Raw genomic sequence first — 58,225 nt, forward strand, 5'->3', positions numbered from 1 at the left:
TGAGTTATTCAATATTTTATGAAGTTTCAAAGTCACTACATTGCTAGTCCGTATCAATTACAGCTGCTTGAAAGATATAATTTTGTGGAGGCAATTCGACATGTACAAATCTATGCAATATGAAAACAAAAGACTCATGGGCCACATCATTCTCCAGAGGAACTGGTCATCCTGTTCTTAACCAGATTTCCCCGTTATAATACCTATTGTGACCCTGCCCTATCCCAGGGGTCATTTTTTGGAGAATTTAAAATCTACACTACCCAAGGATTTTTCCAAATAATTTTCAGCTTTTCTAGTACAATGGTTCTTTAGAAGAAGATTTTCAATTTTTTCCCTATACATTTCAAAGTAAAACTTGGATCCCCTATTGTGACCCCACCCTATCCCTGGTGTCATAATTTGAACAATGTAGAATCTACACAACCCCAGGATGCTTCCACATAAGTTTCAGCTTCTCTGGCCCAGTGGTTTTTGAGAATATTTTTCAATGACCCCATCCTAGTTTTCTCTTTGCTCGATTATTTCTCATTTTAACAAGACATCGCCCTTTATTTTAACAGTTTAAACTCCCCTCCACCCAAGGCTGCTTTGTACCAAGTTTGGTTAAAGTTTACCCTGTGGTTCTTGAAGAAATTGAAAATGTGAAAATTTACATATGGAGATGGACAACAGATGAACAGAAATTTAAGTTCACTTGAGCTTTCAGCTCAGGTGAGCAAAAAAGCTAATGAAGTGCCAGTACAAATGTTTCATTAAAGAAGTATAAGTAATCCTTTCCACTCTTCAAAGTGTTTGCCATTGAGATGATTTAAGCAAGAGTAATTCCCCATGGCCTCCATATTGTAGGTCAACATTTCCAGATCCATTCATTATTCAACCAATTTATTATATTGGTTACGGAGGTAAAGATAACACTACTTTTCTTTTGAATAATATACATTTGTTAAAGCCTCTATTAATTCACAATTTTAAGATTGTAGATATCCCTCCCCCCCATATATTCCTTCCATGCATGTTTAAAATTGGTTGCTCAAGGAGGAAAATTCACTACTTTACCCTACAGGATGGCGGCAAAGGGGAATAAATCCAAGGCAAAATACGTCATAGGAAAACGGTCGATTAAAAACAAAAATAAAATTTTTTTCTACATGATGATTTCAGTTGTAATTAATTTGATATTAATGAATTGACTAGAGCATACATTACATTTGAATGATACATGTACAAGTAGCTTATGGTCTGTAGGTGATAAGAACTTTCTTTTCTCTAAAATATATGGAGTTATTGACAACAAGAGGTCCATGGGCCACATCGCTCACCTGACCTGTGTGGCTAGGAAAAAGTAGAAATTGGTTTTATTATTGAAAAGTTTAAATCCAAAAGTAAACCTTTAACCAGTTATGGTTTTGCTATTCTTGAGAAGATGATTTTTAAAGAATTTTCCTATATATTTCTATTTAAAACTTTGGTCGTCCATTGTGGCCCCGCCCTACCCCCAGGGGTCATGATTTGAACAAACTGGAATCAACACTACCTGAGGATGCTTCCATATAAATATGATCGATCTTGGCTTTGTTATACTTGAGAAGAAGATTTTTGAAGAATTTCCCTAAATATTTCTATTTTAAACTTTGGACGGCCATTGTGGCCCCACCCTTCCCCCGGGGGTAATGATTTGAACAAAATTGAATCTTCACTACCTGAGGATGCTTCCATATAAATATGATCAATCATGGCTTTGTTATTCCTGAGAAGAAGATTTTTCAACAATTTTCCTATATATTTCTATGTAAAACTTTGGTCGGCCATTGTGGCCCCGCCCTTCCCCCGGGGGTCATGATTTGAACAAACTTGAATTGACACTACCTAAGGATGCTACCATATAAATATAATCAAACATGGCTTTGTTATTCTTGAGAGGAAGATTGTTTAAGAATATTCCTTTATATTTCTATGTAAAACTTTTGTCAGCCATTGTGGCCCCACCCTTCCCCCGGGGGTCATGATTTGAACAAACTTGAATCAACACTACCTGAGGATGCTTCCATATAAATATGATCAATTATGGCTTTGTTATACTTGAGAAGAAGATTTTTGAAGAATTTCCTTAAATATTTCTATTTAAACTTTGGACGGCCATTGTGGCCCAAACCTTCCCCCGGGGGTCATGATTTGAACAAACTTGAATCTACACTACCTGAGAATGTTTCCCCATAAGTTTCATTTTTCATGGCACAGTGGTTCTTGAGAAGAAGATTTTTAAAACATACTACCAAATTTTCATTAATTCCCAATTATCTCCCCTTAAATGAGGGCATGGCCCTTCATTTGAACAAACTTGAATCCCCTTCACCCAAGGATGCTTTGTGGCAAGTTTGGTTGAAATTGGCCCAGGGGTTCTTGAGAAGAAGTCGAAAATGTGAAAAGTTTACAGACAGACGGACAGACAGACAGCTAGACAGACGGACGCCAGACAAAATGTGATCAGAAAGCTCACTTGAGCCTTCGGCTCAGGTGAGCTAAAAAGGAAATGACTTCTGTAACAGAATCACTGCATTATACATGTATCTCTTAAAAACTATTATTAGAAAAAATATGACTCAATATTTTTTACACAGAATGTAAATGAAATTTTAATCGTTTCGATTTTAAAAGCAACAACTACTGCAAATTTCTATGATTTATTCATGTACAAAGACTGATCAGTTACAAAATAATGTACATTACACTAAATAGTGAACAGCGTAATTATGATGAGGTAGAATATATCTAATATTTTCTAACTACTAAAAAAGGATATAACACTTTGAAATAAGCATATCTCATCTTTGTCAATGTGACATTTTAATTGATAATGTTCTCCTACATCTTCCCATACATGTACAGTGAGTTCATCTCCCTCTAAACACTCTCCTAAATAATGGGATTGAATTTTGCTGATTCCCTTCCCTAGATTCTCTTCAAAGCTTGGCAGGGCACCAGTTCTTGCAGCATGATGGGCAGCGTCTTTGGCATATCGGACATAAGCACTCCAGGTAGTATGGTTATTCATATCAGTGTCACTCCATGCCACTTTGACATGGTAGATACTTGTTTTATCCGCCCTTGGAAATTTCTCTAGTTTGTAAGACTGAAAGTTCTTAGCTGTCTCTGCATATTTCATTTTCCACCAAGAGGGCAGTGTCTTAGGTCGCCTGGTTTCAAAATCAATACTGACAACTTGGTTGATATTGCTGATGAGGAGTTCATTGGTTTCTGATTTCAAAAATGAGTGTGAATTAAAGGATGTATTTCCAATGTAGCCTCCTTTCACAGTTGTCAACAGTGTACTTTTAGGTACATCTGGGTCATACAAAGCCTTGGTGAAACAGACCTCAGAAGTTACAAGGAATGTTAAACGGTCACTTGTCAGTTTTTCAAAGTCCCTGAATGTTCTGCCACTTTCATCTAATGGCTGATGATGAACAAACATCCTGCCAGAAACCACTAAGTTCATCATGTTCCAAATTTTTGGCTGACCTACAATGTGATCAACAAATGACTTCATGTTTCAAAAAATATAATAAACTGATTGTCTTACAGAGGTTAGCGATGCAATTTCTGTGTCCTTGTCATCTATGTGCAGAAATGGTTTAAAGGATACACATGCTTATGGACAGCATTTTATTGATGATTTATATTATGCATTTAATTAAATGATCAGTTACAGTTTAAAAATATATCAAATTGAATTAAACAATGAAGTATTTTTTGAAAATCAAATTACAAGATAATATTTTACTGAATTATGAATATAACAGATAAATTTTTTCAAAACTTTTTTTTTGTTCTGAAATACTAGTATGTTACAAAGCACTTATTATCATTCTAACATTCAAAGAAAGACAACTCTGAGATAGTCACAATGTCTTCTGCAGTACCCCTTATTACTTAATTTAAAGTTCAAACATGCACAAAAACAATCAATACATGTAAGTTGTAAGTCATGTAGATTTCAACATATTCAACATTGTATCAAGATGAATAGGGCACTAATAACTCTTACATTATAAACAATAAGTGATTGACAGAAATAAAATTATGCTTATTTTTAACCTTTTCTCAACAGATTTATTTTTCTATGGCAGAGAATTCATGAATATGTTAGTTTACTACATATGCAGTAAACGAGTGATGTATCAATTGTAGTGTAAATATAATTATGGTAAGAATAATTACCATAAACATCATAATCTGATACTGTGGGTCCTGGGTGACTGACCACGGCCTCTACTGCCGTCTCATCAACAGAGAGAAGCTTAAATCCACAGTTCTTCAAAAAATGTCGAGATATCCTCCTAATAAAGAGAAAAGAAGATTATAAATAATTTTATATATAAATCTGAAAATTATCAAATATCATCTAGATGCTGATGGTATGTGTTTAAGTGTTAGAAAGAGTTAAATTTTTGTTATGCACAATAACACATGTACTTAGTACTCTGCATGTATGCATATATACTATACATGTATATGCAAGATTTACTTGTACTTACATTCATGCAATTATGACATATCTTTAAATATGTTACAGGAATTCATGGTTCTTCAGACTAAGTTAAAAATGATCATGACATTGAAGAATCTTGTTAAATCAATGTTTATGTCTTTCAACATGTTCAAATTCATAGTTTTGTGTATGGAACTTCCCTTAAAAAAGAATTCAAGACAAATAAAGACATGAACATCAATCATTTATCTTTCTATAAACTAAAGCTCTAAAATATTTTGAATATTAAAGTGCAAAGTTAAAAGGGATATCCGATATACAAGTATTTTGATTAGCATGGAAATCCATACTTGAAACCAGGGCAGACCTGACAGTTACATTGTAACCATAGGCCGATTAGGCGCTCCCCAGGTTATTCTGTAAATGATGAAAGATAAATAATATATATTGGTCTACCACTCTATACTATAAAATCAATGTTGAAAGCTAGGCCTAATACATCATGACTACATTGCATGCAGCTCTGTACATGTATCTTAGTTTTATTTAGCTATGTCAGTATATTGTTTAAGCTATTCTAAATTCAGAATATCTTGATATCAGATATATTGATAAAAACACACTTTTTTGCATATTGATCTTGTTGATAATGTAAATTTTATCCTGTTCTGAAAAAAATACACATAACGTTAAAGTAAAGTAAACAAGTGTAAAAATCACAGGTACTTGCATCGATGATCGGTCGGAAAGGCTGTCGATTTTAGACAATCGATTGGAGATTTTAACAATTGATTAATCGATATATTTCAGCACATATCTTTTTACAGTTTTCTCACTTTTATTTCAAAAACAGGCTCTTGTTATCAAATTATATATCTTTCAAGAGTTGTACTTTACTATTTTAAACTACATGTACTTAAAATCTGTTTAAAATAAATCATAAGATAATGATATTTGTATTTCTAAACTGAAGAAACTAAACTACTTGTATAGATGAAATATATTAGTTTTCAGTATTTGGGGAAATTCACCTGTCATTTCATATGGAACACAAGGATTTGCAATATTAAATGTCTTATAACAGTTTAAAAAATTAATTCCATATACATAATGTACATTTTAGATGATCATGTAAAACCTGATCTATCAAAGCTTACTTTTCCCAGGCCAAGTAATTCCTAATCATGCAAAAATCTGTATTACTGAAATTGTTAATCAAACTGCATATATACTGTTTTTAGCATTTCAATTTTTACAATGCACCTTTACTTTATACATTATTTAAAAATAAAATTCTTTTTATGAAATCTAATGCCTATTTAATGCAAAGGGTTACCGATTCGATTACTGGCCGATGATCAGTTGGTTAGGGTCAACCGATGCTACCGATTAATCGATTCTGATTTTCAACCGATTTGACAACACTACCGAGTACCATGAGTACTTGTGGTAGGAACTAAAAATGGATTTCCATGCTAGGGCCCTACTGAAGTAAATTAGTTAATTTAAAAAAACAAGCAATGTTAAATACTTGTATCCTGGATTTCGAGCAACTGATGCCATCATCCAAGCATCTGCATTTGTAGGACGATGATTATTATTGTGTAGTTCTACTTTCTGACACAAACGTAGTCGACAGTCGTCCGTTATTACACCCTGTATCACGAGCCCGAATTATTTACCTCACCAAACCCGATATTCATTTTTAAAGACTTCGAACATCACATTGTTAAAAAAAGGCAAGTGAAAAGCCCTTAGAGTCATCTTACATGTAATAATTGAAAATGAAATACACAAATATCTTGTTGAATTCAAGCAGTAAATTAAAAAAAAAACAGCACTGTATTCTTTAAATAATCAATATATGATTATTGTAAAACTTTACATGCAGTTAAATCAATATATGTACATCTTTATAATAAATTAGTAATATAATATTAAAATTATAATTGTAAAAGACAACCGACAAATGAATGACTGTTTAGACTGTTAGAAACAATTATTGTGAAAAAGACAACCGACAAAACAATAATTAATATTTCGATTATATATGGTTGAGTTGCGTACATACATCGAGCACCGCTTTCCATGTCCACACTTAAGCACATGTGGTTAAAAGAAACTTAAAGGTTGTCATGCATCGAAATATCTTAAACCGTGTATTGATCAACATCGTATTTACATACTCGACTGATAACTTTTATTCTGAAAAAAGGAGCAAAAATCTAAGACTGAAATATTGGTAAATATAGACACACGCTAATTTCTGCGAAAAAAGGGAAGATGTTGGGACTGCAATCATATAATAAAATAAAAAAGAAAAACACGAAAAACTTCAGTAAAACTTCAGTAAAGCTTTAGGCTTTTTCATTCTATCTTCAGCCTCCTACATATACTCAAAAAAAAAAAAAAAAAAGAAAAAGAAAAAAAAAACCACCAACAACAAAACAGAAACAAACGCATATTCGGATAATCCGAATTATCGGATTAAACATAATAATTTAAGTTTTCAGTTTAAGCCTTAATTTTTAAAAGTGATTTTGTGTTGTGATAAAAATCAATGTCCTATGTTCCAAATTGACAAGAATTTTTAGAGGCATACGTCCTTTGCGACCTCTCAGCGCTAGTGGATTTTCAATGTACGCACGTCGTGCACAAATTCCAGCTCCTCTTAGTCTCTTGCGTATAACTTGTGTACTTTATGCCGATTTAAGCAGTTTGTACAGCAGTTCTAAGTCCATTGCACAGGTGCTAAAGGAGGATCTGACGGTCGTGTCTGGGTGGGTCAACCCGCGGACGGCCAGTTCTTGGTCTGTCATCCGTGTTCCATACTGGTGGAGACGTGCGTTTAAGTGCTGCAAAGCCCATTTATGTACACCAAATGCAATTGCAACTTCCAGTTCCGTAAATCCAGTTAGTATCATTGTTAGAGCCTTTTTGCATTTATCTTTGTTTTGGCGTGGCGTTGCAGCATCAACATAGCAATCAAAGCAAAAATATGGGTTTAATAGGTGTGTTTATTGTTTCTCTAAATCCAAAAATTCATTGAAAATACACCTTAAAAAATGTGTTTAGATGATAGACAATTTCCTAAGCACATCATTGTCAAACTTTTTTATGCATTGAAATTCTAAATACATTAATTTTTCTTACGTGTAGCGGAAAGTGTTAAGAGCCTAAACACTTGCATGTTCAGATTTTAAACACTTTACAAAACATATTAAGATACAAGTTTACAAACTAAACACTTGGATGTTTTCATTGTCTTCCTGCAGAAAACTGAAAATATAACAATTGTTTACATTTTAAGTTTTATTCAATGAACATTCAAACATGGGTCTATTATAAAGAATTTTAAATTAAATACCGGTATATACATAATATATACATAATATGTTTGATAGCTCTATTATTGTGCTACTTTTATTGAAATTCATTTCACCTATATTTAGTACGGGATACCGATTATAGATATTATCAATGATATTCTATATAATGTAATCTTTTCTAGCTTCCAAGAATGCAAACCTAAGGAAATCTTGATCTACAACTACATGTGTAATCTCAAGTCTATTTATGTAAAATAAAAATAATAGTAAACATACCTTTTATCGTAGGGCCAAAATAAAATTATAGTTTGTTTGGAATTGCCTCCCGCCTCATTGAAATGCCCCCTCCTGAAAAAAAATTTATTGGCCAAAGGTAGGAAGATTTTTTTTTATTTAATCAACTTTTTTTTGCCCATTACATGTATCATATGCACCATACAAAACACTGAAATATTAGTGTCAGATCTATGTAAAATGAGGGTTTTTGTTGATAGTAGATACTTTTTATAAAAGTCAGAAAATGCATTTACTGTTTACAGAGATTTTTATCAAAATTTTATCTTCAATTTCAAAAAAAAATAAAAATTTCCCGCCCTCCCTCCTGTGTCTTAAACCCTTCAGGCGGCAATTCCAAACAAACAATTTTTTAAGGATGGCCTAGTAATGTAACTAATGTTGCATTTTAAATGCATTTCAAAATCTCTTCATAATTATCACTTTGACTATTATTCACTTCCTTTAATCCATCTTCTTTAGCTTGCATTAAAAATTCTTTGTTTCGATAACCGCTCTATTTTTCGTTCGAATTTCTACGCTTCATTTCCGGGAAGATAACTCTGTACTTCACAGAAAAGTGTTCAATTTCTTAACACTTATATCTAAACATGTGTTAAATTTAAAGGTTTTGAGAATTACACACGTTTAGGCATAAATGTTTAGCTGTTAAACATAATTTTAAACATGTTTAGGTCTAAACATGTAATGGAAGTGTTTATTTTCTAAACGCAGTTTTTACAGAGTAGACGCCCGATTAACAAGTAATCATGCAAAACACTATTTTCATAAACATGATTAATCATGGGAAGTAATTCAGCAATTGGGGTTTAAAAGCCCATGATGTACTTTAAATAGGTCACAGGTATCCAATGATAAAAAAGATAGTTGTTCCATATACCTTTTCAAAATTTCTTTGATGAGTTAAACAATATGCGTTTCTTTTTTGTTGAGTATACATGTGTAAACAACTGTCAGTTCAAAGACAGTTCAAACTCTACAGTTTCGGTCAATATTCAACAGGATAAAAGTTTAAACGTGTTATATAAATCGTGTCATATGAGATTGGGAAGAAATATCAGGCCATGGAATAATTAATGGTCAAGGGCATATAAATGGCCCCATACCATAAGCTGAGAACAGACTGAAGTCAAATTAAATTTCAATTCTTTTGAAATGGTCAAGAAAAATAAAAGCAAATTTTCACCGAGTGCTTGTATTTGACTATTTTGTCAAACTTGAAACCTTTCAAATATATCTGTCAAAAATTGAATTAAATTCAAGATACACTGTATATTCAAAATTTGACTTTCTCAGTCTGTTCTCAGCCCATGGTTTTGGGGCCAGGACTTTTGGTCTCCCAATTTCAACGTTGAAAAAATGAAACCGACTCTTTTGAATAAAATTTTTAACAACCAGTGTATATATAAGAGATGTTCATTCGAGCTTGCCGTAAAGGTTTGCCCTACACGTAATGTTAATTTTTTTTCCATGGTTAATCTAAGATATCAAATATTTGCTCCCCCAGTCATAACCTTTTTACTACGGAAATGTTCGTTCAAGTTGACATCCTCACACTTTTTGTGAATGTAATTAATGTAGTAAATTAGTGTAAAAAAATAGTTCTGAAAGATGTTGGAGTTGGAACTTATCCCCCCTCCCGAATCAAACAATTGTCTTCTTTTTTTGCTTTTGCTTGTCAAATACTTTTCAAGTTCGTTTACCCACCCCCTCCCCTTTTTCAAATTCTATTCTAGGTGACTGCTCTGTTAGCGATTTTCGTAAATAAGAGACTTATTATGACAAAATCAACTTGTATTTAATAGTGGGGGATTGGATATGTACAAGATATATCGTTTTTGATAAAATTTGTGTATTTTAAGTGATTTAATCCAAAATAATATTTTCCGTTCCGTTTTCCGTTCCGCGTTTTAGCAACACCCCATATATTACGTGTATATATATACCTAGTATATCCTCACTGACAGTGTCAGAGCTCCAAAGAAAAGTCCACTTGTAGCTGCATATGGACCATGGACAGTAGGATCGACGGCCTTGCAGGGCACATATTCTGCATGAATTGTATACAATACCCCAATAGTATAATACTGTATATTATTTTTTTTTATTTGTTCAAATACTTGATACAATATTCTCTTTCGAGAAGTGGACAGCTAGCCTTTCGCCTACAGTGGACAATGATGGATGTACATGCGAAAGCCTATAACTGTTCACTTCTCTAAAGTTAAGAGAATAATGTACAATAGAACGAGCGTATGTCCAGATTTAATAATATTTAGATTATCCCCTATAGCTGCTGTAACTTGTGTGTATGCATGCATCATTGACGTACCTTTTTTCATGATTGAGCAAATTGATAATGAGGATAATTCACTCGATCATCGTCTGACCATATAACCAGTTGGTTCTAATGAAACACTTTATACAGTGATCACAGACTTGACCTTGGTAACTAAAAATACCGGCGATCTTCACTCTTTATCTCTTTGTGCCCCAATTTCGACTACCGTCATTGTGCATAGAGCTGTTAAATAATGTATCATGGCCGCTGAAAAAATACCTGTTGTTCCTATACCAGGAACTCGTGGAATTCCAATGATAGGACTTGGAACGTTCAATGACTTTCAGAGAAGGGTAAGATCACAAAGAATGGAAGATATTAAAATTTAATATAATGAAACAAGGCATACCTAAAACCTGGCTCACTCTTAATTCCAGCAGTGGCCAGATCTAAAACCTAGCAGGCTCTGTATCATGACGTGAATTGAAATACATGTATTCTATAATGAAATTAAAAAAAATTTCAACCTCATTATTAAAGGTCGCAGATTTAGACCTGTACTTGGTACGCAGGGGCATTGAGAAGTAAGAGATCTATTTCGTGCCAGCACCGATACTGAAAAACGGGGCCTTGGTTTATACGGTCTCATCCGAAGGACCGTTGCATCCAAGTGCCGAAGTGAGATTCGAACCCACAAAGTAATGATCAAATCCTAACCCAGCGACTCTAGAGCCAACGCTGTAACCACTTTGCCTCGAACAAATGTGTACATTGCGACACTGATTATCGTTAATTAAATTAACCACAAGGCTTATGGTATATGAGAGGAAACTGTATACCTGTAGCTCTCCGGTTCGTATGTCAATATTTTTTCCCAGAGCCACCTGCAGTTTTGCTGCTATACAGTTGGGTTTCCTTTTAAAGAAACAATCGCAACAACATTAAATATTATTATTATGTTGTACTCTCGATCAAATTTTGGAATTTCTAAAACAGACAGCGACTGGCATTGGCTCATTTTAGGGAAGCAACGATGACGTAAAAGAGGCTGTAAAAATCGCCATTGACTGTGGTTATAGGAGTTTTGACACTGCATACGCATACCAAACCGAATTAATTGTTGGCGAAGTCATCAATGAAAAAATCAAGGAGGGCGTGGTGAAAAGAGAAGATGTCTTTATCACAACCAAGGTATTTTTCAAATATATTTATCATAAATATTTATTTAAACATTCAAGTAGTCTAAACTAAAAGTAGTTAATTTACATTGATTGAACATGTATATTTTCAAATTGGTTAAATTTAACGGTCACAAATATCAAGATAGAGTGATTTTATTATACTTGGTATTTTTTAAAATTAAATTAAATGCATTGTAAAATAACAGTTCATTATTATTAGGACAATCATCACATCCATGCACACATTCGTCAACACTTAATATTTAATGTGACCTGAATATAAAGAATACCAGAAATCTTATTCTTGACATGTACAATAACATGAATTTGATACAAGCATGTCCAAGTTTTTGAATACAGTCATGTACCTTGGCCCACATTTTATCCCTAGACTCAAGTTAATAAAAAGCAAATCAGACTTTTCTCTATAAATAACACATGTACATGTACAGTATTAAATATAATTATATCACTGAAGAAAATTATGGTTTATGTTTTAAGTTTGAAATTTATTGATGAATGATGTTCTTTTTATCTTTAAATATACATTTAGCTCTGGAATACTCACCACAACCCTGTACATGTACGTGCCAACTTCTTGAAGTCCCACCAGAACCTTAACTGTGAATATGTTGATTTGTATCTTATTCACTGGCCTTTTGGATTCGAGGTAATTAAGAGTATTAATTGTTTTAATTCACTACCTTAATAGCGACACCAAGAACATAAAAATGGTTCCTATTTATTAAAAATAGGCCGAAATAACGTATTCGACTTCTATACCTACCGCTTTTTGGGGGGGGGAAAAGGGCCACTGGTTTCTTTTATTGTGAGGTAGAGTGATAGTTTACGAGTGAATGTTTTTAATTTCGAGCCAGGATGACGCGACTGAGACCTTTCCTATGGACGACAAAGGATATGCCAGATTTTCTGATCATGACTACATGGACGTATGGACGGTAAGGTAGTATGGTGAAAGTAATCAAGTTCATTATATAAAGGAAAACAAATTGCTGAAATTTTAAAATATCTCACTGAGTTTGCTCATTGCATTTGAAATATATAATTTATAATTTATTTGACAATAATTTATTTTACACCATACATGTACATGGAATATTAAACATTTGAAAAGAATCATTATTTTGTATATTTATATATACCGGTATGAATATGTCGTTCAGTATTTGTCTTTAATATTCAATATGAGACAGGGTTTTTTATTTTGCATGTTGTAATTGTAAGGAAATGGAAAAGTTGGTTGATGAGGGCTTGGTGAAAGCAATAGGACTTTCTAATTTCAACAAAAGCCAAATCGAGCGTGTCCTACAAAACTGCCGAATTAAACCATGCAACCTACAGGTAAACAAAACATGTTTTAAATGAAAGCTAAGTGTAATACCAAGTAAATACCTGTATATAAATTAAATCGGATTTCTACAATTTAATTCAGATTGAAGTCCATCCGTACCTTTCAAACAAGAAACTGATTGACTTTTGTTTTTCAAAAGACATTTCAGTTACCGCTTATGCTCCGCTTGGAAACCCAAACAGATCTTGGTACATTGAATTTTTTAATAGTTTGTTCAAGTTACTCAAGGGTAAAAGATTAAAGAAGCCTTTTGCTTCTGTTATACTTAGTACAAAGAACTGTTATATCCAATTTTTTATCTTCGTGCTGACCCAGAGTTGGCTAACTTAACAAACCTTTTCTTTTGTTATCGTGTTTTCAATTAACTAAACCCCTAAGGTTTGTTCACAGGCACTTGTTTCGGAAATAAATTTTTAACTTGTAGTATTAATTATTTAATTAATTTAACTCCTCAGAAAGATTTTTTGTTCAGAGGAAATAACTGGCAATATGTTTATTACCATTGTCTTCTACGATAATTTATCTGCACAACCATATGCGGCATGCATGTCTTTGTTTTTGTTTATCTCCGTAAACAGCGTCAAAACCCTGCTCGCCGAGTGGAAAAGTCGAACTAAACAATAAAACGGTATGTGCTAATCCCGCACAGAGATTTTGATTGGCTAAAAATCTGCGCCTAAAATTACATCGAAAATATGTGGTAGTGTTTTTATGGAAAATGAGACATAATCAGATTTTATTTATTCAATGCAATATTTAAAATCTGGAATTTTTTTTTGTTTTTGTTTTTATTGCATACCGTTTTATGGTTTTTCAGGGCTCAGCGAGCATGGTTTTGACGATATTTACGGAGAAAAACGAAAACAAAGACATGCATGCCGCATATGGTTGTGTAGATAAATTAATTTATCGTAGAAGACAATGGTAATAAAAATATTGCCAGTTCATTTCCTCTGAAAGAAAAAATAAATCAATCGTAACAGGTAAAAACTTGTGGTATTAATTATTATACTATAGGTTAAAAATTTATTTCCGAAACAGTGCCTGTGGGTTTGTTATAAGGAAATGTTTTATTTAAACCATTGATCTAACTAAAGGTATACTAAAAATTCATCTCATGTAATAATAATTTATATGTAGTTTCCGTTTTTAAATTTTGGAATTGTTATTGCATGTTTTCATTTTCAGGGCTAAAGGAAATGAACATACCATCTTTGAGGAACCCATTTTAAAAGATATTGCAAAAAAGAAAAATAAATCAATTGCACAGGTAAAAAAAAAAGTTCTCCTATTCTCTATCAACCATTACAGGAATGATTGAACATCACTATCATTTACTCATCCACTGATTTTGAATCTCTGTGTCTAAATTTCTGTTCATAAGTTTAAAATATTTGGTTATTATGCGTTATTTTTTCAAAGGTATGTCTACGATTCCTGCATCAGAGAAATATCATTGTGATCCCGAAAAGCGTGACTCCACATAGAATCAAGGAGAATATTGATGTGAGACATATAAAGTATCGTATCAGCATACATGTATTTCTTATGCCAAAAATCACAAAGAAATTATTATCCACGAAGCTTAAGCAATTGTTTCTATGTCAATTTTTGAAGATTTTTGTCGAGAAATAAACCAAATAATTCTTGTCATATCTTGCAGATTCTGGATTTTGATTTGTCTGATGACGAAATGAAAGCCATTTGGAGTTTGGACAAAGGAGCAAGAGTTCTAGAAGAACCCACGTAAGAATGCTCAAACCAATTCTTATACTAGTACATGCATATTTCTTGCAATAGTATAAGCTTTCACATGTATAACTCTCATCCCCAGCCCCACACCTTTGGAAAGGGGGTTAGAGTCTTAGAGAGTTATATTTTGGTGGAGTTGGCCCACCGTAACAAGTTATAAGACACTTTGTCTTATCTGCAATTCCTCTAGCTTTACTGATTGCAATTTATTGAGAGACATTGCTGAAATACTGCCAATATTCGACGGTTAGGCATTAAGCAGTCAATCAGTTATTCTATTAAATGGTTTTGCAATTAATGCAAGTGGTGCAAGTCATAAGGTTTGATTAGCATGCACGTGAATGTGTGTATTTTTTTTTTCAACAGAGTTAAATGCAGAGGCCATAAGTATTACCCTTTTGACGATGAATATTGAAGACAATATCATTCAACTCGGCTATTGGTGCATCGATGTCTATAGATAGAGCTGAAAGGAATCTTCGCATCATCTTTCTGTCAATGTTTAATGAACATTTAATGAATATTTATTTTTTGTATTCTTTGTGTTTTCTTTGTTTGTTTGTTTTGTAAGAATTTTTACTCGAATCATTTTTATACACATTGTACTAGTGTAATGTAGATGACGATATAGTTTACATTTTCTAATAAAATGTGATACTCAGTCAGTATTATTTTTTAAAATAAATGATGCATGTCACTAATTCATAAATCATTCATGTTTTACTTGTCTATTAAAGTTAAATATTATACAAATATTGACTCATTGTAGTTTGTACTAGTTTGCCGATATAGTTTATATTTTCTAATAAAATGTGAAACTCAGTATAATTTTTTTCAATAAATGATGCATGTCATATTTATTATTATATAAGTTACATTTTCAAATTAATTTAAACGTAACTAATGTTTACAGTGTTATTACCATAAATAAGTTGAATGTAAATGTTTCAGATTTAATTGAATGTTACTCAGAAGGACCTGTTTCGGTACTAATTTTTAGCCCATATCATAATAATGCAAGATATCTCTCTCCGAATAACACATGGTACCCCCTTCCCCAGATTGAGAATCGCACTCGTTTACACTTACAGAGGAAATTATATGCACTGACAAAATGTAAATACATATTTTTTCTACGATAAGATACAACCATATATGGCACGCTCGTCTTTATATTCTTTAGTCTCCGTAATCGCGGATACAGCGTCAAAACCTTTTGGAAAAAGTCAAAATTGGAATACGAAAAAATGTTCAGATATTTTAATTGTTTTATATTCTCAGGGAGTTCTTCACTATTTTTATGTCACCTACAAGTTAAAACGTTGTCGAAAGCGAAAATGAAAACGAGGCAGCTCGACTGGTTCGAGTCATTATTTGCTTTCAGCGGTCGTTATTTAAAAATAATTACTTAGTATTGACCAATCAGATTACAGGATTTCACAAAGTTATATAATATATACTTATAAAGCTCTTTCGATATTTGTACACCTTTTGTCGAAAATAAGGATAAACTTTTAGTCTGTTCCTTTTCTATTTTTAGGGGAATAATAAATGCTTATTTTAAAAATGGGAAAGAAAATCGTTCATTTAAAAAGTTGGGGGTGGTTTGCAATTTCCCTCCCCGTTCTATGTACACGTACCTTAAATTTGATGTTATATTTATCTGAGTGGAAGTCTAACTAATTGTAAGCATGGAAATTAAGGAAATTTTTCAATGTATATTTTTAGTCATTCAGAAAACAAAATAAATCTTTGAGTCTACCTGGAAGGTCTTAATTGCAGGTGACAGTAACGAAAAATCTTAATTCTGCTTATCAGAGATAATAGGAATCATTCAATTATACATGTACGATATAATCAAGTACGTGTGAAAGTAATAAACGCTTAATCGCAATGAAATTATTTATTGATAGATCTCTGGGTTTGCCTTATCTATTTCAGCACCAATCTAATAGATTTGAATATTTTCAGAAAGAGAATATTATTTACTACTAGGTAAAACATGTTTTCTGGCAATGGAATTTGACAAAAAGGAAACATTTAATCTGTCAAAATTCACTTCACAGTAAAGGAATCAAAAGTTACATCCTTGAACGTTACAATTAATGACCTACTTGGAAGAAATATGAGACACTTTCACCATAAGTGTAAAGATCCGCCCTCACTCTCTTTCTCCCTAGCTTTGCCTCCCTCTCTCCAAGTATATCTTACACGTGCAGTATATCTTGCGTGTGCATTTTGGAAACAAATGGCTATTTCAGTTAAATATTTACATTAACACATCCGAAAAACTTAATTGTTTTCCGGACAGTTCAATGTGAACTTAACTTTCCCTGCTCGGACAATTGGCTTTATCCATGTTATCAATGTTTACAAAGATCGCGATATCAGAAATCTAACTTCATGCTTCGCAAATATTTGAAGATATTCTGCCAACAAAACGAACACACGTGTAGTAGAATTGAAAGTGATATAATCCTTTCAAGTTAGTGTGACCTTAATAGAGTGGACAACTATCTCTTACACTACAGGTCTTTAGGCGCCCAATCTCGGTTGTCCATTACGACTTTAAAAGTGCAGCATGGCGGCTGAAAAAGTTCCCGTTGTTCCAATCACAGGAACTCGTGGATATCCTATGATAGGACTTGGGACGTTTACCATCTTCGAGAAAAGAGTAAGTTGCCTTTTGGAGGTAAAAATTATGGTGGATAAAGATAACTTTCGAGTTTTATTTATTTTATCAATGGAAAGATTTTACAGTAAATACGTGTTCTCTCAGCTGCAGGAAACACAAGAGTATTTTTATCAGCATTTAGATATATGTACAGAGCACGTGTTAATTTTAGGGAAGTAACGATGAAGTGTATGAGGCTGTGAAGTGCGCTATTGATTGTGGTTATAGAAGCATAGATTGCGCTTATGTATACCAGAATGAGGAGTCAGTTGGTCAAGCTATTAATGACAAAATTAAGGAGGGTGTTGTGAAAAGGGAAGATCTGTTCATCACTACAAAGGTATTTAAAATCAGTACAAGAATTTGAAGTGTGATTTTACACCTTATTTGTTCAGGTGATGTTTTTTTTCTTTGAATTTTCAATTTCTTTCTTGTAAGTTTTACTATGATGCACATTGATGTGATGCTAAATATAGTTTTATTTTGTTTCAGCTCTGGGATACGCACCACAACCCAGCACATATTCGAGAAAATTTCTTTAAATCTCTAAACAAGCTTAATTGTGGATATTTGGATCTATACCTCGTCCACTGGCCTTTCGGTTTTGAGGTTAGTCTTATATGAACCTTGTATTCATCAAAAGGGCTTATTTAGGCTATGCCTACTACTCAATCCACTTATAATTTTGTATATATAATATATACTAAATGTTCAAGTTAAAAAAACGGCATTTTTATTTTAGAGTAAATTGTTTAAATTTGTAAATTGTGGACAGCAACCTTTAGCTTTATAATTAAAAGCTAAGTGTTCAAATATTTGACCACAGAGATTATCCCTTCACTTGTTTTGTTTCTTTTTTTTTCCAAACAAATTCTTGAAATTTTTGTATACTCAATGTCATATCATCCAGGATGGGGATGTGTGTTTTCCAATGGGAGACGATGGAAAGGCGAGATTTTCTGACCATGATTACTTGGACGTATGGAAGGTAAGATGTGAATGCCTATTATGACGCACTGTACACATTTCGTTCTCTTGTCTGGAGTCTGGGTAGAAGTAGTGTTTCAGTTTTAATCAAACGAATTTAAACATATAGAGGTAGCATGGAATAGGAAGCTAACAAATGGTTATCGATCTCAAAAGTCCATCGAAGCAATATCAATTGGGAACAGAACAATTTTCTTTGCTTTTTTGCGCCATGATCTATGGGTTGTTATCTAAAATAAATTTTCAAAAACTTTCATATAACTCAAAGCACGAGTGACATACCTTACGAATATATCTATATTTTAAAACAAAAATGCACAACATAAATGTATTAAAAGGTGGTACATAAAAATTTGTAAAGGTTTTATTTACAGAGCCAACTTACCAGAATGAAATTTGGTACACGTTTTATGAATAACAGATGTTACATGTTACATATTTTAATTTATGTTTATGAGGTCAATATATTAAATTCCTTATACATATTTTACTTTAAAATTAAAACATATCAGATATGACAAAAATACGACAGCCATACTTGATCCATAAGGCATAAACGACACACCCATGACAGAAATTCGAAATCGGATTGTATGCTCATTCTGGAAAAGGAAATCTTTCTATTTCCAGGATTTGGTCATTTGTGACAAATGGATTATTCTAAATGATAAAAATAACCAATAAGGCAGAAAACATAAAACTTGAAAAAATATTTTAACTGAATATGTAAACACTGCTCTTCGGAGCATGTCATGTGACCGCCTGGACCACGTTTTTGAGCATGGACAGAACTTTTCAGTGTACATACGAAGGGGTTTTAAAGAAATTATTAACACTGAAACCTTATATAGTTTCTTTTTGGGAATTAATTTAATTACTTTGAGAAATTTTTGAACATGCACTCACAAGTGAATTATATGTTGAATATACGTAGCTTTAAAAGTTAAAATTCGTTTTTACATAAAAATTTATATTTTCAATAGGTAACACTTTGATAATTATAAAAATGTTAAAAACATTTTATTTAACATTACTTCTGGAATATATAATAACATTTTAAAATGTGTTTTATAGCAAAAGAAATAATTTTATCAATTTTAAACCTTTAAAGATTATCAAAATGTAGTTCAGAAACCATAAATATCAGAGAGTTTTTTCTTTTATCGTCTTGGAAACATTAACTTCTATTCATCTAATAAAAATTATCTGTATTTTGTTAATCATTCTTTTAAAGCTAATCTATATATGAAACAATATTTTTCAAGGAAATGGAAAAGCTGGTTGATGAAGGTTTGGTGAAAGCAATAGGACTTTCTAATTTCAACATAAGCCAAATTGAACGTGTCCTACAAAACTGCCGGATTAAACCAGCCAATCTTCAGGTAAATAGGCAAAACTGCTTTTTGATTCAAGCCCGTAAAAAAGCAATACAAATTCTACATGTACCAATATAAAAATATTTAATACACTAGTACTACTAGTATACAATTTCCACAAACCATACACACCTGTAAACACAAATATGTAATATCCATAAATTTTATTTAAAACATAATTCTATTTTAAAATTTTTATTCAGATTGAGGTCCATCCATATCTTTCTAACAAGAAACTGATTGACTTTTGTTCTTCAAAAGGAATATCGGTAACCGCCTATGCACCGCTTGGAAACCCGAACAGAACTTGGTAAAAATAAAAACAAACATGTTTGAAAGAGAAATATCGAATGAATTATTTAATTATTTTTTGTGTGTGTGTGTTATGCTAGTTATTTGACGATAATGTTATTATAGGATTCTCGAATTTTCTCTTGTGGTAACCCACCAGTTTCTTTCCGTTTACATTATAAAGCTACGAAAAAGTGAACAGCGTTTCTATAATTATGGATTGTTTAATTGCATTGCCGAATATTAATTTATTAATATTTTTAAGACATGTTTTATCAAATGATATTATTTTGAATTTGTATATAAAACTTATTTTACGCGTGTTTTTATTTAAATAGTAACTTTTAATAGAAATTTTGATTAGCCTTCATTAAGGCAAATACGATACAACATTTATTTCACTCTTAAAAAAAATCTCAATAAAAGGCTGCCTTACTTTTAAAATGTGGTGTCAAGTTTCATATTTTAGTTATTTTTCAGGGCGGACAGTAAAGATCCAATTATCTTTGATGAACCTGTTTTAAAAGAAATCGCACAGAGGAAGAAAAAAACAATTGCACAAGTAAATTTTCAAATATCTTTTATCTCATTAAACTCCAAGATTTTTTGTTAACTCCGTATAGTAGATTACCTATAAAGTAAACTGTTCAATTTGTTTCTTGCAGTCTTTCTAAATATTATCTAAAATTCTGTTTTTACTAGGTATGCCTAAGATTTCTCCTACAACGAAACATTATTGTCATCCCAAAAAGTGTGACTCCACAAAGGATCAAGGAGAATTTTGATGTAGGTTCTTAGAGGATGCAGTTGTTTTCCTGTAGAGAGAACTTTGCTACAGCAAATTTAATTTTTGTATACGAATCAAAACGCACGTACCAGCCATCCAATGATTCTCTAATACAAAATAATTTTTATAATCTATCTTGAGTACTTTGTATAGGTTGATCTGCCAGGGCTGTGCCAATTATTTGATTTTCTTTTCATAGATATTGGATTTTGAATTAACCGATGACGAAATGAAAGCCCTTTGGGGATTGGACAGGGGAAAGAGATTCTACGCCGAGAGCATGTACGAACGTTATATATTATATAATATTTACATTAAATGTATAAAGTAATAAAATAATTTGAATAAATGTTCTCTTAAATCATTCAAAAAGTACGAATATAAATAAATACTTCTCAACATTTCATTTATTTTAAATTTTCTATTAAAGCTTTAAAAAATTGTTTTAAAAAAATATATACTACTCAGTATTCGATTTAAGAGATTATAAATAATAGCTTTATAATACTGTTGCTTTGACATAATCAAAATACTGATGTTCAATTTTAATTTTTGAATGTTTTTTTTTTTTGTTTTTCACAGCGCGAAAGGCCATAAGTATTACCCATTTGACAACGAATAATGAATGCTTTGCCATGACTCTTTCCACCAAGGGTCATCAATTAATTCAGTACTTGTCTTCTAGCATACATGCACATATATTTATAAGAATGATTGTACTACATATTAAATGTATGTATCTAATTAGTTCGCATGCAAAGAATGTGTCAATTAAAATGTTTTATACGTATATATAGTGTTCATAATTGGGTTACTTTTACATGCACACAGTACGGATGTGATGGTATTAGAATAAGGGATTTAGATGAAATAAGGTACATTTGTCTATTATTTAAATATAACAGTTTGTCAAACAAATCATGCAGAAAATGCATATACAGCTCATTGCACTTTTTAAACTCGCATGGTTTTTCGCACAAATTAAGGTCAAATTGTTATAATGCAAAATTATATAAAGTGACAACAATATATTTTAAAGTGATTTATAAGTTCATTTTGATCTTATTCCATTATTTTAAACATAATTCACACATAATAATTAGTAGGATTTTAAATGCTCTTGGCCGATAGATTATGGCAGTTCCCAAATGATTTTTCATGGTTTCTCGTCAAATACAGCTGTCTTTGTATCCGTTCACTTTAAAGCATACCTTTGCCCTGCCTAGATGTAGAAACAGACAGAGTGCAGTTCATGTAACTTTTGTATTTTCTGTACATTAATATGACAATAATGCGCAAGATGTTTTCCATGTTAAAAAGATGGTATTTTTCCTGATTAACTTTCTGAAATATAGCATCATGAAAGATACCTTCCAATGAAAAATTTCAGACCATAAATGTAAAAGAATTTTCTTTTTAATAGTAACAATTTACTAAGTTGAAGATAAACAATACTTTTTATGGATAACTGCTAGGATGGTGCTCAGTTTGACACAAGAAAACACAACTAATTGTTAACAATTAGAATAGTCATTTGGTTATTTATTAAATGACAAAGTATTATGCAATAAAACATATGTAAAAAAGCACAAATCTAATTCAATCTTTGTTAAACATCCAAAAATGCCACATCCCTAAAAATAGAATATAAAAAAAGTCATACACATAGTATTTAGACTAGAATAGAAAGATAAACAATACTTTATTATCCAATCCTACCACATGATTTCTTTATGCAGCTTTGTCATTTTTCAGCGCTGCATTTCGACAAAACCAAGACAAGTATGGGAAATGTGCAAAGCTATTATATGTAAGAAGTCAATTTGAACATATCAACTAAATAGCATCAAGGAAAGGTTGATTAATTAATTTGTGAATACCTATGGTAGAATCATATACATATAACGTCATAAATGTGTACAAACAAATTCCCTTCAAAACATCGAGTTTTAAAACTTCAGATAATGATTTTTAAGAATATGCACCTTTATCGTGAAATATTTAATAATATAAGGGTTATTTCTTGTACTGAAGCTCGACAATTAAAAATTTATTGCAAGTAAAATGTTACCTTAATTTGTTCGAAAAACCATGTTAGTTTAAAAAGTGTGTTGAGCAGCATAATTATGATAGGATTTGTTTACTTGTGCGAGCATAAAAAAGAAACATACACACTTCCTTAATTATTTTTGACAAAAGCGGGTTTTGTCTTACTGTATTTTTAAGTATTGTGAAAACAGTGAAATTAGCCGTTCTTCTATAAAAAGGACCCTTTTCTTCGGTACAAATATTTTTTAACTTTTGACCGTCCTTGAAGTTTGACCAACTTTTGAACAAACTTTAACCTTGCAATACCATTTTAATAGCTGGTACTACAGGTTACATAATTTCAAGGAAGCAATATACAAGCATAACCAGTTTTATATCTTGATTATTTGTGAAGTGCTGTAGAATGATAAATGCTATGCATCGATTTTGAAAGGGTTGATTTGTAACGTTCAGTAAAAGAGGGGACAAGATTAACCCCACCTCTTCTATGTACCTTAGATAATATTAATCTAAATCTAGTCAGGTAAGGTTAAAATAACTTAATTTTCAAAACTAACTGTATCAATTTTGGAGTTTTCAATTTATTGTCATTCTAATTTAGAAAAAAAATAACGACATGTGCAGTTGAACTTGACGTTTTTTTACAGTCTTGAATTTCAGCTTATTGTATAGAGATCGACAGGAATTACAGTATTGGATCATATAAGTTAAAGTTCTAAACACAATGATAGAGCCCCGGGTTGGTCTGATTTAATCCAGCACCAATCTAACAGATTCAAATATTTTCATATAGAATTGGTAAAAATATATTTCTTGGCATAGGAAGATGATAAATAGACAGTATAAACTAGAGGTACTGTGAGCGATGAGCTCACTAAATGATACCCCCGCTTCCTATATGGTTATAATGAAAAATATGGCCGGGAAACCCAAAATATGTGTCGGATCAAAAATATATACAATGGCAATATGTAATAAAGATTCTGTGAAAGTTTCATCAAATTTCATTCAGTGGTATGAGAAGTTTTAACAGACGGACGGACGGACGGATATACCTTCCCGCTTTTCAAGCGGGGGGTATAACAATGAATATTTCTGTAAGAATATACACTCTTTATTCACAGAAAGTTATCAAAACTGACAACATTGAATGTCATCATGACCTATTCTTAAGAGGAATGACCACTTTCACCTTAGCTTTAAAGATTAAAAAAAAGATCCTTTCGCCTTACCTCTTCATCTCTCTCTTTGTTTCATGTTCATGTATATCTTGTTTTGCAATTTGTAAATAAATGTCGATGTTTTATTTAAATACATGTATTTTTATTTACACATTCACAAACATGACTTTTTCTTCGGACATTCCATGTGAACTTGAGTTTAGCTGCTAGGACAATTGACCTTATCAAAATCAGGATATCGGAAATCTAATTCCATGCCTCGCAAATATTTTCTGCCAACGAAACGTACATACGTGTAGTCAGATAATCCTTTTACCTTAGCCTGACCTTGACGGAGTGGACAGCACACTCCTACACAATTAGTCTAACGGCGCCCAAATCTCTGTTGTCCATTACGATCTAGTGTAGCATGGCGACTGAAAAAGTTCCCGTTATTCCAATTACTGGAACTCGTGGATTTCCAATGATTGGACTCGGGACGTTCAACATCTTCGAGCAAAGGGTAAATTGCTTTTTGTTGATTAAAAGAAGGAAATTTTTTCTAATGGATTTATGTACGAATTTTTGTAAAAAAACGTTTTCACTCAATAGTATAGAACACACTGAAGTATTTTTTGTATGTACAGTGCACTTGTTAATCGTAGGGAAGTAATGATGAAGTGTATGAGGCTGTGAAGTGCGCTATTGATTGTGGTTATAGAAGTATAGATTGCGCTTATGCATACCAGAATGAGGTGTCAGTTGGTCAAGCTATAAATGAGAAAATCAAGGAGGGTGTCGTGAAAAGGGAAGATCTTTTCGTCGCGACCAAGGTATTTACATCAATATTAAGATCATGTCCTTTCAGATTTAACACATGGTCATCATTTTGATTTTTTTTAAAAAATTGAATTTTCAGATTTTTTCATTAATGTTTTACCATAATGCACATAAATGTGATTATAAATAATTTTACTTTCTTTCAGCTTTGGAATACGCACCACAATCCAGCAAATATTCGTGAAAATTTCTTCAAATCTCTGAATAGGCTTAAATGTCAATATGTGGATCTATACCTCATCCACTGGCCTACCGGTTTTGAGGTAAATAAAATACAATTCTATGTCTCATATATTATTTAATAACATTTAACTGCAATCTAAAATTATATTTCTTTGGACTAGCTTGTTTGAAATTTGTAGTTGCCGACATTTTACTGCAGAGTTTACAGTTTATTATATCTTAACTTTATGCAATATGACGCAAAGCATCACTTGTTTTCGGGTGAAACACAATATAGGGTGCATTAAGAATACCACATTGTTATACACGATTTTTAGAAATGTTAACTTCTTTACATGTTATTTATCATAATTCATTTATAGGCATACTTATAAAGGACTTGTGTGCAAAATTTTGTTGATCTAACTTTAACAGAATTTAAGTAAATGCAATAAATGTACCCCAAAAATGACCCCTTTTCAGCGTTATGCGGTTGCGCTTTGAAATTACACCACTTTTCTATTGAAATTATTGTTATATATCATAAATTTTCATGCCAATGATCATTATCAGACTTTAGAATTTATTTTACAAATTATTTTGGTGCTTGAAATTTCAGGATTGAATGACAACTTTTGAAGATATGAAAGAAAATGTAATAGGGGTGCAGTGTTATACATTTTTGACATAATTTCACCCCTCTCATTATGCCAAGTAAAAATAATGTCCATATCATTTATTTTCTCAGATTTCTGTCTAAAATCATAGTATTAATGCTCTGTTACTTACGGAAAAAAGTTGGGTTAATGTAACAATTGAAATGAAATTTCATCATGTTTTAATGTGGAAAATTAAGGTTTGACAAAAAACTGTAGTGTCCGTAACCACTTTCATTCTGTGAAATTGGAAAGCTCTAGAAATATCTTTACTAATTTCCTAGATAGGTAATTTTCCTGATACATCTCATATAGATGCTGAGATGTTTTGTAATTTTCCTGATCATCAGCACTGTTTGTCTGTTTTCATTACAAATGTGGTTACGGACACTACAAAACCCTGTAGTGTCCGAAACCTGAATTTGAGGCAGTTTGAAACAGGCAGTGTTAAAACACTAATGCAAATTTGTTCTCAATGGTCAAAAGTTTGTTTAACAAGTTAGGCAATGTACTTTATTTTTCTCCCTCATTTTGATATTGCAACTAATTTGGGAAACCCAGATTGCACCATTTTCATATACAAGATCCTTGGCGTTACATCACCCTGATATTGGCAGATGCTATTGACATCCTGGGATTTATCCAAATATCATGTCATTATTTTTTCATTGTTTAAGTCAACTGGTGTTACATTTCAGAAAATCTTGTTGAAATTCCTTTATTTAAGGTATAGTTTTATCCTATTATAAATAACTTGTAGAGTGTGTAGTGTCCGTAACCAAAAGTTGAAAAATGAAATATCTTTATTTTTTCTCCGTAGAATTTACAGATAAATTTTTGAAACAGTGTATTATTGAATTTAGAGATAAAAAGGTGTTTATTAGTTGGAATTCTTTTAGATCATGTGGTTTTTTTCTTTACTGCAAGTACTAAAATAATGATTGGACACCCACAATGACATATAAAAATAGTTAGAAATTATTATCACTAGCTACATAACCAATATTTTTTGTGAATATTGCTTCAATTGTTTAGTTGCTTGTTGGGAAAAATCTTTAAATGTGTTAAATGCAAGTAAATTTGCATTCAAAATGTTAAACAGTTGGGAAGTAATTTGGTTACGGACACTACAAACAATTTCAAAAAAGAAAACAACTAAAATTACACCAATTTCATATAAAGTATTGTATATTTAACTGTTTGAAGAAAAATAGAATGCTTCACAGAAAAGCAAAAAATAATTGAAGAAATATTAGTGAGGATACACAGTATATGTTTTCCGGGTGTAAAACATTGCCAATAAGTAATTTAAGTACAACTTTGCAGATGAACCCTAAGTTAACTGTTATATATACGATTAAAATAATTGTATCAGCTTGTAACCCTGATAAAAACAATCAGGAGAAACTGCGAGAAATGAAATTTAGGAAAAGGGCTTAAAAACAAAAACTTCATCCACAAATCTGTGAAAAATTAAAGTATTGTGTAGTGTCCGTAACCCTTAAATTTGGTGATCAGATTCAGTTTTCATAAAACTTTAATGAATAATAAAACTTTTCTTTTGTTGTAATAAATACATGTAGCTAGGACTAAAGTGTAGGCATTGCCCTAAATTGTTTTTACTTGAAACAATATCTAATTTGTATGTACTGTGTATTTAATAATCATTTAAATCTGATTTATAATAGTTCAGAAGTTCATAAAATGTTTTTTTTACCACAAACCAAATGCCAATCATAAATATTTGTGTTTTGTAGTGTCCGTTGTCGAAGCTATCAAATAATTTTAGAAAATTTATAAAAATGGAAGTATTTATATCTCACCAAACGCATAAAAAGTGTTATTTATAAATAGTTTTTTCTTTATTTATATTGGTTTTAAAGAGTTCACATGAAATGAAATACTCCCATTTTGAACAAAAATGAACGAAGTAAGAACTGTTTAAATTTTAAAGTACAATGTCACCTTTTTAGTCAAAAATTTATATACAATTGAAAAAATTATTTGTTATTTTAAGTAGAATAATACCCGTTTGTTTTCAAAACATTCTTTAAAAGTGTTTAACTCACTAATCTATATTCACTATTCAGTGTGAAAATAATGGCTTATATTTTTTTCTATTTAAGTGTACATGCACAACATACATGTCTGTACATATAATAGAATGTTAGTGAAATATATTTACACTGTACATTTACCTACTAGTATATTATATACATGTATAGCCCTTAAGGTAAGAATTCGTTTATTTATGAATGTTTAAATTTGCAGTTATACAATTTTGGTTACAACTTCATAAACACATTGAATTTTATTGGCTTGGCGAGGACATTACGTGTAGAATATAATGAGTATTTAAAAACATTTTGTAGCTGAATAAAACGAAGAAGAACTATTTATATCAATATTGGAAGATTGTTCATTTATCAAAATGTAGTTCTGGTATTATAAAATTTTAAGGTTTCTGTTCTTTCGTCGTCCCCAGATACTTCTTCAACTATTTTTCAATTAATAAAATGTTTTTATTAAGTTTGTTTATCCATTTTTCTTAAAAAATTATCCATGAAAACATTATTTTCAAGGAAATGGAAAAGTTGGTTGATGAGGGTTTGGTAAAAACAATTGGACTGTCTAATTTCAACAAAAGCCAAATCGAGCGTCTTCTACAAAATTGCCGGATTAAACCATGCACTAATCAGGTAGATACACATATTTGAAATGCTGTTTAAATAGGGCAAAGAGTACCAATTAATTTCCAATAGAACTCTATACAAACCTTATTCCCTCCCAGTAATTTACTAATTCACTTTCAAACAAATCTCTGATATCATTTGAAAGTTCGCTCTAAGCACTTATTAAAAACACGCAAAAAAATATACCGTGCCCTGTCGTTTATATGTCAAATTTGCAGTTATTTAGAACTTACAGGGATCGACAGTAGATGACACCCTGCCAAAAATATCAAACCCCCCTCCTACAATCTCCACTGGTATATGTATATTTTCTGTAATATTCCTATATTCCATCATTTATTTCAAACATTAACATTTTTACTTTAAAATGAAAATATTTACACACCTGAATTCAGCCAATCAGGTAAAGCCTACCCATTCAGTACTTTGCTTCATCTTGTTCAACCAGGAAATGATGTAAACTTCCGGTGATTTGGTACTCTTTTTCCAATAGTAACTGTTTACACAAGTTCTAGTTCATGTTCAATTTATTCGCCCAAACTAGAGTAATGGTACATGGGGTTCATATGTAAATACGACAGATATATATTATACAAAATGGTCTAAATTTTTTAACAAAACAAAAACATGACAGATGATTGAAAAAGAAAAAAAAGAGAGTGAAAATATCTCAAAGAGGACAAAGGGCATCGTAAATATTAAAGATATACAATGCATTTTTATAGCAATGTTTTCGTTTTGGATGACATTAGTTCCATTTAATAACATTCGGTCTAATAATTGTCTAGCTATATTTTCCTTACATCGGCGAAAGTTTTACGTTCTAAGATATAATAAAATTGATCAGCAGTTTGAGCCTTATAACAACATGTACAAAGTTTACATCTATCAAACTGTGGTATGCCATATGTCATAATCCAATCTCTACTGGTAAATGATGCTGTTTGATATTTTATAGATATTTTTTTTTCTAAATTTAGGAGACATCTTACCTATATTATGTTAAAATAAAAGTATTGTCTAAAGATTCTGTAAATCTCATTTTGAAGAAATTTTTACGTCACTAAAGCACTTTTTGAATAAAGTGATCTTGTAATATACCGTATGATTTTCAGTAGCAGTACATGTATATCTATTCCTAATTCATATTGACACCCTGTTCGTACCATGTATTTGATAAGCCACACGTTACATATTTTCTGTAAGCAGTCTTGCTTATAACACGGGTTTGTTAAGTTTCATTCACACTGTTGTTAAAACATATGGTTGTATAAAATTTACAATTTTATTTGGCAGGCCTAAATAATGCTTTTCCCAATATGAAATCTTCCTACAATATACAGAGGAAAGCGACTTGTTTCACCATACACTAATTTTAAAATATTTGACACATTTTGTAATTTTCACTCGCCACAAACACACATACCCTCACTTTTAATTCATTTAATTTGTAACAAATTTTCCATTTTAAAATTTTTATTCAGATCGAAGTCCATCCTTACCTTTCAAACAAGAAACTGATTGACTTTTGTTCTTCAAAAGGAATTTCGGTCACTGCCTACGCACCGCTTGGAAACCCGAACAGAACGTGGTAAAAATTAATGCATACTTTCTATAAGTACATATAGAAAAAAAAATGATTTGATAATTTGTTTGAAGATACATGTACTGTTATAAGAAATCCATGAACTTTTTCCTTCACAATCTTTCAATTTACTTTACATACATGATAAATGACAAGGGAGTGCATGGGACTATTCATTATTAAAGATGACTTATAGTCGAAACCAAATATTCAAAGCATGTTTTTTGAGAAAGTAATTCGGATATAGAAATCTTAGAGATTAATATTCTTCATTTACATAGAGATTGTAAATAGAAATTCTGATGTACCTTCATTCAAGACCTATTTTAAATCAGGCAAATTAGAAAAAGTTATTTTACTTTGAAATCATTGAAGAATTGCCTTATTTCTAAGTGTGGTATCAAGTTGCATATTTAAAGTTTTTTTTCTTAATTGTCAGGGCGGACAGTAAAGATCCAGTTGTCTTTGATGAACCTGTTTTAAAAGAAATCGCACAGAGGAAGAAAAAGACAATTGCACAAGTAAATTTTCAAACATCTAAATATAAACATGTACCTTTCGTCTCATTGTTATTCAGATGCATTACATTTAAAAAAAAACTTTTGTTTTTTGCAAACCTTATTTTAATATTATCTACAATTTTGCTTTTTTTCGAGGTATGCCTAAGATTTCTTCTACAACGAAACATCATTGTCATCCCCAAAAGTGTGACTCCACAAAGAATCAAAGAGAATATTGATGTATGTTATTAAAGATTTTATAAAATTAAGAGACACTAACATCACTAAGAAACGTGGCGGTTCTTGTAATTGTTTTCATAAATGATTTTTTGTTGTAGGTATTTTTGTTCAAGGATCAAAATGAACATTCTCTTTTTCATAGTTTATCATACATTGCCTTTCGTACTTTATAATAAAATGAACTTTGATTACCCTGGCCATAACTCTGTGGACATTTTTTTCATAGATTCTTGATTTTGAATTAACCGATGACGAAATGAAAGCAATCTTTGCCTTGGATAGGGGAAAGAGATTCTACGCCTTGGGAATGTATGAACGTTACATTATGTACATAATATATACAAAGTATTAGAATAATTTAACAAAATTAGGAATAAGCTAACTTGTTAAGAATAAAAACTTTCTAGTAAATAATCTATTTTTAAAGTGTAAGAAACAACAATTTCATTATTGTCGCTTTGACGTCATCAAACTACCAATTATCAATTTTAGTTTCATTTGTATATTCTTTGTTTTTTTCACAGCGGCATAGGCCATAAGTATTACCCATTCAACGATGAATACTGAAGGATTTGCCATTAGTGTTACAATTAGGAGCATCAAATAGAATAGTGCATGTCATCTTGAAAAAAAAACATATAAAAATAATTATATGGAATGATTGTACTACATTCTGCATGTATGTAATGTATTAATCATTTAACATAGACAAAATACATCAAATAAAAGGTTTTATAGCGGCCACAACCTGTGCTTATGCTTATTACTGTGTTCTTTTGTGCGGGGTATCCAGTACAGAGTCAATGGCATAAAAGGGGGATTTAAACGAATTAAGATAATGTTTGTATATTTATTTAAATAGCTTGTCCAACCAAATCATGCTGATAATAATGAGATGCACTGTAGAAAATGTTATGTTATTTGAACAAAAACCGGTAAAATACACACAATTTTCTTTTTTTCCCCTGAAAAGCAGCATTTATTTGTCCAAAAAGTATTTTTAAGTGCTCTGAAAAGAGAAAATGATTCTCACTTCTCTAACTAAAAATATATTTGTTAAAATCAAGTGACATGAAATTTTAATCAATTTAGTCATTAAATTCCCTTTATCATATCGGTTTTATTTATCTAAACTATATGTACAAACATTAATTATGGGGTTATTCATGGAACGTCCTGGTATGAACATAAAGTGAAACAACTTTCGCGAATTCATTTGCGTCTGTGCGTTGAACAAAAGACTGATTTTAACATTACAGCTGTATATTACATTAAGTATTCCTTTAAAAAATTCCTACGCTACCATATCTTTCTGCTTTGTGAAAGAAATAAAGTAATTAAATATACGTTAAGTCTGGAATTGTCAAATAAATATATAAATTTTCCCCCAAACGTACCTTTTATTTACGTTATTAGATTCTTATCGAAACATGTAATTTGACTTCTAGCTTTTGAAATATTGCCCTGTTATCGGGTATCAAAAGAAACAAGACATTTAATTTTTTATAAAGAAAAGATATGATGCACCGACTAGTTCCCTATACTGGTCACGACATGATACTTATCACAACGAACGTCAACAGAACAAAACATATACGCTTCATCAGATAGATTAATTCTGGTTAGAATAGCGCAGCCAAAGTCATTGTAATTTGACGGTATTTTGAAAAATTAAGCATGCCAATTTACTGAACTTTTCTTCCCCGTCCCATCAAGGTAAACGAGTAAGTAAATTTTTATTGCTTCTTTGTCTAAAAAGTATAAAACAACTTTTTTGTTCTTTTCATCAATTGCTATCATTATAGTTAAAATATTATATTTTAGAAGGAAAAAATAATGGATAGCTATGCAATTCAAAATTTGGCACCAAAAAGAGATCCAAAATTACCCAAAAGTGTAACAAACTCACCACTTTTAATGGCACTGAAGAGGACAACTTCCAGGGCTAACATTACTCCAATTATAGAGGATTTAGATGATTTTGGAACAAATCACCAGACTGAGGATGAAAGCGAGGCTAACAGAACGTGCAATCTTTACCCAAGAACAGCATTTGAATTCAAAATAGGTTCAAATTTTGGTGACTACAACCTTGGGGCTATTGTGCGTGTTCGTAAAGAAAAATTTGTTATCTTAGACTGTGTGTCTGGAAAGCTCAAAATGTTCAAGAGAGTCATGAACAAAAACAATGAGCTGCAATTTCGTTGTATAACAACTTTCAATCTATCAGACAACTCTCATAGTGTCACTGCTGTGAAAGAAAACATGATCGCGTTGACGTATGAAAAGAAGATTCAGTTTTTCAGAGTTAGAAGATCCAAATTAAAATGCTCTTCTACAAGTATACGAGCACCAACTAGATGTTTTGCAATTACTGGTTCATCAGCGAAAGTTTTTTTCATTGCCCAGATCACAGATTCAAAATACGGTTGTATTAAATGTTATGAAAAAATCAAAGGAACAATGAAATCACACTGGAAACTAGACTTCATCGTTGAACGACCATTCAATGAGGATCTTTCGATTAACTCCTCAATGGTTGCTGATGCAGAAGAAGCTACGGTGTATTTTACAGATCCTGTTAGCAAATTCCTTGCGTCGATGTCGTTTCGTGGAGAAATGATCAGGATCGTGCGTTTTGATTGGACACCCAGGGGCCTGGCAGTAGTGGGCGATTTCCTGATTGTGGTGAACGATACAAATCGTTCTCTCTGTTTGATGAACAAAAATGGTCAATTTTTGAAAACCTTGATAAGCAACCTTCACGAAAATCCCTCTCATCTATGCTTTAACCCGCTAAACCAGGAACTGTTTGTGTGTGCTCTTCGTTCTCAGAAAATTCGTGTTTATTCAGTAGAGGCTTCAAATGCTGCAATGGCTATTAGTGAATGTTAACTACTGTACAGTTAACGTACAAACATTTGATCTACAACAAATAATTTAGATTAGAAGTGCATCTACTCAGCTGCAAAAATACACTAAGGTGAAAATCATACCACACATTAAATAAATAAAACATTTAATACAAGTTAATTCCAGATTAAGTTGAAAAAAAACATTTGTATTCAATCATATGTATAGAAAAATGTTACATAATTTGATTGATATTCCTCAAACTATTCAACTCGATAAAGTTGATTGACAAGTGCAATGTGTTACTCTAAAATGACAGAAAAAGGAACATTTAACATTTATCTTCCATTGTATAATTATACAAAACCTATTTTGTTATTGTGATCTCAACTACATATATGTAGTACATGTGTGTTAGTACAGGAATTTTAGAACAAAATTTGTCCTTGTACTGTGTATATACTGACACTCAAATTACATTATTTACAATATGTATTACATATGAAAAGGAGTAATATAATCATGAATCATTTCAAAAATGCATCTACACACATGGGCATTCCGTATATAAACATTGTTTTCTTTGGTGTTGTTTTTATGACATTAATTTATTCATTATGTGTACTCTGGTCAAGAAATGATGCAATAAAGTATTTCAGATAAGATTGTACATACATTGTACTGGAATGTAAAATGGTCGGAGCTGTTGTTTTTTACATAGATTATCTAGCTGCTGGCATAATATTTGTGTTTAATTTGTGTGATATAGGTAATTTTGTCGTGATGTAATAGACTAGTGAGGAATATAAACTCCGAGCAAGAAATCTCTCCAACTTGTGTTAATATGCTACCCTCGTACCGTATTTCTGTGACACGTGGGATATATGTGGAGTTGGCAAGCTTTGAAAGAAAAAGAAATTGGCCATATCAACTGCGATTTAATCAATTAAAATCCTTAATTAAGCATCGACTTAAATTATGTATTGTGTTCTGTGTGCTTTGTCTGCATTCTGCATAATATAAATATTTTTGTTCAATGTGAGTATCTTATAGTAAACGATGCAATGAAATATTTTGCTAACTCGGTTTAAATATTGTATGTCACGTTGTGCAATCAGGTGAATTCTTAATGTAAAATGTTATGTTTTGGAAAATTTATGAATTAGTATTATAATAGTTCTTTCATTTCGCTTCTTGTGCAATTGCAATATTTCTATCAAATTGACAATACATGTACTGTAGGTATTCAGCTGTAGAGGGATACATGGAAACAAACCTTACAGTGTACCCGTCCAGAAACAGTTGACGCATAACTAACAATCAAGGCAAGGTTATTTTTACAAAAGCAAAGCAGAATCCTTCTTATGTATATAAAAATAATAAAGAAATTGACACAAATGATAACGTATCAGTGGTTTGTTATTAGCTGCAATAATGTAGCCCTCTCCCTTTTTTTCCTTTTTTTTCGGGGGGGGGGGGGGCTACAACTCCTTAGGATCTCCGTAATGGTGCAATGCGGCAGCGATTCACTCCCGCACGGGTTTCGGCTCAAATTGTCAGTAAACGGCTATTTTATTAATATGTCTTACCTGGACTTCCAAAGTGTAGTTATCCCAGGCATAAATCGATCAAAAAATATACAGAACAATCCATATTTCAGTATTTTTCGTGTATGTCAACATCACAACTTAAATTTATCCGCCATGTTTACTGACCTTGACAGATTTTATTTTCGGACAGCCAATGAGATTAAGGATCTATAGGGAGCGGATTTCTTTGGAATTACCTTATTTTAAGCCTAAATATCGCTGTTTACGAAAAAATAACATATGGAATGAATTTATTTATCAATGTTTAGTGTTACTATTCATCAGATTTATTTATAAACATAGACATTTGCTTTATTTGAGTTATTCTAAATTTGAAGCGCAAGTCTCGGTACGTCACGCGTGAACTGTCATGGCTGCTGAAAAAAGGCAAACAGATTTATTTTACATGGTTTTCGCGTTTAACGGGCTATGATGTCGACAGTGAATAAAAATTTCGTCTTATTAGAAGTAAGTTGAATGTAAAAACAATTTATTCTGCCTGCAGTCACCCGTATCTAAAAAATATTTTTGCAACATTACGGAGATGCGATGGAATTGTAGCCCTCTCCAGAAAACATGAGATAAAAAAAAATGGAGAGGGCTACATTATTGCAGCTAGTTTGTTATTAATGCGTATGTATATATGTTTTAAAAATAGTAATTATACTAATGCAATCCGAAGATAACGAACAAACTCTTTTACATCCCAGATATTGTTACATTTAAACGCCAAATATGCTTAATTTTTCTAAATTATGTTAACCACAAATTCAAATTTTTAAATCTTAAAAAAAAAACCTCTGTAATTCATGTCTAGAATAAACGACACCGTCTGCCCTCCAAAACTTAAAGGTATCATCCCATTTTTTAAAAATTTTTTTTCATTGTATTTTTATTGAATATATTGTATACATATATGTTTATGTCTCTGATTTATGCTATTGTATCTAATATAAATTATTTTACATAACTGTGACGACTTTATTATATACTGTTCCTCGTGTACCACTGATGTTGGTGTGAGTGAATTAAAAAAATTTTGAACTTCATCAAAAGTAAGCATATCTAAGCTCCCCCCCCCCCACCGGCAAGGAACCATGAATGAGTGAGCATCCCGTTATGTGGAAATAATGACTTACAATTAGTAGATTGTTGGAAGACCTGATCTTCAAAAACTACACAGATTTTGTCAATTTGAAATTCAAGCATCTTTTTTATATCAACTTCAGCGTTCATTTAGAATGTTTAAGCCAATTAATTTGGCTAATTATAGCGATGAGTTATGTATACTTACGAGTTCTATTTCTATTGAAAAGAAAAGCTTCGTCCTTGATGTCAAATAGTCAAAATTATTTTTATCTTGCATTTATCCTGGGGAACGAATGCATGGTGTTGAAAAGTCTACAGTATCGGTGTTATTGATATTGTGATTTCACAGAGATAAATACATGAACGTGGTAAATCTTCAAGTTTAATTTCGTAAGGCCATACTAATTTATTTCCTTGTTCACCGGACATCTGATGTCAGATGTCCTTTTCAGATAAATTGGCGAGCCGATGCTTTAAGATACTGAAATTTAGCCCGGTTCGAGAATTTCAAACCTGCATGTACTTACTAGCTAGATTATGAATACAGCATCTCTGACTTAAGTACATGTAGCTTTATTTTACCGCACGAGTAAGAGAATAACATCCTCTCTCTCTCTCTCTCTCTCTCTCTCTCTCTCTCTCTCTCTCTCTCTCTCTCTCTCTCTCTCTCATGAACAATTACCAAGACCAATTGTACCCTATACCTGTAGAGCTTTAATTATTGGTTCAAAAATATAGTTGGTATGATATCCACATTAACTCAGGGTAATGATTATTTTCTTTTGTTTTCAAAGGAAACGCTGCACGCAAACTCGATACATGATAACAAGGGAAATATCTTGTTTCACAAAAAATATTTGATTGTATTAAAAATCTAATTGTACACAATTAATCAAATGTAATTAATGCTCTAAGTATCGGGGGATTTATATCTCTTTGGACTCTTTACGAACTAATTTGAAGCAGAGCAGGTGCTCTTTTTGTTCTGTGTTTTGGTTAATTGATTTTAGGGGAAAGCTATGCCTTATGTTACATTGTAAGTATGCATTGCATTATGGAAAATTTTCAAACGAATCGGGAAAATATCAAAGTCGAATAATTTTTTTTTAATTTGACCATGCTTGTACATGATTTATAAAAAGTCCTAAACCATATTCCTGGTTTCTTCTTTGTTATGTTATGTTATGAACGTTACGTTGTCTGCTTTGAATGTTATGAGTCAAAAATTTGATAAGAAATCCTTGATCATTTTTATAATTTTTGTAAGGAATAATGTGACAACGTGCGACCCTTAAAAACAAATAAAAGTTTTAACATTTTAATCTATAGTAGACGTTTTTTTTTCCTATTAAAACAGTATACTAAAAGGTATTTTCTTTTGAGCCCATATCAAATTGGAGTATTATGTTTTATTTTTATCCAATGAACATTTAAACTATATTAACTAAACTGTTAAAAAAATCATTTTAATAATTTTAGTAAGGAATAATGTGACAATGTGTAAAAGTTTACTTACAGTATTTAATGTTTTATTGCAGTAGGCGGTAGATCATTAAAGTTTTATGAAAAATTTATATTTTAATTCACAATCTTTGAATAAATATATAGTAATTTTAAATGATCGGGTTAAAATTACTGCACGCTAAAATTTTAATCGCTAAAATAGTCAATTAGTGTTCATCTGCAAAGAGTACTAAAATAAATTACAAAATTATTGGCATACCTTTCAGCAGGCAAAACGATTCCATTCTTGGTCCTGCTTTTCGGCATTCTATTTTTCTTCAAACAGTCTTTATATGAAATTGGTGTAATTTTAGGTTTTCTTTTTTGAAATTGTTTGTGCGAACATTTTGTCCGCATTTAACACGATGATAACTTCAAAAAATAGATCGGATAATAATTTCTAACTATTTTTATATGAGCCAACATTATTATACTAACATTTTCCTACTATTCTTTGTCATTGTTGTGGCCACTGAGGACTATGCTGAACCTATACATTGCTGGTGTCCCGACGAATTCACAGACAACGAGGTCATTTATACACAACAATTATGTTGGGTTTCAAATACTTACCGGATACCATTCTCAGAACCCATTCCGCCTCAGTTTGAACCCAGAAATAATGATGAAGTGACGTATTATCAATGGGTCCCTTTGATTCTCTTGGTAATGGGAGCAAAAATTAACACAATAGAAAAGTGGTGTAATTTTACATTATTACATTTTCTTTCATATCTTCAAAAGTTGTCATTCAATCCTGAAATTTCCTCGTCAAGTTTGGAGATATTGTTCGCAAAGGTCTGGTGTTGGTGTTAAGAAAATGCTGAATATGATAGAAGAGTCAATTAAGGATACGCCGGAGGAAAGAGAAAAGAAAGTTACTATGGTGGCAGAGTATATTGATAGTTGGTGCTCAAACGTGAATCCCTTTCGCGGTGGAATATACTCTGGAATTCGGGAAAAATATGGACGTTATTGCAGTCTAGGTTTTGGACGTCACTATGGGAATTATCTTGTAACATTATGTGTGTTTGTGAAGTTTCTTTACTTTCTAAATGCCGTTTTACAGTTATATTTTCTGAATGAGTTTCTTGGAGGAAAAGATTTTTGGGTCTATGGATACGAAGTGATATATAAAGTTATTATGGAGAATAACTGGGGTTCGTCCACACGGTTTCCAAAAGTTACTCTTTGTGACTTCGATTTGCGACAACTTGAAAACGTCCAACGATGGACTCTGCAATGCGTACTTCCGGTGAACTTGTACAACGAAAAAATCTTCATTTTTCTTTGGTTTTGGATTTCTCTCGTCGCTTTCTGCAGCTTCTGTAACCTTATTTACAGCTTATTTTTGGTCCTCTACCCCAGGCACAGAACGACCTTCACCAAAAAATACCTAAAAATGGAAGATGTTTACGACAAAGGAAATTATTTGTCAAGGAAAATGGTCCGAAAGTTTGCTGACAGCCACTTGCGACAAGATGGCATCTTTCTTTTGAAGATGATAGCTTTTAATACAAATACTGTTTTCGTTTCACAGATTATCAGAATTATTTGGGAAAAATATCGTGAACGCGTTCATGAAGTTGGAAGAACTGTTGAAAATGAATTTTATGAAGGAAAGCGGGCGACTACGAGGTATATTCCAGAACCAAATTATGGTCATCTAACCGATGGTTATGAAAGTGAAGTTTAAATCAATTTCTTAATTTTTAAGATGACAAAATTCAAAAACATAGTGTTGTTTATTTTGAATTTGAAGAAACAGTTCATGGTAATATTTTTATGCAAATCTTACATTCCAGATTCGGTTTATGTAAAAAGAGGTAAAATTCTCTACTAAAACATAACATGCAATGTATATATTTTTTCTATGTATTCTGTCAGATTAAAAATACCCCTATCTTCCTTTAGAAATTAAACCTTAAGAGAATATAGTAATATTTTGTTAAACTTAATTGCTAAGTACATGTATATCCCTTGTTACATGTATTTCGGAACACTTCTATCTTCGTCGACCTTTCTAACGTTTCTCTGTAATTTATATCAATGTAGACATTGTTGCCAACGCATGCTGTATGCTTTATGATGTATAATAATAAACATGTATAAAGCATTTATAGCTGTTTTATAGTTTTTATTTACAGTATATTTATATCCACAAAAATCAGGCAACTGAATAGAGAAGAATCTGAAGATAAAAAATAATCATTAGGAAACTAAACAATCGTTTCATGTAGTAAAAACAGCAATTTTGCTTAAAAAGCATATCCAAAAGTAATTATATCATTAGTTCATTCGAAGTCTTAAGTTAAATCTGTTGTTGACTCTATGCTCACCATGTTTTTGCCTGGTTCTTGTTCAAAATGACACTAATCACAATTTTATACTCCTTGTTTACTATATATATTATTCTAATTAAACATTGAACTAATGCATTAACTTCTTTCAATGTAATTTTCTGTATAAAACCCATTGGAATTCTACTTCATTCAAATATCCTTTAAAATACACGAAACTTTGTTGTCCCTGCAGAGTGTATTACATAGTAAGGACTACAAATGTGTATGAATTTTCATTACTCTAAACAATGTACATGTACGAGTATATTGTTTGACTCAGTTTAATTATTTTAATTAAAATACTTCTTAATTATTGTAAAGATATAACATTGTACGTTTAAAATTAATTTGACATGTTTTCCCTTGTAATACTCAGTATGCAACATTATTTTCTTTCACAAATTAGTTTTTTTTCTGTTAGAAGAGAAATGGTAGTCCATAATTGCAAATTCCTACAAAATTAAATACTCTGCGATTTAAAAACTTCTGTGAGCAAATGTAAAGGAAGCCTATATTTATATGTAAAAAAGTGTTAAATTATTAAGATTTTCATTATATTGTAGAAAATTCTAAATTCAAAAATATATTGAGCGTGAGAGATTTCTCAAAACTCGCTTGTTTGCGACAGAAGAAACCAGTTTTAGCTTTAGTGTATTAATAAATAGAATAGAATAGTACATGCAGGGTTACTACATTTTGCTAATGTTCTACAATGAAAAGAACATTTCATTATTATATATACGAAGTACTGAATGAACAGTATATAGTCATTAGATGTACAGTGTATTAGCTATATGAGGTTGGATTGCAAAGAAATGTCACAACTGCGTCTTTATTAATAATCAAAATCGTAACTACGAGGGGTTATCAAAAAGTCCATGGATTGAGGTTATAAATTAGTGCTATGTTGTCTGCGCTTTCAAAATTTCTAGGGAATATAAAGCAACAAAAAATAAAGAAATGTTGAAAATTCCAGCTTGATGCATTCATTATTTTCCAAAAATTATACAATAGAAACGATATTATATGATCACCTGGCACCGTTGCCGTTTAGTTTCACAACGTCCGACAACGTCATTGATTTTCAATGTCCTCGTCATCTACCTCATACACCTATTTTGATGATATTGATAGGAGCAGAGTATCGACTTAACCCAGTCTTGTTTACTCAGTATATAATTTTACAATGTCATAAACAGAGGTTTTCAATCCATATAAAATTGCAAATGGATTTATACATTGGGAGAGATCCTGCTTAATTGTGCCAGCATATTTTGCTTTTTGGAGTTTAAAACAAACATGATCAAAGTCATTTTTCGACGTAATTTTTCACGCATTGACTACAAATCGACATTAACTGTTTACCCTTTTCTCTCTGAATCTCTTCTAGCATTAAAAACAAGTACTCTGGATACATTTTATTTCTCTGCAGCCAGTTTACACATTTCTTAGGTCTATACCAGTTTTTTTCAGGGACAAAACTTTATAGAATGTTGGAAAAGGAAACTACTCCCCATTTTTGACGTCATTTTAAAGGTCTTATTTGTAAATTTTCAAAACTTCCAGAATGAGTAAAAAATTCCATCTTTTGTGGAACAATAGTTCCCCAACACATACCTGAATTTACGGGATTTTTGGAAGTCAAGTGGTCATATCAAAAGAGTTTTCCTCAGTTACACTTAGGTTGAAAAAAACGTCGTGTACGAGGTTGCGCCGCCTTTACATACCATTGCTCACAAAAACACTACCAATTTATTACAAAGTAAAATTTATTGTTTGTGGTTTACATGATTGTATTCTATAGAAAGAAAAGATGATGCTAACGAGGTATTTTAAAATTAATTGATGTACCTAAATCTTTATGTTTAAGTTTAATCTTATGTCGCTGGCCATTGTCCACGAACTTTTTGATACCTCCCTCGTATATTTCTCGGAGAGAATGTGCAATTATACATATACACTGTAAATAGAATTGCAGAAACATTCATATAGCTTTAAAAATTCCCTTTCTTGTTATTATCAGGATTTACATTATTATTCTTAAATTGCGAATGCTTTCAATTTCCTTTTACATTTAAAATAAATATGCAAGAAAAATACTGTAAATATTTATGATTATGTATTCATGACATTTATTTAAAATGGATTTTACTCTAAAAGTTGATGTAACCTTTCATTTATGCAAGGAACTAGTTCGAAAATATTCTTCACTGTTCTTGAATAGTGTAAACATATAAATTGATGTTCAATGAACTATAACTCTAACAATAGCCACCGGCGATAAGACACGTGTCCATAATGATAAGGTGCGACTACGTCACCATAGTACCATATTGCTAATATAAATTTTTCTAGAAATCATTTCTGTGTCCTTTTGCATCAATATACTTTTGTTTAATTTTAAAAAAGGATAAAATCAAAATTTTATTTGATTCAAACGACAAAAAATGTAAAAACACAGATGTGAGGATTATAAGAAAATTAATCCAGTAAGCTTTCGACTGGGAGTTGTGGCGTGCTCCTGTAATCTAGCTACTTGGAGGTCAGGGTTGGTGGACGATTTGAGGGCGGGAGTCCTGCTCTCATGTGACCTATGTCGATCGGGCGTCCGCACTAAGCACGGCATCAATATGGTCACCTCGGGGGAGCCCAGGGTGTCCAGGTTGTCTAAGGAGGGACGTATCGGCCCAGGGTGGAAACACAGCAGGCAGAAGTCCCCATGTTCTGCAGTAGTGGGATCGCGCCCGTGAATAGGCACATGTTGGCAGCCCGTCCAATACAACTGAACCCAACTCTTTTTTTTTAAAAAAGAATAATTTTCTAATTTTTTTTTTCATCATTTCAATAACAGCAGACCAAAATATGGTTTTTTGTAAGTAGTAGTTTTTCAAACATTTTTTAAAATTGATAAAACTCTTTATTGTGAATTCGTTTAATTGTACAACAACAATCCAAAAATACTTTAACATAGAATTCATATGAGAATTTTATTGAATAACTTTAATTACTAAGTATCGACATTTGTATATTCATGTTATATTGTTTTTTAACATGTCAAATAAAATAAGGGTTTAATTGATAATTTATGCAAGGAAAAAGTAGAGACCGCACGGCAGTTCTACAGTAAAATTAGAGTTACACAGAATTTTTAGGGAAAGGGGGCAGGTTCCCACGATACTTCATATGTATGACTACAGTATTGTAAGTAACTGTTAAAAATTTAAGACAGATATCACCAAAATTTTTTTATAGGTTATTACTCTGTTAAAATGATCAAAACTCTTTTAAGAAATTAACATATCGTTCATTACCCGCCAACATGCCTTCTTCCTTTCCGCTAAAAAAAGCATTATCAATTATTTTGAAAAAAAATTCTCGTTCATTCGAAACATAACCCCCCCCCCTTCCAAGTAGTTAATATTTTCGTCTTGCTTTCATACGCAAACTTCCTTATATCTATATGATATTTAACGCTTATTTATCAAAATATCTATTACAATATTAATATATTAAAAATGAAACAAGGAGAGTAAAGTTAGACATATTCATATTTCCTTTTGATGAAAAAGACACGGACAGCTACAATTAACATAAGATAAGGTGTATAGTTGTATACATTATTGTTCCGATATAGTAAAACTTACAATAAAACAATACAATAATAACATTAACTAGAGTTGTAGCTCTTTGATAGCTGAAGTCAGAAAAGCTTTTTTGAAAGAAATAGATTATATATAGATAAATTTAGTAAAAAATATTAAATTTAAAACAGAGCTCGAGGAATTATATTATACCTTGGAGTTTGCTTTTAATATTATTTATCAATGCCTCGATTCGTAAAATGATGAGAAAACTGAAAATACCGAACAGTTATCGAAATAATTATTGGTGGGTTTCGTGAATCACTCTTAAAGCTTATACCCACGAATTTACATCCCCTTGGAAGAATATTTTGTAAACACATTTATTCATCGAATCAACTGGAGTACCTTTTAACGAGTAATCCACAAAATAACGTCCCCACGAAAAAGTTTTTTTTTTCTTTCCCACAAATATTGACTCCCTTAGGAATGAAAATGATAACATACATAGTAAATAATGGACCACTGGAAACTAAAAAGGTGGTATCGCCTGTCTTTGAGGAGTATCCTTCCCCTGTCGACTGCTCACATCCTCCATGATCAATATACATGTATACAGAACATGAATATGAATCTTAAAAATGGATGTTTTTACAATTTGCATGCATTGTACATGTTGCTGTTAGATGTTTCTTCATCAAACATCAAAAAGACATTGCCAATCTTAATTTCAATGAGTTGAGTTTGTTCATGTATTATTTTTTAAATAACCATGGAAGATTATCAGTAAATTTCTTTTGAGACAAGATATGTTAATTTTTCTCATGTTTATATTTGTCAATCGTTCTATAGTTTTAACCATTTTTTTTGTTCCGAGTTTTATAAAAGTCTAACACCTTACAGTAGTGCCATTCAACATGTTTGTCTGTAACTTAGTCAAGATTACGTTTAATATTCTTCAATTTCAGAATAACTTTTTCCCACTTCCTTTAACATATAAAAATGCAAGAATATAGCACCTGTAAATATTTCTGATTATGTATATTCATGACATTTATTTAGAATGGATTTCACTCTGAAGGTTGAAGAACGAATTCGAAAGTCTTCTTCACGTACATGTACTGTTTTTGTATAGCGTAAACGTATGAATTGATGTTTACTGAACTATAACTCTAACAATAGCCACCGGCGATAAGACACGTGTCCGTAATGATAGTATGCATATACGTCACAATAGTACAGTGCCATTTTGCTATAAATTTTTGGTTTCGTTCTGCATCAAATATTTATGCTTCATTTGCAAAAAATGATATAAACTAAATATATATAATTCAAACGACAAAAAAAAAAAAAATCTAAAAACACAGATGTGAGGATTATAAAAAAATTAATCCATGAAGCTGTCGACTGGGAGTTGTGGCGTGCTCCTGTAATCTAGCTACTTGGAGGTCAGGGTTGGTGGACGATTTGAGGGCGGGAGTCCTGCTCTCATGTGACCTATGTCGATCGGGCGTCCGCACTAAGCATGGCATCAATATGGTCACCTCGGGGGAGCCTAGGGTGTCCAGGTTGTCTAAGGAGGGACGTATCGGCCCAGGGTGGAAACACAGCAGGCAGAAGTCCCCATGTTCTGCAGTAGTGGGATCGCGCCCGTGAATAGGCAAATGTTGGCAGCCCGTCCAATACAATTGAACCCAACTCTTTTTTTTTTTAAATTTCTGTAATTATTTTTTACTTTAAACAAAATCCTACTTAAAATGTCCTTTTCTTATCATTTTTTCGTTCAATTTTAAGGAAGAGAATCAAAATTTGACTTTCAATTTTCATTTTAGTATTCATTCAATTTTCTCTGTTCAATAACAAACTAAACAATTTAATAACACGAAATTCAGAATAAGAATTTATTGGATGGTTAGTGGATGATGTCATAAAGTCACGCAATTTCTTGATTTATGTTTATTTTAATAATAATTCAATAAATATCAAATGCTGCAATAAGCTTAAGGAATTAAATACGGGTTAAGTTGAATATACATGTATTTACAAAAATAGTCAACTTGACGTATTTTTTTTTTTCTATTTTTGGCAAAATACAATGTTTTGACCCTTGGACAGTTTTCCCGTAAGACACCTAAAAATGATTCAGTTATGTAAATCTAAGCGACATTTCTTTCATCCACGAGTACTGAGATCGGATGGAGGTGACTTCTTTACCCATAATTTATAACTAAATATTTAGGAATTTACGAGATCCCGAGACGGACAATTGGTATCTTTGTAGAAAAGGGGTAAAATAATTATCAATTAACTTTAAAACATTCAAATGGCCAAAAAGAAAATAGACCAAACTAAAAAAAATCTTATTGTAGGAATTATCAGGTTACAGAGAGATTCCAGTGTAGATTTCACCTCATTTGAAGAGGAAAACAAATTGAAATCCTTAACAAGAAAGACTTTTAATTTACATGATCCAGGAAAAAAAACCCACGGACCAACCGGCCTTTCAGTGTTCAGTTTTATAGTGAAATAATAAAACATTAATTTTGGGGGGAAAAGGTTCCCTTTCTTTTGTCGTCATGGGTGATAACTTTGTATCAGATCACCAAGACTATTTAATAAAGTTTACGTCGTTAAATAACCACTAACATTCCTTCTTCTCCGTTTGCGCTATAAAACGGATACATGCATGTTAAATCCAACGGAAATAGTCAAAGAATAAGTTTTTAGGCTCAGTTGGGGGAGGGGGCAGCCCTTTATTTTCAGTTTGGACATCCCTCCCAGGTTCCTACGGCCATGGTTTTTTTAACTGTAACCAAAACCTTACTGATTATACACTGCACCTGTTGTGAGGTGTGTTGTATTTGTATTGTTTCATCATGTATATTATTAGTAACATTAAGTTTCTTGAACATTCCAGAGTGGTCAACATGTTCGGTCATTTTTTCTAGAACATTCTTGAACTTTGTGTATGTCCAGAACTTTCCAGTAATATCATGTACTTACAACTTCTAGAATTTTCTAGATTTATAGTACTGTATAAATACCCTGTCAATTCGATGCATAAACAATAATTGTCGTATAAGTAAGATATAAAGAGACTGGGATATAATTACACTGGACATTGTGTGCAGCAACGGACACTCTGATGTATGTATTTTTAGATTCTTGCTAAGTTTGTACTTTATGATTTGTATATATTAATGTTAATAAATTATTGTTAAGTTTAAATTGTGTGATTGATCTTTGCTGGCATTTAGGGTTATTCTGACCCATAACAGCACCTCATTCACATAATCCCGCGAGAGACTAAAATAAAAAATATCAAATAAATTTACAGAACTGCCGTTCATTCGAAGTATATGATATCATAATTAATATTTTTCGTAAGGCTATCATACTTTTAAAAAATTGTATTTAAATACTAGAGGTACTGTGAGCAATGAGCTCACTAAATGATACACCCCACCTCCCATATTTGTCCATGTGTTGCTATATATTGTTTTACGGTATTGTGAAAAGAGGAATAACTCGTCCTATCAAATGTTATCCAGAAGCTTCTATATGTGACGTCATAGGTAAACATATAATGGCAATGTCCATGTTTTGCTATGGGAAACTTAAAATACGTGTCCAATAAAAAAGTAAAATAGGAGGTGCACAATGGCAATATGTAATAAAGATTCTGTGAAAGTTTCATTAACTTTCACACAGTAGTATAAGAGGAGTTGCGGATAAGAGATAAAGCGTAACAGACGGACGGACGGACGTACAGACGGACGGAAATACCGATTACTATATAACCTCCCACTTTTCAAGCGGGGGGGGGGGGTATAATAAAAATAAAGAAAGACTGAGAGTAAATGTAGAAATAACCATATTTACTTTTGATAAAGAAAGACCGGATGCACATTATCATATAAGGTGTATAGTTTTATGCATTATTGTTCCAATAGTAAGACTTGATCTTTTTTATACTGTTAGCAGTAACGATAATTTCATTAACTAGAGTTATAGCTCTTTGATAAGTCAGAAAAGCATTTTTAGAAAAAAAAATTGAAGATGAATTTTATATAAATAAGAGTAGGAGCAGAGCTGAGGGATCTATAACACCTTTAACCTCCCACTTTTCAAGCGGGGGGGGGGGGGGGATAATAAAAATAAAGAAAGACTGAGAGTAAATGTAGAAATAACCATATTTACTTTTGATAAAGAAAGACTGGATGCACATTATCATATAAGGTGTATAGTTTTATGCATTATTGTTCCAATAGTAAGACGATCTTTTTTATACTGTTAGCAGTAACGATAATTTCATTAACTAGAGTTATAGCTCTTTGATAAGTCAGAAAAGCATTTTTAGAAAAAAAAAAATTGAAGATGAATTTTATATAAATAAGAGTAGGAGCAGAGCTGAGGGATCTATAACACCTTTAACCTCCCACTTTTCAAGCGGGGGGGGGGGGGTATAATAAAAATAAAGAAAAACTGAGAGTAAATGTAGAAAAAACCATATTTAATTTTGATAAAGAAAGACTGGATGCACATTATCATATAAGGTGTATAGTTTTATGCATTATTGTTCCAATAGTAAGACGATCTTTTTTATACTGTTAGCAGTAACGATAATTTCATTAACTAGAGTTATAGCTCCTTGATAAGTCAGAAAAGCATTTTTAGAAAAAAAAATTGAAGATGAATTTTATATAAATAAGAGTAGGAGCAGAGCTGAGGGATCTATAACACCTTTAACTTTCCTATCTTATATGAATATTATAAAACTGTTCCGATACGTAAAATGATGTAATAACTGAATAAACCGAACGGTAATCCAACTAACTGTTGGTGGATTTCGTGGATAATTCTTATCCATGAATTTACATCACTATACGGATGAATATCAGTCTTTTCATTGAATCAAACGGAGTACATTTAAACGAATAATCCACTACATAACATCCCCGCCAACATGTAATTTTTTTGCTTGCCCACAAACCCCTTGAGGAATAAAAATGATAACGCAGTAAATATTAACCGAGGTAATTTTCAAAGTTGGAATCACGTGTCTTTGAGGAGTATATATCCCCTGTCGACTGTTCACATCCTCTTAGAGCATTATACATGTATACTGAACATGAGTCATTTCAGTGGATTTTGTTTGTAGCGGTTAAATTTTTACACACCATGAAAAATTATCAGTAAATTTCACTTTGGATAAGAAATTTAAACCACTTTTTGAGATACAATGAAAACAAAGTATTTAGATTTTAAAATGTTTAATTCCTTTCAATGAAGCAATTCAACATGTTTTTCTATATCAAAAAAAAAAATCAAGATCAGGTTCATTATGTAAAGGAGAAAGGCCGAAAACTGTCCATTCTGTGAGAGAAAGAACTAATCGAGGGCCGTAGGCCCCAGATTCGTTCTTTCTCTCATAGAATGGACAGTTTGAGGACTTTCTCCTACTTAAAACATGATTCTCTTTGTTCTGGGAATTGTTTTTAAAATATGTGTAAAACAGGTAGCACACATACAATAAATTCATTGTTTACAGAATGGACAGTTACAGGTAAGCTTAGGGTGCACAGCAATTTGTTGAATAGCCATTGTGTTTCCAGATGCAAATAACAAAAGGTCTTTGTCTAAAGAATGGACATTTACAGGTGGATTTCAGGGGATGCTAGTATTTATATAAGAATGCAACTCCTCAAAATCATTTTATATTTTGCGTTGTAAAGGCAAACATGTTTCCCTCCGCTGGAGAGAAAATATGATAGAATCGAAATTGAAATGCTGAGACCAAAAGATGCACAAGTCCAGTGATATTTTGACCTGGAAACAGAGAATAGTAGGCGTAAAAGAAAATATTATCCAAACTTTGATCCCCTCGAAACTTCTTCGAAGACAAATACATGTACATGTACAAATATTTCAATCTGGAGTTGTTTTTTTATTTATTTGAATTCAGTTTTGAGGATGTATTAGTTGCAGCAGTGTAATGGTGAAATGCAATTTGTGTTCTGAGTGTTGGATAACCCTGAGCCAAACTTCGACCTTAAAATGTATTTCAAATCAAATCTGGAAATGTTTCATTTTTTAATGATTTTCTATCGAAATATTCACTACATCAGAGAAGTTTTCATGGTGCAAACTGTTTTCTGGGTGATGCAACTTCAAGCTTAAAATGGATTCTTCTCGAGGGAATGATGCTTCCAAACTCTTCATCAAAAATGAAATTGTTTCTTAAAATTTCAAGTTTTGTGGAAAAAAATGTTTTGAGCATTGAGATAATGTGCATTATTCAATATTCATGGCTTTCAATGTGTAAAATCAAGCAGATCCGATGCAGGCACTGTGTTCTGGATTAACTTAAATCTCAAAGTTCTTTTTGTTATTTACATGTACATCAAATTAATGGGTTTTTTTTGTTTTTGTTTCCCTTTTGTGCATATGCCAAGGTTTACCTGTAACTGTCCATTCTGTTTGTTTTAACTGTCCATTCTTTTTGAAAAAACTGTCCTTTCTTAAAAAGAATGGACAATTTTCCAGAAAGAATGGACACTTAAAGGTGACTTAAGGTACTTGTTTACTCAGAAGGAAAAAAAAATCTACTGATGATAATTAAAACTCGTCTATTAAATCAGCAAGACACACGTATGTATTGACAAAATCTACTTTAAAACATGTAGGTCAATGACCTACTTTTTTTACTATTAGCCAATGAAATCAAAGCATGAATTCACCATTGTAAATATGGATTTTTTAAGGTTACTTCAATCTTTTACTAAAATTTTTCTTGCGAGCATGTAATTGAAACATTCTACCATAGTAATTTATTAATCAAGGTGTTATCTTAAAAATAACAACAAAACTATTACAGAAATCAATTACGTTTTTATTTTCTGTAACCCGAATTTCCTCTGTTCAATGACATTTTATGCATGAAAATAAACCTTTTTTCATTCAAATATTCTAAAAATTTGGCTTATGACAACTCTTATTGGTTGTTTTATACAAACAGAGAACATCTTATAAGAAATAAAAATTAATCACAAAGTGGGTGTCAATGATCAAAATTTTGAGATATTTTGTTACAAATAACCTGAATTTCCTCTGTTTCATGACATTTTATGCATAAAAATAAACCTTTTTTCATTTAAATATTCTAAAAATTTGGCTGATGATAACTCTTATTGGTTGTTTTATACATACAGAGAACATTTTCTAAGACATAAAAATTAATCACAAAGTGGGTGTCAATGATCAAAATTTTGAGATATTTTGTTACAAATAACCTGAATTTCCTCTGTTTCATGACATTTTATGCATATAAATAAACCTTTTTTCATTCAAATATTCTAAAAATTTGGCTGATGATAACTCTTATTGGTTGTTTTATACATACAGAGAACATCTTCTAAAAAATAAAAATAAATCACAAAGTGGGTGTAAATGACCAAAATTCTGAGATATTTTGTTACAAATAACCTGAATTTCCTCCGTTTCATGACATTTTATGCAAATAAATAAACCTTTTTTCATTCAAATATTCTAAAAATTTGGCTGATGATAACTCTTATTAATTGTTTTATAAATACAGAAATCACCCTGAAATAAATAAAAATAAATCACAAAGTGGGTGTCAATGATAAAAATTTTGAGATATTTTATTACCATTTACCTGAATTTCCTCTGTTATTTTTCAATTTCATGTGATATTCCATTATTTCTCCTTATAATGTGTAATAAAAAGAAGTTGAATTGCTTGACAAAATCTTTTCATGTCAACTCGGTGTGATTTTTTGAACTTCAAAAATAGTTTATGGACATTATTCTAGGAAAGTAAGGGAAACAAACTTAATTACAATCCCTTGTCCCATATTCTACACATTCTCGATTTAAATCATAGCAAAACCAAGAGATCATACAAAATTCTGCAATACACACGCCGTGTATGAAAAAACCAGTACACTCAATATAATTTAAAATTAATTTTTGAATCATTTAGTTAAAATAAATTAAATTTACATGCAATAAATGTAATGATTAATAAATCAAAAATGAATTAATGCATGAACAAAGTAAAAGATAGAATGTACTATTTCTTATATGACTCAACATCATCCATTTCAAGACAAAACTAATGATCAACTTCTTTCATGAATTTTGCACAATATGACCTCAATGTTTGTGAGCAAAGTACAAGAAGCAAAACTCCAGAGAATATACATCTAGTGATCATTTAACTTTCGTTTGAAGACATGAAAAACTGGGTAACATTATCAATAATTTTCTTGCACTTCGTAACTCTGACAGATTTGTTGTCATACAGCTCAGTGAATAGATTATAAATGCCATCAGGACTTCTAGAATGTGCTAATCTGAGACATTCATAGTTTAGGCCACTACCTGCCACCTTCTTTGCCATTCTGACACTCAAAACATTTTTATCAATCAAACCTTGTAAGGATGGAATGTTTCTATCTACAACCTTCTGGTAGTTATGGACACTCAAAGCATACTGAAATGTAAATGTACAAGATGAATGTTCGCCATCACAAAAATGAACAGTATCAAATAACCTCTGCAAAGCTAAAACATCCTCTACAGCATCATGTGCATTGTAAGTACATTTTAGTAGCACTTCTGATAAATATTGCTGGCTATATGAACACAAATTTGGATGGACAAGTTTGAATAGAAATCTAGTATCTAAAAAACCTTGTACACATTTTGACATTCGATCCAATAGCGAACAAGAATCTAGAGCTTGAAAAAGAACATGAACATCAAAACTTTTGATATTGTGGCCAACTAAAATAACATTGCCTTGCTTCTCAATAAAGCTTAAAAAAGAGCCAAGTGCATTGGAAATTGAAACAGCATTGACTCTTCTCTCATGGTGATAGAGGGTTCCATTATCCAGCCTTAGGCCGGTAATTGTGGAGGCAGAGGGTGTAATTGGCTTCTTAGGCATTACATAGGAAGAAAATGTCTCCTTCCCACAAATGGCAGCCACCTGTAGAATGTGTGATGTTCTCGCTGAAATAAAAAAAAAACATTTATTACAAAAAAAAACTACCAAAATCTACAATAGCATTCATTATCTTTTTAATTTTTTGTACCAAAATCAGCATTGGCTTTCTTTCATATTTTATAAATTAGATAAGACAACTTTTTTTTTAAGTTTTCCATAAAACCAATTGTACAAATTTAGTTTAGAGAAATAAAATTCATCAATACCAAGTCCTGTTGTTTCCAGGTCAAAAAAGACAAATTTTTTGTCTTTGGTTGACAAACTCTGCTGTTGTGGTTCAGATGAGGGTGGTGGAATTTCATCAACTACAACATTGGAATCAGATATTCCAACCCCAGACTGATATGTTGGGCCCTCTCTTATCTCTTTACATACTGTAGTCTGGACTCTGCAAAGACAATACAATTTTGAAAATCTATAACTGAACAACTAGTATTTGAACCCTCAAAACAAAATTAATTTTCAAAACTTTACAAAATGAGCAAAGTTAAAATATTTGAGTATGCATGAAATGCACAACCAATTTTGTTCTGTCAACATTTAATAATATCGTTATGAATACCTTACAAAATTAAGATAAAGCTCCAGGTATATGACAAACAGCGGAGTCCAACACAATCAAACCCCACAAAGAGGTTGGAGGTGGAGTACGTAATTCTGTATACAGGGTTATTTTTTGCTGTTTTGCACTTGCAAATAATTTTGCTCCATTTTCCATTCAACCAGTCATAGTTCTGTTTTAGAAATTATGCTGTGTAATTTGAAATCACCCCGTTTTAAATTCGGCCAATGAAGAAGAGGGTGAAAGGGATGAAAATTCAATGAGCCAAAATTTCCCTGTATACATAACTTATTAGCTTTTGATTTAAAAACTTACTTCTTGGCTTTCAACTGCATTCTTTTCCTTTTTGCAGTCTTTGTTCTGGCAATGGCTTTTCTTTTTCTTGATTGAGAATCCCGCAAGTAACAGAATTTTCTTGTGTGTCTTCCTGGGGAGAGACCAACTCCTCTGTTCACCTATTAAAATTATCAACATGTTATAATGCCAAAGCTCAATAAATTTACTAGTATATCACTGATTCACTTGTGACCTTAATCTTTAATACTGTAGACATAATTTTTTCCATGGGGTCATAATTCTGCGAAATCTCAATTTTCGCAGGTAAAAAATTATGTCGTTTTTCTAGATTTTCACTATATTTCTTATATTCATATTAAGTACGCTTGGACAAATTTCTGTTTAAATTTGTGACGGCAATCATAGTGTACATTAAAACCACGCTGAAAAAAGTACTTCTACAGAATATGAATTGTTATTTGTCATCATCAGACAACTGCATAACTATAATTATGACTTACCTCAATCAGATATTTCTGCCCTGCATTTTTCTCTGCAACACTTGCTGCAACTCTGTAACTGAGACTTGCAGATCCACCAAAGTGATGATTCTTGGGAGCTTTTAGGGAGACAGCTTTGTTGAACGCTTCATTTGCTTGTGTACTTCCTAATCTTGAAAGTTTGGAAGTGTCCTTCAGCAGCTTGGAGCAGATGAGTTGAATGGACTCTTGAAGATGGCTGTCCTTGAGTGGTTTTCCATATGGCAAAGCAGAATATTTCTGTTTCGGATTGCTGATTTGGGAACACCAAGATTCATTGCAAGCGCTGTGATCACCAAAAGGGTGCCTGCTTAATGCTTCCAACCCTCTCTGTACCCCCTCTGTATTTCCTTGGTTTTGTGACAACATGTAGTTAAAACATTTTACAAAGTACCGAATAACTTTAGTACTCAGTGATCTGTGTTTTGGTTGCAAACCATACAAATTTGAAGTGAAAATTTTCCTTATATGGTTTTTATCACTAATCTTTGTAATGTTTGAGTGGACATTTCTCAAATGACAAAAGGTAGTGGTGTCCTCATCTGCAACCACATTCGTTATGTTCACCCCTTCTTCCACTTTTCTGGAGACCATTTTAGCCACCATATCCTTTTCCATTGCTTTAGAGCTTCCTATATAGAAATGTTAAAGCTAAATTGAGATGTATAAAAATGATCACATTTCAAAATTAAAATGTATGAGACTGATTGTTGACAGCTTAAGATATCATATCTAAAAATTTAAGTTATATCTGGTGGTTAATTAAATGAATTTCCTTTATTTTTTCTAACAAATATAGTGTGAAAACCTAACTTTGCTCAATAACTTTTCATTTTTATTTACTTTTACTTATAATATATATCCTATATTCTAGGATGCTGTTGTTTTACAATATTTTTTTTAGGTTATTTAAGTGTGATGGCATGTTGCCTGTTGGTGTTATTTAAAGTTGTGCTCATTTGATTTGTTGTTTGTTTGTAAGTGCAAAAGCCTGCTTTTCTTAAATCACTGGTGAGCTTTTGTATCTAAAGGGCCTATCTGGACACCATACTCATGGGTTGTATTGATTGTCATGTCTCGCACACAATTAATTTGCTTGCTAAATGTTTTTCTCAAGTGCTTTCAAGCAGTTTAAAGTACATGCATTTGCATAACAAGTTTTTAGTTAAGGTGAGAATAGAGGGAAAGGGATAAGTGGGTCATTTCTCTTTCTGAGAGAATAACATACCTTCCCAGTTTTTTCGGCAGTCATGATCTTTGGGGTCTTTTCCATTTCTTGTGGCACTCTCACAAATTTTGCAACATTTTGTTCTAATTTCATAGTCAATGACTTTGCCTGTCTGGGATCCAATCATGGAGCAATGACCTAAAAATATGTTTCAAATAAAAAGTTATGCAGATTCAGTTATCAAAGGAATAAATCTGTTATATTCATATATGTTAAGAAATATATTTATTCAAAAATATATTATAAAACATTTGGATTTTTACTTTGTTACACATTCAACTCCTATTAAAAGAAAAAAGTTGTGTTTGTGAAACACTATGTGCCCAGTGGAACAAAGTTCCAAAAAACTATTTTTAGCATACAGGTCATAAGTCAAGGAAACAAGGTTATTGGCCTTGATGTCATTTGAAAGAGCTTAATTAGTGAGGTATGCATACCAAATATGAAATCTCGATCTCCTATGGTTCAAGTTATGGTAAAAGTTTGAAAAAGCTTATTGCCCAGTCAAGGTCACATCAATGACCTAGGTGTCATTTGAAAGAGCGTAATTACATGAAGTGGAGTATGCATACCAAATGTGAAAGTTATGGCGAAGGTTTAAGTTTACAACAGACAGACAAAAACAGACGTACAGGACAAGAGGCCCAGGGGCCACATCGCTCACCTGAGCAATTGGCTTGGAAAAAGCACATATCAGATCAGAACTAAAAGTTTACTGAGGTGGGGGTGGGGGTGGGTGGGTGGGGGCTTGAATTTTAACCCCCCAGGGGGTCATGATTTGAAAAAACTAGAATCTACACTACCTGAGGATGATTCCCTATAAATATAACTAAGCATGGCTTTGAAGTACTTGAAAAGAAGATTTTAAAAAGGTTTCCCATTATATTCCTATGTAAAACTTTTATCGGTCATTTGGCCCCACCCTACCCCTGGGGGTCATGATTTAAACAAATTTGAATCTACACTATCGAAGGATGATTCCACATGAGTTTCATTTTTCCTAGCCTAGTGGTTCTTGAGAAGAAGATTTTTTAAAAATGCCATTATTTTTTCTCTATTTCATGATTATCTCCCCTTGGAAAAGGGCGTGGCCCTTCATTTGAACAAGTTGAATCCTCTTTACCCCAGGATACTTTGTAGCAAGTTTGGTTAAAATTGGCCCGGTGGTTCTTGTGAAGAAGATGAAAATGTGAAAAGTTTACGACAACGACAACAACAATGACAGACGACGGACAAATTTTGATAAGAAAAGCTCACTTGAGCCTTTGGCTCAGGTGAGCTAAAAACAGTATACGCCCCTGATCTATCAATCTAGGCATAAATGCACAAAAAAAATGCACAACATACCAGAGAGGCTGTCAAAGGATCGCCCACTGCCTCGTTTCTGCCAACCTGCGTCGACACTGACCGTTAGCTCGTCTGTACCTTCACACCTTAAAAATCATAAGGAAGCTATCAGAAACATGAAGCGAGTTTTTTTTTCCAACTTGATTGAGGTTAATCCCTTAAAATCTATACTTTTTAAATGTGAAAATTATGATTTACTTCTTAAATGTAAAATGCAAAAGATGCATATATATATACTATATGAGTATCAGAATAGAAATACAGTAAAACTTGGTTATAGCAAAGTCCTGGAGACCTATGAATATATCCATTATTGGTTATGTCAGTATAAAAAACTTACATGAATATAAAAAAAAAAATTGACAATTAATTTACACATTTTCCTTTGGGTATTTTTACTGAATATGTAAGGAAATAATTGTTACAAAACATTCTATTAATATGTTTTCATTATGAATTGCTGAAAATAAATTCAGTTCAATATATCTGTAAATTTGTTACATTAGAGTTCCTTATAACCACATATAATTTTATTTTAAAAATGTGAAGAATTTTTGCTGGGAACACAAAAAACTTCACTTTATCCGTGAATTCACTATAAATATTCCTACTAAGTGAGTTCTTTTCTGTATGTACATACTCTATGGTTGCCTGAATTTCATCGTCAAGGCTGCGTCTGGTGCTTTCCTCTGCAATTTTCTCCATCACTGTTCCTGTTTCATTTTGTCTGATCTGCAGAGTTCGGGAACTGATAGGGGGGATATTCAATGATGTTAGGAAGGTATTCACTTGAGATGGCCCCATACCTGTATGCACCATTCCTAAAAATATATAATTCAGATGCATTTATGAAAAATAAAACAAATTTATGACAGGATATTAATCTGGTTCATAATATACATGTTCTGTAATTGAAAAATTAATACAAAATATGTACCTGTGGCAAGCTTGGTATTTGCATCCCATATTTTTCCATGTCGCTTTCCAGTGGCTATTTTATTTACATGATGGCACGCTGTATTCTGGCACTGGACTTTCAGGAATGAACCCAAGCCACAAGTTAGTATCCCCAAGGTATGTGAAAGATGGAGAGGTATGCCACAAACTCCACAACCCGAGAGCCCATCTGCCAATACCCCAAGTTCCACCACCCTTCTCCCTTCTCTCCATGCAGTGTCATATCTTCATTAAGCAAAATAAGTGTTATTTGGATTAACTTTAAAGTTCATTGCAGTTTTTTCCCTATGAACAGGCAACTGGTCAAATTGACAGCTTCAATTGACAAAAATGTTGCTTTGAAATAACAATCTGTTGTAAGGTCCACAGCGATTTTGTTCATAAACCTCATAACTTAGACTTTTACAAATGATCTCTTACCCTTTACTTTGAAATACTCGTAAAAAGAAAACAATGTAAATGATCACTTATACATTGTAACAATTGTGCATTGATCATGCAATAAAATTGAACAGGTCCAGCCCACAGACTATTTCTACCTATTAATAGCTACATAGATATTCAAACCTACACAAAGTAGTTATTTTTACCTACTTTCTGTTTTACTTGCATTTTGTGGCCAAA

At 31.9% G+C, this 58,225-nt stretch overlaps 5 protein-coding genes across 5 annotated transcripts; 3 read left to right on the forward strand and 2 right to left on the reverse strand.

Moving 5' to 3' along the window:
* Window positions 1-2,672: 2,672 nt before the first annotated feature.
* LOC134248018 (uncharacterized) lies at window positions 2,673-6,134 on the reverse strand. The gene is made up of 3 exons (XM_062730434.1): window positions 6,024-6,134; window positions 4,222-4,340; window positions 2,673-3,522 (listed from the first exon to the last, which is right to left on the reverse strand). Exons 1-3 carry the CDS (start codon window positions 6,056-6,058, stop codon window positions 2,783-2,785), a joined length of 894 nt encoding a protein of 297 aa, XP_062586418.1. The 5' UTR covers window positions 6,059-6,134; the 3' UTR covers window positions 2,673-2,782.
* A 4,333-nt stretch (window positions 6,135-10,467) lies between these two features.
* Window positions 10,468-31,293, forward strand: LOC134248038 (uncharacterized). Its single transcript, XM_062730458.1, has 20 exons — window positions 10,468-10,749; window positions 11,420-11,587; window positions 12,131-12,247; window positions 12,456-12,536; window positions 12,823-12,939; window positions 13,031-13,137; window positions 14,138-14,219; window positions 14,372-14,455; window positions 14,613-14,695; window positions 15,615-15,687; window positions 17,277-17,375; window positions 17,548-17,715; window positions 17,868-17,984; window positions 18,286-18,363; window positions 19,628-19,744; window positions 19,942-20,048; window positions 20,510-20,591; window positions 20,732-20,815; window positions 30,928-31,010; window positions 31,226-31,293. The coding sequence occupies exons 1-20, from the start codon at window positions 10,657-10,659 to the stop codon at window positions 31,266-31,268; spliced, it is 1,983 nt and encodes a 660-aa protein (XP_062586442.1). The 5' UTR covers window positions 10,468-10,656; the 3' UTR covers window positions 31,269-31,293.
* An 867-nt stretch (window positions 31,294-32,160) lies between these two features.
* On the forward strand, window positions 32,161-33,696 carry LOC134248019 (uncharacterized). Its single transcript, XM_062730435.1, has 2 exons — window positions 32,161-32,425; window positions 32,526-33,696. Exon 2 carries the CDS (start codon window positions 32,538-32,540, stop codon window positions 33,594-33,596), a length of 1,059 nt encoding a protein of 352 aa, XP_062586419.1. The 5' UTR covers window positions 32,161-32,425; window positions 32,526-32,537; the 3' UTR covers window positions 33,597-33,696.
* A 4,453-nt stretch (window positions 33,697-38,149) lies between these two features.
* LOC134248039 (innexin unc-9-like) lies at window positions 38,150-39,837 on the forward strand. Its single transcript, XM_062730460.1, has 2 exons — window positions 38,150-38,433; window positions 38,480-39,837. The coding sequence occupies exons 1-2, from the start codon at window positions 38,150-38,152 to the stop codon at window positions 39,429-39,431; spliced, it is 1,236 nt and encodes a 411-aa protein (XP_062586444.1). The 3' UTR covers window positions 39,432-39,837.
* Window positions 39,838-51,341: 11,504 nt separating this feature from the next.
* On the reverse strand, window positions 51,342-57,709 carry LOC134248020 (uncharacterized). The gene is made up of 8 exons (XM_062730436.1): window positions 57,582-57,709; window positions 57,285-57,465; window positions 56,645-56,730; window positions 55,298-55,435; window positions 54,052-54,701; window positions 53,570-53,709; window positions 52,899-53,080; window positions 51,342-52,697 (listed from the first exon to the last, which is right to left on the reverse strand). Exons 2-8 carry the CDS (start codon window positions 57,461-57,463, stop codon window positions 51,898-51,900), a joined length of 2,175 nt encoding a protein of 724 aa, XP_062586420.1. The 5' UTR covers window positions 57,464-57,465; window positions 57,582-57,709; the 3' UTR covers window positions 51,342-51,897.
* Between the last annotated feature and the right edge of the window lie 516 nt (window positions 57,710-58,225).

Source organism: Saccostrea cucullata, unplaced genomic scaffold (genome assembly GCF_032062105.1).
Source record: "Saccostrea cucullata isolate Sc308-1 unplaced genomic scaffold, CSIRO_AGI_Scuc_v1 ctg502, whole genome shotgun sequence".
NCBI lineage: Eukaryota > Metazoa > Mollusca > Bivalvia > Ostreida > Ostreidae > Saccostrea > Saccostrea cuccullata.

Bases quoted from the DNA above. Each gene is read 5' to 3' on its own strand.
- LOC134248018 (XM_062730434.1), bottom strand. From the start codon at position 6,058: ATGATGGCATCAGTTGCTCGAAATCCAGGATACAA. The intron at 4,341-6,023 runs GTATTTAACATT...TCTCTTTATTAG, and splicing joins GCTCGAAATCCAGGATACAA to GAGGATATCTCGACATTTTT. The intron at 3,523-4,221 runs GTAATTATTCTT...ATCACATTGTAG, and splicing joins ATCAGATTATGATGTTTATG to GTCAGCCAAAAATTTGGAAC.
- LOC134248038 (XM_062730458.1), top strand. From the start codon at position 10,657: ATGGCCGCTGAAAAAATACCTGTTGTTCCTATACCAGGAACTCGTGGA. The intron at 12,248-12,455 runs GTAATTAAGAGT...ATTTCGAGCCAG, and splicing joins ACTGGCCTTTTGGATTCGAG to GATGACGCGACTGAGACCTT. The intron at 13,138-14,137 runs GTACATTGAATT...TTTCATTTTCAG, and splicing joins GGAAACCCAAACAGATCTTG to GGCTAAAGGAAATGAACATA.
- LOC134248019 (XM_062730435.1), top strand. From the start codon at position 32,538: ATGGATAGCTATGCAATTCAAAATTTGGCACCAAAAAGAGATCCAAAA.
- LOC134248039 (XM_062730460.1), top strand. From the start codon at position 38,150: ATGAGCCAACATTATTATACTAACATTTTCCTACTATTCTTTGTCATT. The intron at 38,434-38,479 runs GTGGTGTAATTT...TATCTTCAAAAG, and splicing joins AAAATTAACACAATAGAAAA to TTGTCATTCAATCCTGAAAT.
- LOC134248020 (XM_062730436.1), bottom strand. From the start codon at position 57,463: ATGGTGCATACAGGTATGGGGCCATCTCAAGTGAATACCTTCCTAACA. The intron at 54,702-55,297 runs GTATGTTATTCT...ATTTCTATATAG, and splicing joins CTGCCGAAAAAACTGGGAAG to GAAGCTCTAAAGCAATGGAA. The intron at 52,698-52,898 runs GTATTGATGAAT...TTTTTATTTCAG, and splicing joins CCTGGAAACAACAGGACTTG to CGAGAACATCACACATTCTA.